The sequence below is a fragment of the Punica granatum genome, chromosome 5, assembly GCF_007655135.1.
Source record: "Punica granatum isolate Tunisia-2019 chromosome 5, ASM765513v2, whole genome shotgun sequence".
NCBI classification, from domain to species: domain Eukaryota; kingdom Viridiplantae; phylum Streptophyta; class Magnoliopsida; order Myrtales; family Lythraceae; genus Punica; species Punica granatum.
In genome coordinates this window covers 29,638,175-29,710,263 of record NC_045131.1, presented here as the reverse complement: position 1 = coordinate 29,710,263, position 72,089 = coordinate 29,638,175, and the positions used below count along the sequence as shown (strand labels likewise).

Genomic DNA, 72,089 nt, shown 5'->3' with positions numbered 1-72,089 from the left:
ATTTATCCGAAAAAGAGTTATGTTATTTACTTTCTTTCCTCCTTAATAATAGTTAAAATATAGATATTTTTCAGTAAAATTAGGGACCGGATGCGATATAAATTAAGAAATGCAATAGTGAGGCATAGAGGCCCTACGACATCTTTGAAAAGCAAAAGATGGAGCCCAATCATATAGCTAACGAGGCTTAGAATGCCTAAAGAACCTTGACGCATAATTTTCTCACTGTTGGAGTATGTCTCGCATTTTTAGGTGTTTTTTAGACATTTTGGAGTGGAGTAAACTCATTAGAACGAGCAAAAATCAAGAAGGAGACATGAAGAAGGTTTCGGGTAGCAGCTGGAAATTACAGAGAGCAAGGACCGCAGCTGTCCAGTAAAAACCTTATTATTGATTCAACCTTATTAACCCTTTGGCCCCTTTTTCGTTTCATTCAACCTTTGTTTCTGAGTTGGAAAATCCTCCTCCTGATATTATCTAATTATCGGACCATTTTCTTTTTTAATAAATTAACCCATTAATTAAATTTTTTTGGCAAACCCATCAATTAATTAATATATATTTCTAATGAATAATCAATAATATTTAATTATATGTTGTTATGTAGCCTTTAATTACCCGCCCTCAAATATTCAAAAAGTTGAAACATAAGAACAGCAAAAAGTAGAAACCGTATATGTATGAATGTGTATATATATATATGTGTGTTTTCTTCTCTTCATCTCGCTTTAGGGATGTTCTCTTTATCAAAAAATCTAATCAAGATTACTCTTTATTGATATGTTCTTCTTCTCTTTGATCAGGTTCAAGGGCAAAAGGTTGAAATTATATATATATTTATGTATGTTCTTCTCTTCATCCGCTTCTCGCTTTAGAGATGTTCTCTTTATCAAAAAATCTAATCAAGATTACTCTTTATTGATATGCTCTTTTTCTCTTTGATAAGGTTCAAGGGCAAAAAGTTGAAACTATATATATATATATGTTATTCTCTTCATCCGCTTCTCGCTTTAGGATGTTCTCTTTATCAAAAAATCTAATCAAGATTACTCTTTATTGATATGTTCTTCTTCTCTTTGATCAGGTTCAAGGGCAAAAAGTTGAAACTATATATTATATATATGTATATTCTTCTCTTCATCTGCTTCTCGTTTTAGGGATTCCTTAAACTTTTGTCGGCTTATGGACATGGGGAGTTTCCGTCCTACATACACGTGGAGGGGCCCGGAGTTTCTGACAGGTTAGACCGTAGGGTTTGCAACGCTGATTGGAGGACGCTTTATCCAGGGGCGTTGATACGTGTTCTACCTAGAGTAAAATCACGCCATCATCCCCTCCTACTTGAAATTCACGGTAAGGGATCAAGAAGGGTAAGCGACCGTTGCGTTACCTTGCCTCATGGCATATGTGTTGGAAAACCGAGCACGCGTGAAGCGAAAAGGTTAAATTCGGTAAAAATCAAATTTTTATCACGTGCTCGTTTAATTAAAAACTTCAATCAAATCTTGACACGAGAATCACATTCTAATGAATAGATAACATCACATATCGAATTCACAAGAAAAGTTTTAGATTTTAGACTAACTTGTCGATTATAGTCGATCAAAAAAATCATCCAAGTGTCTGGCCTCTAACTCGTCCACACGAGCGCGTCTCCCCCGAGTATAGGCTCATCTTGACCCGTACACTCCGATCTAGGTCACCAATCTCGAATGGAATCGTCACAGAAAGAAAGGACCGCTTCAAGAACGTCAAGAACAACACCAAAACGCTGAACCCAAGTCGAGGAAGACTCCGATCAGCCTTGGGATGCGTGCGGCTGGGCTGTGCACCAGTCGATCGAGCCCTCCTCTCCTCTCTCTATTCTTATTGATAAAAGTGCTCTTCAAGTTAATTGCAATACTCATATCTATATATATCTTTACTCTAGGGACCTAATTGCAATTATTAATTAATCCACATTAATTAATAAATCATAAATGAGTCCTCACACTTTAAGTCATCCAATGATTTGCCCTTGTAGTGAGAAAGAATGATTAAACAAGTTCTTGACACAAGTTTCCATTAATAAACAATCTATTTATAGAAACTCTCCAAATAAGGAAATTCTCGTATTTCTTTAATTAGATTTATCATTGATGTTGAACTCGGTTTCAGGATGTGCTAGCGCCCTCGCAACCACATTGTAAGCCTCATTCGATAATTAATTCCTAATTAACTTCCTTAATTAGAATTAATTATTTTCTCGGTTTAGACACACTCACTGCATGTGGCTAGCTAGGTTCATCATCAAATGGTAATGAGATTATAATATTAACTCATTTGACATTACAGGAACTCTTTTTGTAACCAAAAGCATAATTCTCAAAATGCCATCGGCTCCCAAAGTTCACGAGTGACACCTAGCAGCGTATCATGACAATCCAAATAGTGACGAATGTATAATTGAAACATTCTGATGAACCTCTGATCGTATATGCCATGCATGAAGTCCCTTCACTACAAGATCACGATCTAGCCAGAGATACGGTAAATGCCAAACCCTATAGCTGATCATAAGGATTCTCCAATTTCATTCTTAGATCTGTAGAACATTAAACAAAAACTCTTTTCTATTCAATTCTATCTACCTCAGCCGAGGATTTCTCAATCCAGAACAAAACACCCATCGATAGGACATTTTTCGTATTTACTCAGGTTAATGAATCTCGTCTTGATCGAATACCTATCTCCAAGTATAACAAATAGAACCACTATCTGTCGAATACGCATGCTAAGCACAAATACATTAGCAGTAGTAAATTCTAATTAGCTATACATGAGATAGGGTTCCATCTCAAGTCTAAGGACTATATGCACTACTATGATCCAGATAACATTCATTAACATTAGTAAATTACCATATGAATATTATCTATGCGTCACGTTCAATCACTTATCATATAAGCATCTACATGTATGTCCTGATAATAGTTATCAAATAACATAAGACTCACTACTCCATCTTCATTAGTATCTATATATTAATCATGGATACAGACAGAGGTGACGATCTATCTGGAGAAATAATATCCGATTAAGTCTCCTACGATCGTAAATAGTTTAAAAATATTCTTACGAAATTACTCCATCACCTATATTCTTAACTTTTCAAGAATGAAGTATTCAAAATATCTTGAGGTCTTTTATTCTAATAAACATAAACAATATACGAATAATATAATAAACTTTATTGCCATAACAAGAATTATTCAAATACATAAATCTGGCTCTGGGGCATATCACTAACAATCTCCATAAAGATTATTTGGCTTTTATGAGATCAAGCTGGAACAATAACATTGATTTACTATCCAATTTGGTGCACTTTCGAGAGGAGCTTCGGCGCTGGATTTGAGACGTATTTGGAAATATCATCAAGAGGAAGAGAAAGCTAATGGCGAGGCTAAGCGGTGCATAGCAGGCTCTCCAGTGCAGACCTAATAGATTTTTGTAGAACCTGGAAGCCTCTCTTTTGAAGAAACTCGAGAATAAGTCTTGTGTTTCCTAAGTCAATGAGTCATTGGGTGCAGTTTGGGGACTGCAACACGAGTATTTCCACACTAAGACGATCATCAAAAGGAAGAGATTCAGCATTGACTCCCTAAAGGACGAGGATCGCATTTGGATTAACGATGAGGAGATCCTCAAAGGATTAGTGATCGACTATTTACGGAGACTCTACATTGAAGAAAACTGGGTTGGTTCCTTGCCCCTTAACAGGTTCTTATCAGTGGCTTACTAACGCAGTGAAACTAAATAACAATTGTAATATACTGATTCGCGCATGAATGTCAAAAAACAATCTTCTATAACCTGTTGATTCTCCGAATACTAGGGAATATGCATCAAATTCGTTGATTCAATCAATGCCCAATATGGGATAATAGAGAAAATAGTCTTTTGAAATTTTATTCATCAAAACTAAACTATTTTAGCCCTAAGGCTTCCATTGCTTAAATAGAAAGAAACGAAATTGCAACAAAGGAAATAAACTATTTTATGACAAATGAAATAAACTATTTTAGGGAATTGCAACGAAAGAAATAAACTTTTTTTTCCTAAGATATGCAAAAACGCCTAAATAACATGAAATTGCCTGTTTGATACCCTAAAATTTCCCGTTTGGCTCCATATACTGTTTTCCTTGAGATAGGGTCGTCAGAACTTATTTTTCTCGATATACCGATTTGTCACGTTTTTTGCTGCACCATTCTACCATGGGTGGAGAGAAGTCTCCCTCGACTTTGCCCTAGGAGTCCAGAGATAAAATTATTCACACAAACATACACATCTTCCATACTTGACCGGAAACTGATGTTAGCCCATGCTCCATAACGGATTATTGGAAAAATTCTGACTCAAAATACTCTGCCGCAGTGATTGGTTCGATAGAGACATCTGACATCTTTGTTCTCATCTGTTGATTCGAGGCACGGTACTTCTTATGACAAATGAAATAAACTATTTTAGGGAATTGCAACGAAGAAATAAACTTTTTTTTCCTAAGATATGCAAAAACGCCTAAATAACATGAAATTGCCTGTTTGATACCCTAAAATTTCCCGTTTGGCTCCATATACTGTTTTCCTTGAGATAGGGTCGTCAGAACTTATTTTTCTCGATATACCGATTTGTCACGTTTTTTGCTGCACCATTCTACCATGGGTGGAGAGAAGTCTCCCTCGACTTTGCCCTAGGAGTCCAGAGATAAAATTATTCACACAAACATACACATCTTCCATACTTGACCGGAAACTGATGTTAGCCCATGCTCCATAACGGATTATTGGAAAAATTCTGACTCAAAATACTCTGCCGCAGTGATTGGTTCGATAGAGACATCTGACATCTTTGTTCTCATCTGTTGATTCGAGGCACGGTACTTCTCAATTTCCCGTTTCAGCTTCGCCTCCTTCCCATCTTTTCTTTGTGAGTCCATCCTCTTGTCGATGGCCTCCTAGACCGCATCAGCCTCCTTGTCGTCTTCATCATAATCATCCTCATCGAACTCGGGCTCTCCATCCCCTCCTGCTAAAAAGAATGCGTCATCAGACGGACCCTCTTCAATAAATATATTCGCAAAATAATTCTTTCCCTCCAACTCCTCACGAGATTCCTCTTGATCAGGATTAGGGTTAAGGTTCGAATTAGAGTTTTCCCGATTCTGGTTTCCTATAAATGTAGCCATCCTCTGTGTTAGCTGCTTCATCATACGATCCATCCTTCGATCCACGATTTGCTCCATCCTCTGTTCTAGATGTCGCAGATTGTCACGATCAAGAACATTGTCCACACGATCCTTTCTCCTAGGTGGCATGGTTGTTCCAGATCAAACCGTAGGCTCTGATACCAACTAATGCAGCGGAACTAAAAAACAATTGTAATCTATTGATTCGCGCACGAATGCCAGAAAACAATCTTCTACAACCTGTTGATTCTACGAATACCAAGAAATAGACATCAAACTCGAATCAAATCCAAGATTGAACGAAAGAGCATGGTAGCTCCAAGACTTTATTGATAATCCGAATAATCTATCTTAGCCCTAGGGCTTACATCGTTTAAATAGGAAAAACGAAATTATAATGAAGTAAATAAAATATTCTTTAAAATAAACTATTCCCTAAAAATTATAAAAATGCCCAAATAACATGAAATTGTCACGTCTTCTGCCGCATCACTCGATATGCTTTGCCGCATCACGGCTTTAAAATAAACTATTCCCTAAAAATCATGAAAAACAGGATTAACTATAGTATGTAGCGTAGCTTGATTGTCGCAGAATAGTCGAGTTGGTGTGGTCATATGTACTCCAAAGGAAGAAAGAAGATTTCGCAACCAGATGACTTCACTAACAGTTGTTGTCATTATTCGATACTATGTTTCAACAGATGAGCGTGAGACTGTTATCTGTTTCTTCATCTTCCATGAGACTGGACAATCTCCAAGCATAATGAAATAACTCATAATAGAGCAATGGGTGAAAGGACAGCTTGCCCAATCTGAATCACAAAAAACTTCCAGCTTGAGAGAGGTAGGTAGCAAAAAAATTCCCTAACGAAGAGATTGCTTCAAGTACCGAAGGACCCGCACAGCAGCATCCTAATGGTCCTGGCGTGATTCCTGCATAAACTGTATCAAAATATGTAGAGAGTAGCTGATCTATAGCCTAGTGATGGTCAAATAAATAAACCTCCCAATTACAGGCCTATATTTGGCAGGATCCAATAATAAGTCACTAGAATTCATGGACAGTCGATGATGTTGCTCCATGGGGAAAGATGATGGTCGTGATGCCAACATACCACACTCAGTCAAAATATCAAGAACATACTTTCGTTGACTTAGAAAAAGTCCATAATCCATTTTGGTGACTTCAACGCCAAGAAAATGTTTCAGGGGTTCCAAGTCCTTTATGCAGAAGCACTTATCCAGATAATTCTTGAAGGAATCACAGTGACTAGGGCTGTTGCCCACTATGATGAAATCATCAACATAAACCAATACATCAAGAAAGATGTTACCTTAAGCAAAAGTAAAGAGAGAATGATCTGTACCGGATTGAATGAACCCATACTGTCAAAGTGCATCTGCGAACTTCGAGAACTAATTCCTCTATGCTTGACATAGGCCATATAGAGATTTGCAGAGCCTATACCCATTCCCGCTCTTCGAAGTGGAGAAGCTCGGAGGTGGTTTCATGTAATCTTCCTCGTCTAAGTCCCCGTGCAAAAAGGCATTACTGACGTCCATTTGATGCATTTATCACTGCTTTACTACTACGACTGTCAATAGACATGCACAGTTGCCAGCTTGGCCACTGATGTAAAAGTCTCATGATAATCAACTCCCTCTGCCTGCATGAAGCCATTCGCAACTAATCAAGCCTTATAATGTTCTACACTTCCATCGGCCCAGAACTTCGCCTTGTATACCCATTTGCACCCGATAAGACGTTTACCAAGCGGAGCTGTTTAATTGTCCAAGTTTTATTTAATTCAAGAGCGCAGATTTCTTCTGCCATTACAACTCTCCGCCTCTGACCCCGGACGGCCTCTCAATAAGATGTGGGCTTTCTGTTAGAATCAATGGCAGTTATAAATACTTTGTGATTTCCAGAAATATTTGAATAATCGATAAATCTCTTAATAGGATAGGACATACCTGAGGAGTACGAGGAGATGGATGAATAGAGAGAGGGGGGGTCTCATGGTGAGCAATGTGAAAAATAAAGTCTTTGAAATGCTTGGGTAGACCGAAAACTCATTTAGATCGTCACAAAGCCACTTCTTGTGAGACATCTCCCTAATCCATACTTGACACTGTTCCATTCGAATCCTACAGGTTTGTCTTCGAAATTTCGAAAAAATTAGTCAATTTTGTCGAATCATTCTCCTTTTCGATTGTTCATGGCCCGCTCCCCCTTATTTCTGAAGTTTGGCCCATAGTTTTCTTCGTTCGAGCAGTCTTAGAAATATGTTGATCTGGACTGGGCCTACTGCCTCTTCTAGGCCCTTCTGTACTCGCTGAACTCAGCTCCGGCCTACTTACTCCAAATCATGCTGGGCTGGAATTGTTCCAGTTTTCATTTTGCTTAGGTCGGCTGGCTGGATTACCTCTTGCTAGTTGCTGGACTTAACTCCCGCTGCCTCACTCCAAAATCTACTAGGTCGGAATTATTTCATTCGGGTCGGTTTGATCTGGACTCATGAAAATCAAAGTCGTCCAGGAAATTTTATGATGAATATCTACCCGTGAACAGCGGACTCCTCCTCCTTTTCTATTTCAGTTCTTCACCTTCCATGGTAAAAGGGAAGATTGTTTCGCAAAATCAAATATCCCTTGACACGAACATTTGTCGGCTCTTCAAATCCACTTCCTCAGCCGTTGTTCGAATTTATCCTTGGTCCGTGTGTTAGCATAACATAATGATCCAAAGACTCGTAAATTCGAGTAATTGGGCGGCTTGCCAAAAATACCTCATGTGGACTTTTGCTGTTGAGCAAAAGCAATGGGGTGATATTTATCAAGTGGACCGCCATAGGGACACACTTCCCCCAAAAACGTGTCGGTAACGAGGCCTAAAACATAAGTGCTCGAGCAAAATTGGGGATATATCAACGCTTCCTCTCAATCCAACAATTTGCTCTAGCGTATCAGTATAGAATGTCTAGTGTATAATGACATGCAAAGAGAAAAAAATCTTGTAGCTCCCTTGACAAAAATTCCATCTCATTAATCGTGCGATCAAATTGATTCTTGATTAGATTAAAAAATTCAATGATAAATCGTCGAGCTTTAGATTTTTCTCGTAGCAGATATAACCACACACCCAAACTAAAATCATCAACAATAGTCAAGAAATAATTAGCTCCATAACTAGCTTTAATTTTATACGATCCCCACAGAACACAATGTATCAATTGAAACAAGTACTTTTCTTTATTCATACTCAAATGAAATTTTAAACGTGTCTGCTTCGCTCTAAGGCATACATCACACTCCTTATTACGTCTACCTTCAAAATTTAGATCAATGTCATTTAACTTTATTATCCGACACGGATGACCAAGCCTCTGATGCCAAATGTCCGCGGATCCCTTTAGGACTGCCTGACATGTTTGCGCGTCGATGGCCACTCGCCTTAAACTAACCCCCCTCCCCCACTTGAAGCTCACCCACTCCAACTGTCCTCCTCGAGGTACGGTCCTGAATGACACATAAATTGGAGCAAAGAGTCACATAGCAGTTCATCTCCTTCAATAATTGGGCAATGAAAATTAGATTGCAATCGAAAGTGGGCACATAAAGCACATTAGTGATCTCAATAGAATTTGCAATCATCACATTTCATATTCGAGTGGTTTCTATCATGCCCCCTTTAGGAATATAAACTGGTGCATTGTCCTTGATCAGAAGTGGCGTCGAAAAATTCTCAAGATACCCCGTCATGTGCCTCGAAGCTCCTGTGTCCAAGATCCATTCACTTTGCGAAATTGCAAAATTAAATTTATTACCAACAAGCCAATTAGGATCTGTGGTCTCTGGCTCAAGCATGGTCAATAATCTCTAGGACTATTCATTGGGAAGGGCCTTCAATCGTTCAATCCGCGACCTACTTTGTTGCCCAGTTTGAGCCATGTTTACCTAGTCTGGGCCTCGCTGGAACTAGGCCTTTCCTTGCAGCCAACCGAACTGTTTCTCTTGTCCCTGTCCAAGCCCTCTTCCTGCAATGGTCTTGGACTTTGAATGCCAAGATGTGTAGCCTATCAAGGCCCAACATGAATTCGTCAAATGGCCCACTTTCCTACAATGCATGCAGGAGGCCCTTCTCTCCGTACTGTTCATCGTCTCTAGATTGCTTAACAGTGCCCTGCTCCCTGCGTTGCTTTCTTATGTTTATTCGTTAGCGAGAAATACCACCGCTTCAGGGACTGAATCACGAGCCCATTCAACGATCTTCTGTTGTTCCTCGTTTGCGACTATGTTGTAAACCTTGTTCAGGTTTAGCATCGGCTCGATACTGAGGGTGGTGGATCGGATTGTGTTGAACTCAGAGGTCAGTCCCATAAGGAACTAATAAGATTTCTCCATCTCCCATTGCGCCGTGATTGTGGCACTTGCTCCAGAGCTACAACCAGAATGTTCGAGGTAAAACTTCAGCTCATCCCATAACAACTTTAGTTTCCCGTAATAATCCTAAACACTCAAACCTTCCTGCTTCAAGAGGCGTATTTCGGTCTTGATTTGGAAGACTCGCGACTGATTGCCCTCGGAGTATCTCTCCTTGAGGTCGCCCCATAGGCTTTTTTGATCTATTGCATATGCAACTATGGCTTGAAGCCTCTCTTACATGGTGTTAAGCATATAGCTATAAAAGTGGGATTACATCTCCCCCACCTTTCTCTTAAAGGGTTGTCTTCTCCCGGTTTCTCTAGAGACCCATCGATGAATGGCAACTTGTTCCTTGCCGAAGAGCAATTAACATGGCTCGTGACCACGTCAAATAATTGTCTCTGTTGAGAGTACATCCAATCACCTGTGTTCCCGTGCAATCCAACGAAGTGAGGCGATAAATTGGCGGGATCTCCACGCCTCTCCCAAAGCCATCCCCTGCCTTCTTTCCCTTTGGTGAGCCAGTGTCCCTTCTCAGGCTCTTCTCATCATCACTCACATCAGATATTTCGTAGCCGAGAAAATTTCAATTGGTCTAAGAGTTTAGGCGCTCTGATACCATGTGAAGATTGGAACAATCCAACTTGCATTCCATTACGTAGATGAACAGGTGAAATAGCCTGTCTGGTATTACACAAAAAAGGAAACCGAAAATTCTAGGCTAATATCTAAGGCTGCCACATACATCAATTAGTAAATATACAAGTTTCCCTAATATACAATTATACAATCCGGAATATCCATAACAATTATGGTCAAAGTTTGAGTTTTTATAGGTGTATTTTATTTGAACTGTCGCAAAAGCTTGCATTTTGATGCGTACAGTTAACATTACAATGAAATTTCGGCCAAAAGTTTTTAACTTAGTATTAACTTCACATTTGGGGGAGCAAAATGGACAACCGGACCAATGTGAACCCAACAGTACAGTCCCTAATTTATAGAAAAACCATAAATCGAAAAGGCAAAAGTATAGAGACTCTCCACATCTCCTGAACAAATACAGTTGGCAAGGAAGTTAGAAACAAGTAATTCCATCGGCATCTTAAATCAGACTTCAATAAAATCGATACTATAATAATTACCCCAATAAAAACACCCATACATGAAGATAAATCCAAACACAAAGAACAAAGAGATAACCCGATTTATCTTCATGCATATTTCTTTGGAATTAGAAAAGTTCAACAATTATGCATGAGCATATATATAGCAGTAGTGTCATGGCTTTATTAGTTAAACATAGTACTAAGCGACTGGTTAATAAATGCGAACCCAGATCGTGAGTGGCATTGAAAAGGATGACAATCAAGGCAGGGAGAAGCGTGATCAACAGATACAGGAGGCCCTTGCTAGTTGTTCTATCTTTTATTATTGTTGTTGTTATTATTATTATTATTATTATTTATTTACCTCAAACATGAAACTTGTCCGAGCAATCACTAAAAGTAGAACAATTTAGGAGAAGAATTCCTCAGAAAGAAAATCCAGACAACCCCCTCCTACTAAAAGGCCACGGGAAGGAATTTTCCTGAGTAGTTTGAAGAAGCACGACTGGGAGCAAACGGCAGAGAAGGAATACGGATTGTAACTGATTGTACAATAAAGGGACGGAGTCAGAGCGGAGAAAGGGAACGAATGTGGCGGCAAAAAGGCATGAAGCAGCGGTATGTACATGTTCGGAGTCAGGGACAATGGGCTGCTGAGGGCGGTAGATGTGGCGGAGCAAAAAGGGTGGCAAGGCTCCCCTTGGATGAGCGCACGGGGCAGTGGCCCCTAAGAGGACGATCGATGATTAGGGCCGGAGAACGAATGGTTGCTAGCGTGGGAGTGGGCGGCAAGCAAACTTGACAGCTGGAATTGGTAATTGGAAGACTGTGGGGGTAAATGTTGAAGTTGAAATTCTGAAAATATCGAACTCAGGGGGTCCATTTTTATTCAAGAGAGATTGGAGAGGTTGAGTTCTCTAGCGAAAGGGCACAGTGTAACCTAAAAGACACAATTGATGTCCCTAAGTATAAAATTCGCTCGAGCATGTGAGAAATGATTCAAAATAAGACGGGGAAAACTCATGGAACCCTATTCGGGCCATGGGACCTACATTATTATTATTATTATTATAGACGTAAAAAGAGAGATATAATATATAGAGTAAACTAACAATGTGATCTCTAGCGTTTGATGCGGCCATCAATTTCATCCTCAACGTTTCATAGCCATCAAAAATGCCCTTAACGTTTCTGTCTATTAATTTCGTCCTTTTCATCAACCTGCCGTTAACGATATTAATTAAATATTAAAAAAATTATTTAAAAAATAATAATCAAGGGGGGCTGCGCCCCTCTCTCTCTCTCTCTTCTGTAAGTCCGTAACACACGGACGGGGAGACAGAGAATGGACTTGGAGAGGAGAGAGAGATCAATTTGGGACTACTTCAAGGAGCCGGAAATTGCAGGCACGGTATTTCAGTTGGCTTGCTCCTTGTGCTGTGCCTGAGAGTGCAAGAGTGTGATTTTGAAGGCCTCAACGGAGAAAGTGCTAAACTCAATGGAGAGCACTTTTAAACTTCAGTCGAAGGATGATAATTCGCTCGTCACTGTTGTTGTTCATTGGATAACCTTTTTGAGAGGTCTGCTTCTCATTTGTTTCCTTATAAAGATTCTTGCTTGATTCGACTGATTGTTTACAATTTGTGTCCAATCCCGTCAAGTATAATGCTGATTGTTCTCTCAATTACTAAACTATAATCCCATCAAATTTCGTTATGGATTTGCCGCAACATGTTGATAAGCTAGCCCGTGCAATCGTTCTGGGAATCCCAATTGAGAAAGCGCGGAAAGGGTGAACTTGGAGAAGGGACAGAGATCTGTGCTCTGTTGTCGCCGTCGTCTTCTGCAATCTGTTATTGGTTCCTTTCTCGACTCAAAAATTTCAGGATTGCAAGTTCGAATCTTGGAGCCTTTTGACGAATATCGGAGAAAAATTGGATCCTTTGTTGGCATCGACGCCTCCTGTGACCTCTCCGACCGAGAAGCTGACCGGGAGGGAGGGGCCCTAGATCTCTCTTTCTGTAATTGAGAGAGAGAGAGAGGGGGGCAGCCCCTTCTGATGATTTTTGTTTTTATTTAAAAAAAAGTTTTTAAAATATTTAATTAACACAGTTAAAGCGGGTTGACGGAAAGGACGAAATTGATAGACGGAAATATAACGATAGGGACATTTTTGATGACTATGAAATGTGGATGATGAAATTGATGATTGGCTCAAATGTTAGGAACCAAATTGTTAGTTTACCCTAATATATATCTAATACTGTCTGTTGTAGTAATTTTCCAATAGTGTTAAATGAAACCTTGTCCCACATGCATTGAACAGAATCGCAGGGTTATGTTTCATCATAATCAAGAGGTGTTAAATGAAACATTGTCCACATAAATTGAACGGGTGGAACTAATAATTATGAGTGGAGCCCACATATGTAGAAGGGCAAAATAGAAATTACGAAATATGGAGAAACACAAAAATAAGTTTCATTCTTTTATATTATAATAATAATAATAAAATTTATAGATTATAAACGGTAAGAAGTTACATAAATCAGTTTGGCTTACCTAAGATTGGAATATGCACGAATATCGAGTATGCTTGATATCAATTGGAACCTACCCTAGGTAATTCTTATTAGATATTGGATAGGATCCAAATAAAAGAATAAGAAATTGGTGAAATTTGGTTTTAATTCCGGTTCCGACTCCAATATATCAAATATTTGGAGCTAAAACTGAAATTGGTCCCTTGTAATAATTTGTCTTATATATTATGTTATTATTATATCTTAAAATTATTAAAACTAGTAGAAAATCAGAAAAGATAGATCTGTTCCCAATATCAACCCTCTCATCTCTCCCCCTTAATCTTTGGTCGCTCTCGGCTCCGCTCCACATTATGAATCTACACAAAATATGAACATGAATAAAAATATTATCTCATGGCCTCTGAGAACCCAAGAAGTTAAAAAACAGCCATTAAAGGAAAAGTTTATCTACAACCAAGCAATTCAAGATTTGACATTGCATATATGTTATATCATCTACGAAGACAGAGAAAAGAAAATGTATGGTTTCGAGATGAGTATTAATTGGTGGTATAATTAAATTTCATATAGGGTTTACTTCTATACCTTATAAAGGTGAGATTCCGTTCCAAAATTTAGGAATTGGTCCCACTTATATATAATAGGATCCAAATATTATGAAAAACATATGGTACTTGAATTCGCACGCTCCTATTTGATGGGATTATAAACTTTTACGCATGGCCATGGTGCATGTCTAACAATGTTTCTCCATAAAATAACCCACAGCGATGCCTTACAACATCCTTTCAGTTTCATTCCACCTTTTCTTTTCCATATATATACGGTACATGCTTGTCTTACATGACTCATTACTTTAATGGTGAACTTTTGTTTCCAGCAAATAAATAAATAAATAATGGCTTTTAGGGTTTTTATGAATCCAACCCAAAAACGAGCTGTCTTTTGTGAAAGAAAGTTGCCTCCATGTCTTATTAGCATGGATGTCTCTATGGAGGATGGACCATAGGCATAGTGTGCTTTTTAGACCGAAAATCTTATCTTTTCTTTCCCTTGCCTTCAAGTAGTGTTTTAAAACGTGCTGATTCGATGTCACATATTCGATATCTAGTGAAATTATTCGTGTTTTTTTATTAGTTATTTAGGATTTCACTTGTGTTGTACTAAGTCTTGACATCCTTTGTAACGGAAAAAAAATAAAGTCATTTCATTAATAAAAAAAAATTTATATATCTATTATCTATATTTATCATAAAAGTCCGGATTTCAACTCTTTTGTTTCTTCACACTTTTATTCCGATTTACCCCTTTTAGCTATCTCTTTTGTGCCTTTTAACTATAGCTTTTATTTTGATAAGAAAATGAATGCTTGAAAATACAAAATATTAAAAATAAGACAGAAGAAAAAGCATTTGAAAAGATACATATCAACGTTCTTTAAATTTGTTGTCCAGTGAAGATTATATCGGTAGGAAAAATTATGAGAGAATTTTTATTGATTTCGAGAATTAAGAATTATTCTTCCTTTCAAGAAATAAATACGATTCTCAAAATTCAAATTCATATTCTCCTTTTTACGTAATTGATACAACTTAACATTCAAACCAACCCTATTCATCAATTAAAACACTTTGGCCCCTTTTCAGGCAAAAAAAAAAAAACTGTGGCCGCTCCCACTATTTAAAAATAAACTCATTTTGTCCATTGAAATCCTCTGAGCTCTCCGAAATTCAGTAGTCGACTCAAAGGAAATTAGTCACGACTCACAATCTCTTTAGTGCGTGATGAAGATCTTATCAAGTCATTTACCCCAAAAAAAAAAAGAATCTAATCAAGTCGCTCTTTCCTCCGCGAAGTTCCTTCGGTCAATTCATCTATTTGGCTCGTCTTTTATGGGATTTGCACTGCAATTCACTGGAAGAAACGACCATATGTTCAATTTTGATTCTGGTACATACAGCTTCACAGAGACGCTATTTGCTTCCGAATTTGGAGCCTCCTAATGAGACAATGGGGCAGTTGTAGCTAATTACAAGATAAGGGGCACTTTTATATTGTGTGTTGTTCGTAGGAATCGGAGGACACGCATTTACGAAGAAAATTATATAAACCTTCAATTAATATTCGATTTTTTTTTCCCATATTGTTTGTCAAATACCTTTTCATCTCGATAGATCTTGGAAAGAAGTGTGTCAAAAAACCCAATCACCTATACCTTACATGTTCTAATAATAGGTCTCTACGGATGATATTTTCTGGTTGAAGCTTTCTTCTTCATGTTTTGCTGTAGTTTAACTAGGATGGTACTGACAGGTAACTGAATTGATTAATATGGCGTAAAAAACATATCGGACAAAATTTTCCTGCAAGACAGTGAGGTGAAATTTCAATTATTTGGTTGAAGTGAGTAAGAAACTTGGGAACAATAAGGTTGAGGACTTGGTCGGGGAAGGGCCAAGTAGCTTACAAAGTATGTAAACCTCGCCTGAAGAATAAAGTGAAGAAAGATTGGCTCTCACTAGTCATAAAAGCTCAGCTGTCTCATCTTACTCTCTGACAACTTTTTCTTTTCAATAATAAACAATCTTTCATTTTTTTTCTAAAAATTATCCATAATTTTCTTTTGGCCTTCAAGGTTAGTGTTGGAGAAATCGACCCGATCAATTAACGAAATAGAGAGAAAAGGATAAGAGAAGATCGACACACGAAGTTTACGTGCTAAAACCCTCTTCATCAATGTGATCAAGAGGGAAATTTACATAGACAAATGAGGTTTTAGCTTTCACTATGAGCAAATGATCATGAAGTACAAAAGATGGAGAAATCGAACGAGATGAGGAAACTCTTAACCCAAATAAAAAACACTCACATACTCTCCCCATTGGGTCTTAGATGTGTTACAGAGCAATGAGGGTTATTTAATACGAGCATTAGGTCAGGAAAAAATAGGCCTGAACTGGATAAAACAATCGTGTTTACAAAACAGACCTTGGCCCGGGTTGTACGGACGATGCACGTACGGATAGCTGCGGCCTAGTGTACTGGACAACTGCAGCCCTTGCTCTCTGTAATTTCTAGCTGCTACCTGAAACCTTCTTCATGTCTCCTACTTGATTTTTGCTCGTTCAAATGAGTTTCCTAGACTCCAAAATGTCTACAAAACCCCAAAAAATGCGAGACCCACTCCATCAGTTAGCAAATTATGCGCTCAAGGTTCCTTTAGGCGTTCATAGCCTTGTTAGCTATCCTATCGGGCTCTATCTTTTGCTTTTTGATGATGTCGTAGGGCCTCTATGCCTCACTGTTGCACTTGTTAATTTATATTGCATCCGTCCCCAACTTTACCGAAAAATATCTATATTTTAACTATTATTAAGGAGGAAAGAAAGTAAATAACATAACTTTTTTTTTTTGGTAAATTAATTAACATAACTTTTCTTTTCCAATATATGCCCATAAAAAATAGTGTAACTAATAATTATAAATTATCAGATAAATTATATAAAATTTGTATATCTCTTAACTACGATATCCAATCTTTTTCTCCATAGTCTCCTTTTCTTTCTCCTCTCTCTCATTTCCCCACCATGCCTCTTTTTTGTCTCTCTCCTCTCACCATTCTTTATTTTATTAATTTTATTATGTGATATTAAAATTAACAAAATTTTTCAATTTTTCTCTCTAAAACAATTTATACTAGAGATAACCCGAGCTATGCACGGAAAATTTATAGTATAATTTAAATGACATAACATGTATATTGAAAGATAGCTTTTATCATTTGATAAAATTCAATATCTCGAACTTGAGAAAACTTTTGCTCCACTCATTTTTTTTATGAATATTGATTATACATAATGAGGGAAAAATATAAAAATTCTAACAGAACAAAAGAAAAATGAAGAGTTATGTCGGTTTAACGAGGAATGGGTCCCTCAGTGAACAGAAGGAGTACCAAGGGAGCCTTCCCCATGGAAGGATCCCTTAATAAGGGCCTAGGTACCGAGGGATCCTTCCCTCTAAATAGAAATAAAAGACACATACAAAAATGTATAAAGAGTTCACTCTATCACTTTCTTTTATTTCGGTGTACACTATTACATTTTTACTAAGTTGAAGCGACTCAAGATGGCATGATCTCATAACCAGGACCAGCATATATTATTTATACACCATTATTAGAGAATTTGTGGTTCAACATCATCTTGGACAGTGGAACTGAAGTAGTCTGCAAACCACTGGAATATGCACCCCCATACATGATGGGCTCTTTCGTATGCTGAATTGAACATCTCATGGCACCACCCAAGTGGTACCTTCGAGAGTAGGATGAAGAGTAGCAACGCACATATATCAATGGCAACAAAGGCAATAAGTGGGACAAGGGCTACCAGAATCAGCTCGCAAGATGCAAAACCTGAGAAAATGATGATATACTCGACCGTGGAATATTGACTTGTCCCAGGATCAAGTTGTTGCATTTTCACGTAAGCGATTGCATAGATGAAAATAGTTAATATGAATGATGTGGCAATTGTCGGATGCTCTGAGAATAGAGATGTGCCACCGTTGAATTTCAGTTGGGCTAGGATGAGTAGCACCCCGATGAGGAAAGTGAAAGTAGTGTGATATGTTGTAAAATTTGTTCCTGCCTCGCTCCGCCTCTCCCTTTTGTTTATCGACATATATAAGAGAGTTTTAGATGTATTGTCCACATTACTTATCATAAACATTTTTTTTAAATGTTATTGATGGAGAGTCGTTCACTAATAACGACTGACCTCACTAGAGTTAGCGGTCCAAATCTGCAGGATATCCACGTGAATGAATTACATATCATGGTTACTCCCCGAGTCACGAAATTCCTGATCCTCAATCTCGGGACCCCAGAGATCACGATCCATGAAGGCCACCACCTGCAATGCAAGGAATGCGAAATTGAGAACATTTAAAAGTACTAGTGGTGGACCATTTCTGGGTGGAATTAAATAACCATATCATCTACAACACAAAAACCTCTTTCACTCTTACACTAGTAAGAGCAATATCTATCATTGGTCAATCTCACTGCCCATATTATCACTGTGTAATGTGGTTTCAGATATAGATTTTACATCCACAATCAATAGGATATGTATTGAGAATAAACTGAGCATATGCGTGTGTCATTATTAAGTAATGATCTTAGGCTTAGGCCAGGCCCAATTGGAGGGAAGAAAGAGCCGTTGCTCTCCTCCTTCCGCAAGCCCTCTGAATAGTATATGATCTTCCGCGGAGCCACCACATAATTAAATAATAATAATAATAATAATAATAATAATAATAATAACAATAACAATAACAATAACATAAGACGTTCCATGAAGGTGATTGGTTAACTTAAATGAGCTAGAGAAGCTCATATAATGTAAGATTTCCTAAGAGTAATTTTTGTGAAAATAAACGACGCACAGAAAAAATAAGACCTCCCACTGGAGGCATTTCTAAGTAAGTATGATCTCATCAAGGCTCACTCTTCAAGCAAAAAGTGAAGTGGGCGAAACATTGTCATTAAAAATAAAATCATTTCCAAACTAAAGATTGCCAAGTGACAGAGAGAGCAAATAGACACAAAATGCAACGAACAGCGATACAATCCGGCACTTTTTATGAAAGCACGGGCTTGGGGGAAAATGATATGGGCCCTAGAATATTTTTAGTGGGTAATTGAGGAAAATTAAAAATCTAAATAAAATAGAAATAATTAGCAGACTTTATCATTCAGAACGAATTCATTAGTGTTGATAGGTTAGTATTTTTAGTATTATTAGTTATCAAAATAACAATTCATTGACCTAATTTTATTTCTCTGCAAGTATATATATATTTCCTTATATATTGACTGTAAAGCACATATATATATTCTAATTCATTCATTAGATTAAATTTTAACTTATTTAATTTTTACCCTTCTATCTCTATTTATTAAGAGAGAGCCCAGTTTATATAGTAACAAGTCATTAGCCTGCGTCCACAGATTTTATCTTTAGTTAATCCTTTGTAAATTGAGCTTAAGAAAATTAATTTATTAAACTTGAAAAAAATAGTTAAAATGTATTCAAGATAAGTTAATTATAAAATACAAAAGTTGAATAAGATGAGATAAGAATACCCCTAAGAAGAAAATTAGGGCCTTATCATTATCTAAATAGAGATTGAAAAATTACATTATCATACCACCTTCTCTTAAATTAATTATTTTATTTTATTTTACATTTAATAATTTCTTTGGAGTTGGTAAATTCATGGTACTAACATTTTTAGGAATTTTGATTTGTGATATTTGTTGGATGTATTTCCAACAAATATTTTTCCATGAAAAGAAAGTAAGAGAAGAAATAAAAATTAGACTACTTGAATTGATTAATGTTGGGAATATGAAGACAAGATTAACCATGAGCTATGAATTTACTCAAAACACCTACGTGAAAATTCGGCATTGTTCGAATGGGAGTGCCCATTAAAGGGGATCAAATTACTACACATATAAAACCATGAGAAGGCAATTGCTATGTAGACTCGCTCGGTAGAAGATCTATCTCTCTTGCCTTGGGCTCGCATGTTCTCACTTTGGTTCCAAATGGTTTGGGCCTTTATTGTTGGGCGATATTATTGGAGTCTCCATACCCGCTATTGTATTAGCTAATTTCTTTATTGGGCATTGCCCCGTTTACCCACCCAAAAAAATTACTACATATATATCCAATCCTTGCTTGCTTAAGTCATTTGTAGGAAGCATAAGTCTGATTTATCCAAATTGGTCATTGCTATACCATGCCACATCATTTGAAAGCATCTGCTACCCGAAAGCCCGAAATTTCTTGTCTCCAATAATTCTTTTCTCCATTGTAATCTAAAATCTTGAAAAATTTTCTCTAGCGTAAATGGAATTTGCGCAAAACACAGGAAAAATCAATGAAAATTTTTGTGTGTGGTAGCGGGAGCTTGTCATGATAGGGCAAAAAAGCAAGAGGGAAAAGAAAGTGGACATTGATTTATTGATTCTTTTTTCTTTTTGTGGATATCTATTTGAGTTGAATGATTTTGATGAAATTTAATGTAGATACTGTTAATGGGTGAGTTATATTGTTCAAAGAATTTGAAGAGTCGATCAATCACGTGCTGGGAAAGTTGCATAGAAGCCAATGTGGCCAAGACTCGTCACACGAACTAAGACTTACCATTGCACAAGCCGGAGAAGTCTATCTTAGTAACCTATATATAGATATAGTGCGTATATTTTGGTACTATAAAAACACAAATAAATAAACAAATACATAACTTTTTTATAAATTAAGGTAGTACTTATTGTCAGTAAGATAATAATACTTTTTGATTTTGAATATTATCTAAATATTTACTTTTATGAATTTACATTATTTAGAAAATCACCTTTCTAACTCTATTTATTGTGCGAGAATCAACTTTATATATATATATATATATTTATGTATGTATATGTAGAGTAACTAATGATTTAGAGTGTTTCAATAGTACGTTTATCATGGGACACGGAATCCTCCAAGAATCCCAAGCGAGACAAAATATTTCAGGCCGGGAAGCCCAAATAAGGATTCCTAAGCAGGGAACTTTGCCGAATTTTACACGAATTTGAGAGGAGCTACATATGGAGAATCGAAGTTGAAGTTGAACTTTGTGGTGTTTCTACGCACGAATTAAAATGGGTCTGCCAATTCTTGGGTTAGTTTCACGGCGTATACCGAGATTCATCAAAGAGGAAGGGAAACACTACATATAATTCTTGAACGTTAAAGGAAGAAATGAAAAAGGGAAACACTATCCTAGCCCGGTTAGAAGGAAGGGATCATTTCTAAAAGGAGAACAAAAAAGATTATTTACAATCAGACCATGGCAAGGCAACAAACAACTAGGAAATACCAGAGAGCAAAAGAAAGGAAAGGCAGTACTGACCAATTCATGCGCTAGAGAGCCCAACCCATCCTATACAACCAAGAACATGTATAATGACACATTGATATATGCAACAACGTTATTGTAAAGCGGATCCATGGTTCCGAGGAGCTAACCTCTGTTTACTATTGGCAACGGGAGTGGGAGCGGAGGGCATCGCTTGATTGTTCTCCATTGCCTTTCTTTCCTCCTTGCTTAAGCTTCTACTGGTTTAGATACATATATTCCTCGCCTTGTCAGATATGGAAAACGAAAGACAGAGTACAATAGTAATGGTTATGAGGTTTGACTGTGAGCTTACGATAATGAGGTTTGACTGTGAGCATACGACAATGAGTTTTACTGTGAAAATGATACGGAAGCGGAATAAACGATAAATTAAAATTTCGTTCATTCATACATGTATGATCGAACATTCAAAATCTTATTTTGAATGCGTAGTATCTCTTTCCTACGATTAAATAATGCTAACTTTACAATCTTATTAGGATTTCTTAGAAGTTATCTCATTCGCAAAATTCCTACAAGACCGTCAAACAATCACCTTCCTGAATAATTGCCTATAGCCATAAAGCGATTGTTTGTCTTCTATTCGAACTAATCTCCACAATTCGCCCATATGTTCATACTACGCCAAGTAAAGGCGGAACGGGGGTCCACGGGCAAAGGTGGCCAAGGAAACAACTAATTTCTTCTGATCAGCCCGTATTTTAAGGAAGAAGGCTGCTCTTTTCAGCTGGGGGCTTTTTGTCTGTGTAGGTGTAAGATAAACAAAACTGTGAGCAACCAATGCCATGCCCACATATATGGAGTCAACACCAAACAGTATATAAAGACCAGACAAACCTATATCTTTCTGACACGGACAGTTCAAAACAAAGTGAAAAAGAAGGGGAGAGCAAAATGACAGGGAAGTACCAGAGAGTCAAAAATGGAAAGGCGGTACTGACCAATTCACGCGCTAGAGAGCCTAACCCAACTTATACAACCAATTACATGTATAATGACACATTTATATATGAAACAACGTTATTGTAAAGCCGATCGATGGCTCCGAGGAGCTAACCTCTGATTACTATTGGCAACGTGAGTGGGAGCGAAAAGCATCAGTTGATTGTTCTCCATTGCCGTTCTTTCCTCCTTGCTTAAGCTTTTACTGGTCTACATACAAATATATACTCTCTGCCTTGTAAGATATGGGAAAGAAAAAGACATGAACTGTTTGGTCAAGAACAAAGATAAAGAAAAGGAGCATATAGGGATTCCACGAACCAAACAATACCTATATTTTACCATAAGAATAAATAGAAAAGAAAAGGATACATTATCTGATGGCATTGGGTTCATGCCTCATTGCGAGAATATTCGGAGGTCTGGCGGGGCACGATCCATCGCAGAATACTAAGGAGCACAATCATTCCGTGTATACCATAAGAAGATACGGGAGGAAAAAAAAAAAAAGGAGCAAGAGCCCAAATAAAAAATTAAGACATACAGAAGCGGAGTATGAAAGCCCTTATGATATCACCTAACATGAGATGGCCAAGTACGTTAGGAACCGAATCAAGATAATGTACTCCAAGTGAAAATAAGGAAGCTCTTTGTGCAAGTCAATTCGCACAGCCGTTACCCTCCCGGTATATGTGAACAACTTGAATTTCCTAACTTTCTCGCAATGAATTCTGTGATTTCAGCGAGAATAGGTCGAACATTTGGAGTTCTGTAAGATGAAAAGTATTCGAAGTAATCAGGTTCAACGCAACAAGTTTTCAAATTCATAAGAAATTCACTAAGTGATAAAACTCTCGTATTGTGGATTATAAGACTAAAATCTCATACCTTATTTAAGGAAAATAAGTGTCGAATCGCTTGAACCAAATTGCATTGGTAATTCACCTTCCAACTGATCAGCCAACCTCATGGCGCCCCTCTCGATTTTTTCTCCATCTCATTAAATTAAAGAAAAATAATAGTTATAGATCTGCAATGTCTATTGTAAATCAATTGACCCAATTGTAATTTCTATATATCGTATGCGCGTAAGGGGTAACGATGAAATGACTGGGGGATCCTGCTGGTGTGTGTTCACATGAAGATTAAAACTTTGTAAAAAAAAATTTTCATGTTAAGTTAGAAATAATGTTAGAAATAAGATTAAATAACTAACTTATACATTGAGAAATTTTTAATCAAAGTGGCATATGTAATATAACTCTGAACTCGCAATTTTATCTTTCAAAATAAAATATCATTCATGTACGATAAGTTGCTCTTATAGTTAGTCATATGGAAATATATTTACATTTGCAGCTGCAAATCAATCACGTTATACGTGAGAGTGCGTATTGAAAATTATAATCTCACATGAAAAAATAAAAGAATAACAATGGGTTTATATGAAGCGTGGATACCACGACTTATCATCTTGGTATTTTAAATGGAAATGAACCCAAACCCGTATAAATTCAAGGGAAGATCAATACTCCCTACCAAATGCATAGAGGATTGAACTGCATATATCGGATATCTCAGTCAAAGTCCGTTTAGGTTAAGAACTGACTTGTTCCTCGGGATAAAGGAACTTATAAGGTTTCACACCTCTCACAAAGCTCCAATAAATCTGGTTTTGGGCACATGGAATCTTGGATTGACGTTGAATCCATGACACATGAGTCCGTGTGTCAGGGGGGCAAACAAAATCCCACTTTCTTGATAAATTACATGAACTTTGTACATATCTATTAACTATGATCTCCAATCTTTTTTCCATATTCCCCTTTTCTTTTTCCTCTCTCTTGTTTTCCCACCATGTTTTCCCACCATTTTTTTATCTCTCTCCTTTCACCATTCTTTATTTTATTAAATTTTATTATGTGATATTAAAATTAAGAAAACTTTTCGGTTTACCTCCCTAAGACAATTTATACTAGAGATAGCATGAGCTATGCACAGAAAATTTACAGTATACTTTAAATGACATAACATATATATTGAAAGATAGGATTTATCATTTAATAAAATTCAAACTTGAGAAAAGTTTTTCTCCACTCATTTTTTTATAAATATTGATTATACATGATGAGGGAAAAATATAAAAATTCTAACAGAACAAAAGAAAAATGAAGAGTTCTATCCCTTCGTACTCCCTCAGTGAACAGACGGAGTACGAAGGGAGCCTTCCCCAGGGAAGGATCCCTCTGTAAGGGGCCTAGGTACCCAGGGATCCTTGCTCGGCAGTCTCTCTAATTTTAGTAGTGTCGAATATCATTGAAATTCATTTTAAAGGTTGACATCTCACGGGGGTTTCTACAAAATTTTGCTCCCCAAATAATCACAAAAGATACATACAGAAAAGGTTTAAAGTTCACTCTATCACTTTCTTTTATTTCGATGTACACTATCACATTTTTAATAAGTTGAAGCGACTCAAGATGGCATCATCTCATAACCCGGACCTGTGTATATTATTTATACAATATTGTTGGAGAATTTATGGTTCAACATCATCTTGGACGGTGGAACTGAAGTAATCTGCGAACCACTGGAATATGCAAACCCATACACGCGGGCTCTTTCGTATGCCAAGTTGCACATCTCATGGCACCACCCAAGTGGTACCTTCAAGAGTAGGATGAAGAGTAGCAATGCACATATATCAATGGCAACAAAGGCAATAAGTGGGACAAGGGCTACCAGAATCAGCTCGCAAGATGCAAAACTTGAGAAAATGATGATATACTCGACCGTGGAATATTGACTTGTCCCAGGATCAAGTCGTAGCATTTTCACGTAAGCTATTGCATAGATGAAAATAGTTAATATGAATAATGTGGCAATTGTCGGATGCTCCGAGAATAGAGATGTGCCACCGTTGAATTTCAGTTGGGCTACGATGAGTAGCACCCCGATGAGGAACGTGAAAGCAATGTGATATGTTGTAAAATTTGCTCCTCCCCTCGCTCTGCCTCTCCCTTTTGTTTATCGACATATATAAGAGAGTGTTAGATGTATTGTCCACATTACTTCATAAACTTTAAAAAAAAAATTGTTATTGATGGAGAGTCGGGTAATTCACTAATAACAACTGACCTCACTAGAGTTAGCGATCCAAATCTGCATGATATCCACGTGAATGAATTACATATCATGGTTATTCCCCGAGTCACGAAATTCCCGGTCCTGAACCTCAGGACCCCAAAGATCATGATCCACGAAGGCCACCACCTGCAATGCAAGGAATGCAAAATTGGAAACATTTAAAAGTACTAGCGGTGGGCCATTTCTGGATAAAATTAAATAACCATATCATCTACGATACAAAAACCTCGGACACTCTTACGCTAGTAAGAGCAATATCTATCATTGGTCAATCTCACTGCCTATATTATCACTGTGTAATGTGATTTCAGATATAGATTTTACATCCACAATCAATAGGATATCTATTGAGAATAAACTGAGCATATCCGCGTGTCGTTATTATGTAATGATCTTAGGCTTAGGCCAGGCCCAATTGGAGGGAAGAAAGCGCCGTTGCTCTTCTCCTTCCGGAAGGCCTCTGATATGGGCCCTAGAATATGGACCCACCGAGACCAGTAATGTTTGGGCCTCAGTGATATATGGGCCCAAGGCCCAAAGCCCATGACAGCAGCCCAAAAGGAGGACCCATTCAACGTCTCAAAGGACACGAACCCCCAACGGAAAAGAGACCATCAATATAAATGGAATGGGGGGCAAGGCCAACAGGGGGAGACAAGTCTAACTAGACCCCGTAATTCTTACACAGATCATTGGCCCCATCTAAGGCCATTACAAGCAAAGACCTTCCACCGGAGGCAATTACAAGCAAAGACATCCCATCGGAGGCAATTATAGCGAAGACCTTCCATCGGAGGCAATTATAATAAAGAACTCCATTGGTGGCAATTACAAGTAAAGACATCTCGTTGAGAGTAATTACAACAGAGATCTCTCATCAGTGAAAATTATAATAAAGACCTCCCATCTGTGGCAATTACGACAAAGATGTCCCATCGAACGCATTTTCGTTACTCCTATCTCAACTTAATCTTTTAAAGAATTTCATGAAATTAAGACTAGTAATGAAGATTACATGATACAAAGACCTTCCAAAGAGGCATTCTGCATACATTCAAGCATGTTAACTAGCTTTCACGAAATAAAAGACCACCCAAGATAGCAACATATAAATTACTTAAGAAATCTAAATAATACAAGACCTCCCACGGAGGAGGCTTAATTAGTTGACTGTGATTAAGGCCCCGCGGGGAATTTTTATTTGACACTAGTACTAGAAACTCGAACAATATAAGACCTTCCGCGGAGCCACTAAATAAATTAAAAAACAAAATAAAAAAATAACAATAACATAAAACGCTCCATGAAGGTGATTGGAAAATTTAAACGAGCTCGAGAAGCTCGAATAATGTAAGATTTCCTAATGGTAATATTCGTGAAGATAAACGACGCACGAAAAGAATAAGACGTCCCAATGGGGCGCATTTCTAAGCGAGTATGATCTCATCAAGGCTCACTGTTCAAGCAAAAAGTGAAGTGGGCGAAACATTTTCATTAAAAATAAAATCATTTCCTCACAAAAGATTGCCAAGTGACATAGAGAGCAAATGGACACAAAATTCAACGAACAGCGATACAATCCGGCACTTTCTGTGAAAGCGCGGGCGTGGGGGCAAATGATATGGGCCCTAGAGTATGGACCTACCGAGGCCCATAATGTTTGGGCCTCGGTGATATATGGGCCCAAGGCCCAAAGCCCAAAGCCCATGACAGCATCCCAAAAAGAGGACCCATTCAACCTCCCAAGGGACGCGAACCCCCAGCGGAAAACAGATGATCAATATAAATGGAACGGGGGGCAAGGCCAACAGAGGGAGACAAATGTTCCATACATCATCCTCTCCGTTGAATTAAATATTCCATAGTTAATCAGCGGCTTTGAATATTTTTTTTTTGGGCGTTCGGGGGCTTGAAGAAGTAGTGAAATCGAAGGTGAAGTTACAAAAATGAAAAACGAATTTGTGGAATTCAGTTTCTTTTTCTTCTTTTTTTTTTATGTCGTGATTAACTTTTCACCTACAATTTTAATTTTTATAGTTAACTTTTCACCTACAATGTTTGTAAAAGAAGATCTCAAAAATAAGTTTCAAAGGTAATATAGGAGATATAAGATAATAGTCGATAAACAAATTGGTGCAATTCAGTTTGTTTTGTTAAAAGTGATCGAGTGCTTTTCCTCTCGAAATAATTTGCACAAAACATCCAAACTAATCAATCCTGTGACTCGAATTTACTTTAAAAAACAAAGGCAACAACATAAAAAAGAGAAAAAGAAGTTAGCTTGCGCCAAAGGGCTCGTATTTATATAATTGAAAAAGCATTAATTGCACCGGGAGTCCAAAAGGTTTTATGTATATTTTAAGTTAGTCCAAAATATTTTTTGGTAACTTGTTAATACATTAAGTTTCAAAATCGTTTCGATATATTACATTCCGTCATTTGTGTTTGACGCCGTTTTTACTCCAAACTTTTTAAAATTGCAAAATGACCCAAAGTTTATAATTTTTCAAAATGTACCCCACATTCTCTCTCTCTTCTTTCTTGACTTTCTCTCTCTTCTGCAAGTTCTCTCTCGACTTAAAACTACATTTAAAAAAATGCGATTCATTAATATTATTAAATTTAAAAAATTGATGAAATTCCATTGGAGAATATTAGTGTTCGGATTTCATTAAGTCAGGGCCACCTCAACTCGGCTTTCTAATAGATTTTCAGGCCCCTGCAGTGCACGATTTTTATACCCAAAAGTTATAATAAACAAATGAGTTTACATTTACAGAATAATTAAGAGATTGAATTCAATAATAGTTTGTTAGTATGAATTTTATAGTTATATATATAGCATACAACATTTGCTTTGTGTTACATAACATACAAATAATTAAGAGAGAGATCATTAGATAATTTTAATAAATCGAATAAAACTCTAATAAGATGGAATCAAAGTTGAATCTAAAATTACATTTATGTTAAAGACTACTAAAACAACTAGGAAATACCACAGAGTTAAAAATGGAAAGGCAATACTGACCCATTTATGCGCTAGAGAGCCCAACCCAACTTATACAACCAAGTACATGTATAATGACACATTTATATATTATTGTAAAGGGGATCGATGGTTCCGAGAGCTAACCTCTGATTACTGTTGGCAACGGGAGGGGTAGCGGAAGGCATCAGTTGATTGTTCTCCATTGCCGTTCTTTCCTCCTTGCTTGAGCTTCTACTGGTGTATTACATATATATACTCTTTGCCTTGTAAGATATGGGAAAGAAAAAGACATGAATGGTTTGTCCAAGGATGGTTTAACGGTGTCCAAGAACGGTGTGATCAAGAACAAACACGAACCATCCAACACCTATATGGTAGAAAAGAAAAGGATACAAACGGTTCAATAACAAAGTCAAAAAGAATTTATAATATATTATCTAGTGGCATTGGGTTCATGCCTTTGCAAGAATTTTTGGAGGTCGGGCGGCGCACGATCTAACGGAGCATAATGATTCCGTGTATACCATAGGACGATATGGAGGATAAAAAAGAAGAAGAAGATATATAAGGTTTGGGCAATAACAAAGATAAAAGGAAAATATAATATGTCATGATGACTTTGGGTTCAAGACGATCGAAAATATGGTGGTGTACAAAGTAGTACATTGATCCTATATTTTACCATAAGAAGATATAGAAAAGAAAAAAGATATAAATGAGTAATTAAAAGAGGAAAATTCTAAGAGGAAATTGGAAGACAAAGATAAAAATGAAAAATAATATATATATATATATGTTAAGGGAAGGGTCAAGAGTTCAAACAGAAAATTAAAACATACAGAAATGGGATATGAAAGTCTCAATGATATTACCTAACATGAGATGACCGAGTCCATTAGAAATCGAATCAAGATAATGTACTCCAAGTGAAAAAGAGGAAGTTTTTCATGCAACCCAATCCGCACAGCTGTTATCCCCCGGTATGTGTGAATAACTTGAAATTCCTAGCTTCTAGCAATGAGTTCTGTGATTTCAGCAGAATAGGTCGAGCATTTGGAGTTACAGCCCCCGAACCCAAAATAAGCAGGCAAACAGTAGACGAATCGACTTCAATAATAAGATTCCAACATCCTATCGACCACGCAAGCTGAATAATTGAAAGAACATATAAAAAAAATGTTTATATGAATAATTGTATAGAATTTTACCAATCTACCCTTATTTATTATGGCATAGACAAGTTTATATAATATATAGATTTATCATATTTCATTTTATAAAACCCATCCCTTTCCATTCCGTTCCACCGTTCAAAGGGGCCTTAGACTCAAGAGACTTCTAAATTCCTTTAAGAAGAATAGTGAGAGTCTTTTGAATGATATAATCGGTTGAGGCTGCGATTAACAGTGCGGTAGTAACTGGAAGAGCCTGGTCTACTATTTATTATGGCTGTTAAATATTAGTATCGTAATTTACTGGGCTTTGGCACGGAGTTCACCCGAAAAAAAAAAAAAAGTTATTAGTGCGATAGTTTAGCAAAAAAACATTTTAGACATGGTACATCGAAACTATATTTTCATCTGCTGGTGTTGGTTAGATTTCTCGGATCGTATCTTTACTAATTCTAACTCAATATTAATTTGTGGATTATGATATGACTGGAAATTAATATATAGGTTGTTCTGAATACTGATGAAATTTGTACTCGAGGTCAGGATGTTACGCTGGGATTCAATGAGGGACGAACTTTCAAGGTAATTTGAAACTAGAAGCAGGGTATACCTCCATGTTTTGCTAAAATATAACTGAATGCAAGACAGTATTGACAGGTAATATGTGCAGATTAAAGTGGGATATATTATTAGTCAAGTTTTTTTGCCAGAGAGACTGAGGTGAAATTTTTAGTTGTTCGATTGAAGAGAGTGAAGATTGGGAGCAAAAGTTTCAGAATTTGGTTTGGCAAAGCTCAGCATTGGTTACTGCCGACCCTAAGGTTGTCTGAACAAAGATCGGGAAAGATTATTTAGTTTGGGAAGAATGGAAAAATTGACTGTCGTGGAAGCAGCGTAAACTCAAGAAGAAAGAAACTATATCGGACTTCGATTAGCTGGGGCTAATTGGACTTTAAGATATACCTGGTGATGCGCACTGAAAAGAAACTATACTGAAAATATGAAATTAAGGAAATTTCATGGTATGTAGGTATTCTACTAGTCATTAGCCATGTTAGATGGATTTTACCTTTAAGAGGATTATTATCATCCACGGATAGGCATCTAGGAAGGTATTATCCATAAATAGTTAAACGTTGCCCTCCATTCCAAATCGCAATATCTACAACTTTGTGTATTATCTGTACATAGGTACTGAATGTCTGCTCGGTATACTCGTGAGTAGGAGAAGTGAAATGAAATGGGTTCTGAAACCGCTGGAACATACGACCCACGTACGCCAACGAGAGTGTTTCTGCGGTTGGCAATGTCGAACATCTTTTGGCACCAGTTCAAGTGGTATCATGAAGAGTAGGATATTCCGTATATTAGTGATCTGATATGACAATGTCGAACCTCTCTTTTGCCACCCGACAGTATAGTTGGAATTCTCCTACCCCTAGTGGACCACAAAGTGAGCATTTTGGAGTCTGGTTTTTTACTTCACTCAGGAAACATTCCACCTCAACCCAAGACCACGGCTCCACCGTTGGTGTCAGTAACCAAGTACTGGGTCTCGCACTATAAAGTTTCACTGGACCTATAAGTAATTAGACTCATCTCTAACCCAAAAGATCGAGCTAGTATGTTGTGAAATTCAATTTCTTATAAACCCGTATATTTCTCTTTAATTTTTCCATACGGAATGATCTCTCTCAACAAGGACCTCTAAGTGACTTGGATCCAACCACCTTTGCTGTTGACCCAATTGCGGGAAGTGGGAGGATGTTAGCTCTCTATGATCTTTTTACTGTTCAGCCATGAACAAAAGCCCAGTGGGTGATCAGTGAAGCGCATTCTCTATTCATAACGTGCGTCTTGTTCACCTCCTCTTCCTTCTTTTTCTTTCCCTTAGCACACATCGCATTTGCTAGGAGCTCTATTAGCTTTGACGGGTTGCGGGTCATGGATGGTTATGGAAGAGCAGATTTTGTAGGGTTATTATATATATATACAGTTCAAATCATCCATAACCCGGCAAACCAGGCGCCCCCCAAATGAAAATTGCATTATATTGATCAAGCTCATGCTTCATTCCTCGATCGCAATTTTGGAAAGGTATGAGCAAGGAACATATCTGTGCTTCATTGGTGTGACTGAGCTGCATATTGAGGTAATTAATTATAATGGCAGATACCTAGGCAGTGTCTGGAGTGCAACAATGATCTTATCCGCCGCAAATAACAATGGAAAATCCTGTGACTCGAGCGTCTGTAGTATACTGCACCCCTTGGATAGACATGCATGGGATATAGGAATCTGGAAGGACTGATGGGGGAAAAGGTCTCCTAAGAAGGAAGACCAATCATGATAATGAGGTGTGGCCGTTAAAAAACGATATCGAAAATATAGCGGAAGCGGAATAAATGATAAATTAAAATTTCATTCGATCATACATATAGGATCGACATCCGAAATCTTATTTCGAATGTGTTGTATCACTTTGCTACGATAAAATAATGCTAACTTGACAATCTCATTAGGATTTATCGAAAGTTACCTCGTTCGTAAAATCCCTGTAAGACTGCCAAGTAATCACCTTCTTGAATAATCGCCTGAAGTCGCCCTAGTGTTCGGTCTCTAACTCGTCCACACAAACGCGTCTTTGCCAAGGGATTGTTTACCTCGACGCGAGCTAGTCTCCACGGGTTGCCCACGTGATCAGACTATGCTCTCGAGCAAAGGTGGAATGGGCGGTGAACTCCACATGCAACGGGTGGCCAAGGGAAGAGCTAATTTCTTCCGATTAGCCTTGTATTTTAGGTGGCACGAGGCTGCTCTTTTCAGCCGTGAAGCCCCCCTTCTGTATTCTTCCCTTCGTGGGCGTAATCTCTAATTAACAGATTACATAACACACACATACATATATGTGTGTATATATATATGTTTATGTAAATTACTAATTAGCCCCTATGATTATTTAGCAATTATAATTAATTTACAGTTAACTACAATTCGCAAATAAGTCCAATAACTTGAGTAGTTTCTAAAATCTCAAGTGAATTATCTGATAACCCAGATTAGTCCCAAAAGAGAAAATCCGCAATGCACTTACTAATATTTATAGATGTTCCATATATATAGAGTAAATTTCCATTTAAGGACATTATTATATTGAATATAATAATTCCTTAAACAAGTTCACCTCAATGTTAGATTTGACTTCGGAGTGTGTTAGCACCCCTGCAACTACATTGCAAGTCTAATTCGATAATTGATAACTAATTAATTGCCTTAATTAAAATCAATTAGTTCTTGGCTCAAACACATTCTATTGTGTGTGGCTAACTAGGTTCATCGCTAAGTGACAATGAGAGTATAATGTCAACCACCTTAACATTATCAGAAACTCCTTTCCATAACCAAAAGTACAATTTTCAAAATGTCCTTGGCTCTTAAAGATCATGAGTGGCGTCTAACAGCATATTATAATAATTCAAATAGTGACGAATGTGCAATTAAGACATTCTAAAAAACTTGTGACCATATATACCTTGCACTTGAGTCCATTCATTGTAGATCCCGATCTAGCTAGAGTCAATTGTTAATATCAAACCCTATAACCGATCATATGAAACCGTTGAGCTTCTATTCATAGATCAATAGAACTAAAACTAAAAACTCTTTTCTATTCCTAATCAAGAATAGAACTCTAACTCATAGGATCTTTTCTTGTTTACTCAGGTCAATGAATCCTATCTCGATTGGATACCTACCTCCATACACAACTAACTAGGATCATCGTCTACCGGATGCCTATGCTTAGCACAAGTATATAAGCAGGAGAAAATCCTAATTACCTATATACGAAATAACCGTGGTATCTCAGGTCTAAAAGACTATATGTACTAATACGGTCCATATAATATTCATTGACAACAGTAAAGTACCACGTGAATATTATATGTTCGTCATAATTTGATTTACGTATCTCTTTAAGTGTCCACATGTCTTTGTCAATATCAGATATCGAATAGAATGAAACTTACTGCTCTATATTTATTAGTATCTCTATACTAATTATGAATATGATAGAGGTGACGGTCTATCCAGAATTGATAGTGCGTAGCTAAGATTTATACGACCGCGAACAGTTTAAAGAAACCTGCACCAAAATACTCCGTCACTCATATTCTCAACTCTTTGAGAATGAAACATTTGTCAAATATCTTATGGACTTACTCTATTAAACATAAATGATTTATGAATGATACAATAAATATCATTGACATAAATAGGAATTATCCAAATACATATATTGGCTCTAGGACATATAATTAGCACTGGTATCAGAGATCTGTGAGTCTAGAAGAAGACAGGGAAGGAGCAAGGGATTGAAGAGTATAGGAAATCTCATGATGAAAACTGAGCTCAAAGGTTCACAGCTTTAGATGAAAATCGCAAAACCGACCTATATGACTACTGTGTCGACAAGATATATCAAGAGAGATGCATACCCCTTAGGCATAAGTGCTGAGGTTTTCAAGTCAGCGACGGAATGAAGAGCTCGGGGGACAAAATTGGACGGCCTAAATGAATTCTACAACGAATACCAAATGAAGTAAATGGAATTTCATCCAAAATCGATATGGGACTTACCGTGTCAAGCATGCATGATATGATCAATCATGGGAGCCTACATATATATTTGCAGGGCCCAACACAGATTAAGGCCAAGTTATCGGGCCGCATACTCGAGCACATACAATTACTTAAAAAGCAAATCGAAAACAAGCCGTTAAGCTGTAAAGAGCTCCCATTCCACATTGTATCTTTGTTTTGTCATGTTTTAATAAAGCTCCAAAAGGGATCAGACATAGGGACGTGAGTAAAGTAATAGTTTGGAAGTTAGATATTAAATAAAGACAATATAAAGATAGACATTGGGAGTATAGCACACAGTATTCATCAATTCAATTCAATTCAATCCAATCCGATCCAATCAATTTTTTTTATTTAATAATTTATTTTCCCTCATAGGAAGAGATATGGTTTTTGGATTTGGTCTGGTTTGAGCCCAGACAGGCTCCCCTGTTGTTGGGCCTCTCCATTTGATCGCACGACAAAAAGCTAATGATTATTAGAATGACGACGACGCCGCCGCCGACCACTCCGTCTTCCCTCCCGAGATGTAATCATCACCCTCATCTCGTCGACCACCGTTACCAACACCATTGGATCAATCCAAATTCTATCGTTCCGATCTCGGAAGATCCCTCGGTTCCTCTAATTCGTCACATTGGGGGCCGGTCCCGTCCCTTGGTAATGATTTTGGCGATCCTGAGAAATCAATTGACTTTCCGGGAAATATTCTTTTGGATGGATACTCTTCTTGTTCGCTTGTATACGTTTGTTAACAATTCGGTCCCTAAAATATTCATAGGCCAACAATTTATTAAAATAGTCTGACCACAGACGGACGCGACAAAAACCTGATGGGAATGTAGACGTGAACAGATGCTTTTAGTAAAGGCCGGTTTGTTTTTTAATTTAAAATCACAAAAATTTTAATTTTAATTTTAACTTAACACATTACACAAAAAATATATATTTTTAAATAAAAAATTTTAACTTTAACTTTAACTCAAAACACTACACAATAAAAACACACGTTTCCTAAGTCAAATTTATAATCACATCTCATTTGTCATTTTTCACAATCAAAATCAAAATTAATTTAATTTTGAAACCAAACGCGCCGTAACTATTTTAAAAATAAATCGATGTTGTTTGAATTAATTCTAGAAATTAATAAAAAAAGAAAACTAAAAAAGAAGAAGAAGAGGGGATTAGGAAACAAAGGGAGGAGCCCCTACTCGAGCTCCCCTCTTTGGAAAGGGGAGGGAGAAGCCTCCAGCCACCTCGCCGGTGGAGGAGTGCCCATCCAAGCTAGCCCCCTTTGTTCATTCTCTCTTATTTTTTAAAATTTTCTATTTTAAATTTCGGAATTACTCAAAATGGCGTCGTTTTAATTTATAATTTATTTATTGACTTTGTTGTCCCTCATGTGCTCCCATGTAAGATTTCTGCCGCGCCAATTAACAGTCGGACTATTTTGATAGATGGAAGTGAAATTCAGGAACTACTTTGATGGCAAAAATGTTATGAGGACTAAATCATTGGCTAATGAATCGTTGAAGGTCTAAATTGGTAGTAAACTCTTTACATTTTAAAACAATTCTGCAGAATTAAAAGGGAATGACTAATGATTATTCCAAAAATGCTTAATGATACTACTCACGACAGCAGCAATAATGTTTCACATTCCCTTTATACATTACTGAGTCATTCGTCAGACACAAGCAAAGAGAGAAATCAGAACGTGCATCTGCAAATCTAATAATTCATCCCCTGAACCAACGGGACCATACTATACCTTTATCCACACCCAAACCCTAAACAAAAAATCGGAAAATAAAATAGGAAGGAGACTTGGTGCTGTAATACAAGTCATCGATTTGGAACTATGAGGATCATTGCAGTGGAACTCCCGTATCTCTTAATTTAATGTTAAGTATTCTTGTATAAAGTCTCGATCCTCGTACCATCGATAAAAATATATTAATGAAATAATAAATGCATATATCTATTTATTTATAGTACAGTAATGGAGCGTACGGAAGTAATTGTTGGTTTGTTTCATTTATTTATAACCGATCAATGAATTCCATATATTTCAAAATTAATAAATAAAAGCCAAGGAAAAGAAAAAAAGAAAATTCAAAGGTCGCCGACGAAGACGAAGAAGAAGAAGCAGTCAAAAGAAGAAAATACAGAAAACGTTCTTTCTCCCTCCATAAAAGACGAGCCATTTACAAAAGGACAAAAATACCCCTCCGTCCCGTTTCCCCCATAACATTCCGATCTCCTTCTCTTCCCCTCCAATCAGAAGCCGCAGAAAGAATCAGACGAAAGAAAGAAGGAACGGATTAGAGTTGACCCCCGACGACGGTTTCGATGGCCAAGTCACCGGCGAGGCCGTCGACGACGGCGCTGTCGTCGTTGCCTTCAATTAAGCCGAAGGATTACGCCCATAGCCCCGTCCACTACGCGGTCGCTGTGGGCGACCACAACACCCTCTCCAGGCTCGTCTCCACGCTGCCTCGCCTCTGCGACGTGTCCCAGATCCAGACGGAAGCCGACTCCCTCGCCCAAGAGCAGCTCGCCGAGCAGATCTCCTCCGCCGTCGACCGCCGCGACGTCCCCTTCCGCGAGACCCCGCTCCACCTCGCCGTCCGCCTCAACGATCCCGCAGCCGCCCGCACCCTCGCAGAAGCCGGCGCCGATGTGTCCCTTCATAACTCCGCCGGGTGGAACCCGCTCCAGGAGGCCATGTGTAGGCGCTACTCCGAGGTCGCTCGCATACTCGTGCGGCACCACCACGGGTCCGCCTGGAAGAAGTGGCGCCGCCGCCTCCCGAGGCTTATCGCTGTCCTCCGCCGCATGCGGGACTTCTACATGGAGATCTCGTTCCATTTCGAGAGCTCCGTCATCCCGTTCTTGAGCAAAATCGCCCCCTCCGACACGTACAAGATCTGGAAGCGCGATGGCAACCTCCGGGCGGACACTTCCCTCGCCGGCTTCGACGGCATGAAGATCAAGCGCGCCGATCAGAGCTTCCTCTTCCTCGGCGAGGGAGATGCTAGCAAGGACATCCCCATCGGTTCCCTCCTGGTCCTCAACCGCGATAGTCGCAAAGTCTACAACGTATTCGAGAATGCCGGAGCCCCGATGAGCGATTCGGAGGCCGCGAGATACTCTTTGGAGACGAGCTTCCACCGGCCGGGAATGGACGTCACGAGAGCGGAGCTCGTTGGGCGGACCAACTGGAGGCGACACGACAAGACAGAGCACGTCGGGGAGTGGAAGGCCAGGGTTTACGATATTCACAATGTGGTGTTTAGCATGAAGTCCCGAGAGGTTGTGAGTCCGGAGAGCGACGTTGCGGGCAGCGAGCAGGTGCTGCCGCTGGAGCTCGATGAAGACGAGGACGGATTCCTCGTGGCAGAGAACCCCAGCTTCGGGCTCCCTCCTCCGGATGCGCGGAGGCACAGCAGCTTCGTTCGCGAAGAAAGCAGACACAGCAATGCCCACATGAGCGCGGGGAGAAAGAGCGTGGACATACCCTTCAGTGCGGCCCCCCCTCGGCCCAGGAGTAATCGGGGCTTGACAACGCCGATGCCGCAGACGAAGGAAACGGAGGTGGTGAGGAACCTGCGGCCTTCCGTCTGGCTAACGGAGCAGTTCCCATTGAAGACGGAGGAGCTGCTGCCGCTGCTCGATATCCTGGCCAACAAAGTGAAGGCCGTGCGGCGGATGCGGGAGATGCTCACCACAAAGTTCCCGCCGGGGACTTTTCCGGTGAAGGTAAGTAACGGATTTGCCCTTTATTCTTTATTTTTAATTTTTAATTAATTTTAATTAATAAATGAATTTCTTTATTTATTTATTGGCCCATTTTCGGAATGACTTGAGAACCGAGACAAAGGCTGGGTGTGGAAGCTTTAATGGGGCCCACATCTCGTCGGAGATGTGACGTGGAAAGGAACGATCCTTGTCCTTCCCGTGGGACCCAAGTCAACGACCGCTTGCTCCTCGCGGGTCCCATTGCCATCTGACTAACCAACCAATAGGAACTTCCTTTCCCTATGGCCTGGCCCCACTTGGCTGCTGAGCTGGCAAAATACCGAGATATTTTACAGCAGTCCCTTCTGATTCTCATTTGAATCAAAGATCGATAGTTTCGGGATCAATTAGGATCTATGCTTTGATTTATCGAACCTCAAAACGGGAACATGCTGTCTCCGATGGCAAGCTCTGTCTCAGAGACCTGTGAAGGGAAATTGAATGCTAAATTGCTAACACAACTTGGGTTGGTTGGCGGCCCGCTGCATTGAATCTTTCACCAGACTCTCCGTGACAAATTTGTTGATCGGATTAATGTTCTCCTGTTGCAGGTAGCAATTCCAGTGGTCCCGACTGTTCGAGTAGTGATAACCTTCACGAAGTTCATGGACCTGCAGCCGATTGAACAGTTCTACACCCCGTTCTCAAGTCCCATACATTTCCTCAGTGGAGGGAGAGGAGCTGAGGAAGAGGAGGATTTTCCGTCGTCACGCCCTCCATCATCATCGTCTTCATATTCGGCAATGCCCTCATGGGCTAAAAAGACGAGCAAGGAGCAGCAGAAGTTGTCTTCTGTTGTGAATCAGTGCGATACCTTTGCCATTCCTGATGGGTACACTTTCACACCCATCGATGAGAAGTTGCGTAAGATGAAGAAGTCGAAATCCGTGAGGAAGTCCAAGTAGTTGAAGTACATCGGAAACAGAAGTAGAATCCAAAGGAAGAGGAAATCTCTCCATTATAGCCGCCCGGGTTTTTCTGTGCCCGAACGCCGGCTGAGGAAACAGAAGTAGGGCGGAATAGGGGAGGAGTGTGTTTTTGTTTTGTCAATAGATCAATCTAGGTTTCTCGCACACAGGCATGCGAAGATGTAGATATTGCATTGATTTGTATTTTTGATTTTTTTCTTTTTTAGTGTGGCCGACCCTTCTCAAGTGGTAGGCGGATTCGGTGCCCTTTTGAACTTGCAGCAGCAGTTCACACCATTAAATTAAATGACTAACCGTGGTTCAATGAAGAGCAGATCTTGTTGCATTTTTTGGCTTCATTTTCACTCTTGCCGAAATGGAAATGATGTTACGTTTGTAGCACAAATTTCATCGAGAAACTCTCGATATCCATTTCTCGAGCAGAGCCCTTTATGGACGCAGGAAAACTTTCGTCGCTTTCAACAATCCTACAACCTTTGATGACTTTGCTAGGCATCCCACGAAATATATGTTCAACTCCTCCAGCAGGTGCCGATATAAGAACATTTTCTTCCTGCTTCGGATACCCGAGCATACTGGTTCTCAACCAAAACACGAATCTCAGGGTCTCTGTATCAATTTGAATAAAGAACTTTAGTAAGTTACGTAAGTTTATTGAAGTTGTTTTCCTTAAGCTTATGCGAGTAGGAAGCCCAATCAATCATGCCCCCCTGGCATGCTGTGCTCGTCCGACATGCAAGGTCCGAAAAAGTAGCCTATCCGATAAATTAATGCGGATGCTTTGAAGGAAATGTCACAGATTGCAGAAGATCGAGAAATACGAATACTGGGTCAGTTTAGATCAGATCAATTTGCTCCTTGTCTATCTTCGCTCTACAATGAAAACAGAGGAATACAGATAATACTAGTCTTGAGAATATTTTGGTTCTCCTCAATTCACGGAACATGGACGACTCTAATGCCATTTTTGGCTTTTAACCAAGTCGGTAGCTTGGCACCACTTGATCAGCACATTATTTTGACATAACCTATTGGATAGCTTTGTAATGGATACAAGTTTCTCATCGACAAACGCCCCTTCATTTTCCATGAACTGGTACCAAATCACTCACGTGTTGTGGGCACCGTGATTCGAAGGGGTACGACAATAACTAAACAGGGTAAACATCCGGTGAAATGGAAGTGAACTGATGTTGGAGTATTCTGCAGATGGAAACATGATATTGCAGTTAAATTTTTGCTTATTTGGTGATGAGGATAATGCTCGACGGAGAGCCAACTTGGCCACAGCAGGACCAGCCTAGCTATGAAACTTGTCAGGAACGGATTCGCAGCGAGTGCTCATCTCTAGAATGGAGTTTTGGATGGTCTTGCGATGGGACTACTCATCGGCAGATTCTGATGTTTTGCACTGCTTGCACTCTACCTCACCTAATTCCCTATACAGATTTTCTTTCCTTTTTTGCAGCAAAGTAAGTGCATTCTTTAAATCAACCTGAATCATCATAGTCTGATACATACCGAGATGTTAAAAACACCAGAAACATCCTTAAGGAAAGGCTTAAGAAATTAGGAACATGACTACATATAGTGAGTGGTTCCAATTGACGCATAGCAATATGACATGGTTAGGCTTGATTGATCACCACAAAACGGGAACACAGAATCCCACATTCATCAGTTAATGGATTTAACAGCAGATTAGAGGATGATCCCCTTTCCCATATCCAATCCATCAATAGTAGAGCATCAATATCAACATGAATCTTACCATTTCCCAGATCCAGAGCTAATTCTAGTCCTTTGTCTAAAAGCACAGAGTCCCACTGTTTGTGATTCCTGTATTCTTTCTTTGGATAAAGGTGATTTTTGTGTCTTCTCATTTTTCTTCCATTCTTATTATATTTGTGACCTTGGATACGGGATTCTTTTTTCTTCTTTTTTTTTTTTTTCTAAGCTTTATATTGTTTGTTTTATTTATTTGATAAATCACTTTTTTTTTTGGTAGAGATAAATTACTTCTTTAATTAGAGTTCATATATGTATAATTAGAATTAAATTAAGCTCATATTTTTCCATATTTTATTAGTTACAATTAAGATTAATTAATTGACTAGTTAATCACTCATCGTTTTTTCTTTAGATTTGTTAAGTTCATTTTCTTTTAGAATTCTATAATAAACACACACACAGAGTACATATAAAACTATATAGAAGAAAGGCTAATGATTAAAACCTGATATGCACTTTCGTAGAATTATATTTATATTCCATCTATATATTTTACATATCAGATGCAATTATTTACATCCAATTGTATTATCAGGGGAATTAACATGATTTATTAAACACAACAGCTCAAAGATTTTCGAAATAAAAATCTTATTTTGAAGAATTTGAAAAAAAAAATCTTAATTTTCGAACTAACACCCCCAAGAATTTGAACTTCGCAATCAAATGCTCTCTCAGTGTCTAGTTCCTCAATAAGGCAAAATGCCCTAGAAGATGTAACCAGAGAGACTCCATTTTCCATATGTCGTTACCTTCTACATTAATTGAGTAAATGTTTTCGTTTTTTCTTTTTTTTTTTTGTGGGCTTGTCCATAAAATCCTGATGCAATAATTTATGTAGTGAGCTTGGCAATTTGTTCATTGATAACTGCTGTTATTGAGTTGTCAAACAGCATGAGACACGTTGGACCACAAGACACACAATACAACCTAAGATATAGCATGTGAACAAGTTTGGAGTAGGTCACTTGTTTAAAATTTTTCGGAGCAGGTAACTCAGAATCTAGCGATAATTCGCTTTTGTCACATCCCTAACCTGATTTAATGGATCATTCCCTATTATCCGCATAACATACTCGAAGCATAAATATTTTGCTCAGAAGTAATGATAAAGTATTATCATGTACTTTGAATATATAGGACAATTATTTAGGCTACAGTTAATGATGTACCTTTTTCAATGTCAATTATCGAATTCTTTTTAAGAATCGGGGAAGTCTGGGTATCATAGACATCTCCATTTTCCAAGTCAAAATATTTTGTCCAGCCAATCTTTCCGCATCCTTTTCAAAATGCAATTTTCTATTTTTTTAATGTGATTCTCCTTAATGGATGTAGAAGTTTTTTATAGAACTTAATCGATGTTGAAGTTAACGGTGACAAAATTTAACGAATTCGTTCATGCTATATAAACATGAGAACTTTTAGAGCCATGAGACAATTACTTTTACATATTTTTTTCCATTTCAAGAAAATTGTAACAGAATGAAGAGTTATTATTTCGGATTGACGAACTTTTATCTAGAGAAAATGGTTACTTTCACATAGCATGACCTAAGACGGCAAGTATCATCATGACCTATAACCATAAGCTAAACCTCATATTTTCATTCACCCCCAAAAAAAAAAAAACCTCATATTTTCGATTAAAGGAAAGAGAGATTATTGTCTAATTGAATTTTTTTTCCCTAATTAAGAATTGAGGGATTCCCAACCTAGCTTAGGTTGCTTCACAACAAGGAAACCAATTATGAGTTGTCAAAAATGCCCCCTTTACATATATTCCCTTACATGATGAGAGATAGACCATCCTCTCTCTGTCTCTCTCTCTCTCTTCCCCTATTAGGTAAGCTCTCAATATCTCTCTCACCAGGAGCAAAAATTGCTTCTTTCATGGAAGTTTCAGTTCATGTTGGTGCTTACGAATTAGGGTCATTGAGAAAAATCAATCTTTTATCCTCTTTGTTTTGTTGGCTGCGTCAGATCTTTAGTTTGGCAGCAGGAGAAGGGAGGTGAGGTCTGCTGCTGAGCTTCCATGGCAACTGAGACACCGAGCTGGGCAGATCAATGGGGGGAAGGAGGGATAGGGGCGATGCAAGAAGACGAAGGAGAGAAGGCTAAGAAAGAAGGGGACAAGGCCAAGAAGGAGTCCAAGGCTGGAGCTGCCCTGAAGAAGATCAAGGCTGGCACTTCCAGTGGGTTCAAGTGGATCAAGAACCAGTGCCAGCGGAAGAGCTCCTCTAAGTGATGGATCCGGTCCCATTACCGAATGTATTTCTTCGCAAAGTAGATTAAGCGATTCGTTTGTCGGGTTAAAATATGATACCCGGTTGATTCTGTCCTGCATTTGTTGTAAAATCATTCTTATTCAGTGGCATGTAGCTCAGCCTTTTCTTGTCTGGCAAAGAGGGTTTTTCTTTTTCCTGGTTTTCTGATCTGTTCTTCATTGGTTTATGAAAGTTCGATATGAAAGGAAGAAATTGTAGCAATGTTAACAGAAGTGAACAAGGGATGATGTCTTTCCGTGCTGTATTTTGATTCTCTGTGGCATCGAATTTCTCATCTTCTGATGTTCGTCGTGTTTGATTGGAAAGATGCAGGGAGTGTTATCGAATCCACAAGACTTTTCTTCTTTTTGTTCCACAAAGACCTCCATTTGAATTTTTTCTGCATGGTTCTTCGCCAAAGCATTTTCCCCATTCCTTCCAACCAGTATCGAAGATGGAAACTCACGGGAATGACCCAGGACATGGCATTGATTATTGAGCTAAACTTCAATCAAACGACCAATTAAGATCAACATTCCAGGGGACTGGGACTCCAAAATGACGATGATAATGCTAAAAATAGTTAGCTAGATCCGGATGCCTAAGGAGAAGCCGAATGACTTGAGAATGTACACCTTCCAGAGTAGGAACCTATACATAAATTCTCTCTAAGATATGATCAAGGTCGAACCAAAGGTGTTCTCTCCACTGTAAGTCATGTAAAGAAATCCATCCTCGTCCTTGTGTTCCTCGTAAATTGCAGACATCAAAGCAGCTACAAAAGAGAACACGACATAGTGAATGAAATGTTCTAATTGTACTGGTGTGATAGAATCTTTCTGCACTCTTAGGAAAAAGAACATCCCAACAAGCAGGCTCGAAACTACAAACTCGACCATGACGTAGTGCACCGCTAGCACAGAATCGCTACTCACCAGTGGGAGGCAGAGTGTTCTTTACAAAGACAAATATGGCTTTTTCGGCACTTAGCTTGATCCTCTTCCGAACAACATAGACAAACTGCCCTGCAGTCAAATCCCCTGGCACAAGGTACCTAAACGCAATCAAAGAACAAGAAATGAAATTCTGCAATACGTCGATCAAGAAAGTATCCATATCAGACATTTAGTGATAACACAGAACAAGCGACATGGTATTCAAGATGGACTAACTTCTTCTTGTCAATGTCAGGGATGTCAGTCCTTTCAGCCTTCTCCACGATGACCTGCTCATCACATTATCATTAGATCCATTAGATGATGTTCACTTTCGTGTTCAAGGATCAGCAGTGAAAGGTCCAACTGTATTCAAAAGGAGAAGAGATTTTACAGGAATTCTGTCTGGGTACTTCTCTCGGATCCTTGCAGATTCCGCCAGCCTCCTTTCTGATACATAAAATGGGGGCACAAAAGAGCAACATAAAGACATGTAATGTAATCACTAGCTCAACAGCCGAACTGGAAGGAAACTCTTAGGACGAGTCAACTGCTGATGAAGAAACAGAAAGGAAACAGAGATATGGAAAAGATTAATCATGCAGAAGCAGAAGACAGAAACAAATAGTTTTCACCCGACTTACAAGTTCTTTACATAATCCTCACTAAGTAGTAAATGCAGAGAGTGTAGCACAAATGTTCTCTTCTGGCCGATTTGGAAAGAATCGAGTGGACATTAACAGGACTTGACCCCAATAAAAAGGGAGATCAGTTGACAAGGAGTTTAGTAAGAGTACAAGCTTCATCCAAATGCCAACTCTCCAAAGAAATAATGTTCAAAAACTCGAGCTTTGGTCAAAGAAGTTTGATCGAAAGATATGCATTCCACCAGTAAATACTGACTAAGAGCCAACGGTCCACTCCAGGAGTTTCTATTATAAGCCTCCCCAATCCCCCATAACACAAATAAGTTCAAGACTATGTAATCATGGTTGCTCATACGCGCATTCACCCCACCCAGTTTCTCCTATCAAATTCCTCTTATGAAAATTAGGCAACATTCTTGCTGATCCCATATCCATTCATATCCCCAAATCTTACGCCCCATAAAAATCTGCTCCCCAATTCGAATCAAATTCCTCGGTCAGGACCATCCCCGATCGAACACGCATCAAGTTCATTGCTAAAGGCGATTATGAATCACTTTGAAAGAGAAAAAATCATTGCAAAAGTGGGAAAAGGGGGAAAAGAAGACAAAATTAAGAAACTAACCGAGTGGGTGATCGAGCTTGAACGAGCTTTTCGCCATGGCAGCACTATCTGCAAACTTCAAACACCGGCAGAACATCAGAGCAACAGCACAAACCCCCACTCACGAAACAGACCCACATGGAAAAGATCACAAAACAATCGCTTTACTAACTGATTAGATAAAATCAAGACCAACAATTAACGTCTTCCTTACCAAACACGAAACAAGAAGTGGATTGGAGAACCGGGTCAGGAAGCAACTGATAGACTGATTGACGAATTGGAACGAAGAAAAACCAAAAGGGTCAATATCAGGACAGAGTTTGATGGAAAAAGCAACCACCTTTGAGCACTGCACGTAACACAGATCAAGAAAACAGGCAATATATGTGGAAAAAAACAAAAGTTTATTTTTTTTTTCTTTTGGGGGGGGGGTGGGGGGGTTGATGATCAAGCGAGAAACTTGCTAGGGTTTTTCCCTTGCTGATTCCAACACGAAACGTTATGCTTTCTTGTGATCCTTCCTCTACGGATTGGATTGCCTCTTCCTCAAGTAAGCAGAGAAAATCAGACTCCCTTTCGCCTTCTCTGCAGTGGAGCAGTGTAATATTTATGGAGGTACAGTGACATCCTCAATGTTTGATTAATGGGCCGACAAGCACATGCTGCTTGGGATGATGGGCCCAAGTCTTTCAATTGTGCTGCTCAGCTCATGGGCTTGAAGTAATTGGGCTTTAGTTCTACTGGTTTCGCATTGCACTAGATGCCGACCCAGATTAAGTCGGGTTAGAGTCCCTAAAGGGACACGAAGCAATCACAGATAAGAATTCAGAAGGAAGCAATAGCCTCTCGCACTATCTCATCCAATGTGACATGCTTGAAAAGACTTCTTTCAATATGAATAGTAACGATAAAATGATACAGTAGGCACGATCCAACGGCAGTTTAACATAGAATCATCGTAGATCAGGCACAAATACAATGGTCTACCCTTTCACGGTATAATCCACATACCGAGCTAGTTCTGATCTCTCAGTATACATGCATGCATGTCTAAAACATATATTGTACCGACTAGTCCTCCTAGGGCGCGGAGAAGGTTGAGATAAATACAAAAAAGACATTATTTAACTGGAATTGAGCAATAACTTGGACAATCATCATGCGGACAATTAAGGATAAATTTGAACGCGATATTCTTTAGCTAGCAATTTATTCAGCTAATTGATACTAGCGCATAGCGCTGTAATTTTTTGTCTATTTTTTGTATGATCTGAAGTAGGTAAGTAACACATATGATACACAAATAAATATAGATAGAAAGAAAAAGTACATTAAATATTATATATTTTAGAAAGCAGACATAGGGCTTTTGCCCTGTTTCCACTGAAAAAAAAAAAGAAGAAAGCAGACATAATGAATACTACAAACTGACAGTCAAAAGAAATAAATAATCATCATGGCAAACAAATACTTAATCCAATGTTATGCAAATCCGAATAACTCGTGTGTAGAGAAACAGTAATCCCATGATATGAACTGCAGTAGAGTCAGCCCGGTGGTTATAGGACGCAACTTCATTGGTGAGACCTAAACTCGAGTCATCCTAAAAGATAACATAGGGTAGTACAGCTATTGGATCACTTTCACAGTTTGTGTGGTTGAATTGATTTGTCCTGGGGCTTATAAGGATTTCACGTGTGCTGTGGGAATAAATCAAGCGAAGTTTGGACACAAATTATTATAATTTATGTAATATGCAGGCATAGAGAAGAGTAAGATCTATATCGTCTAGGAAAAGTTCTGGAGAGGGAAAAACAATGGAAAAATGAATTTTCATGTCTTATAATTAAAGGATATATGAATTTGAAAAATATCATATATTTCAAGGAGTTCTTACCAATTATCAAGAAAATTTTAAATTTTAAATTTTAACATTTGTTCAATTGTTTCATAGAAATCTATATTTTTCTTCTTTTATATGACTTGGTGCTTTCTAAAGTAAAGAAATTTTATCAAGAATTAAATTTCAATGCCATAATTTTATTTTCTTTATTAATTATTAATTTATACATAATTTCTAAATATTACGAATAAAAAGTTCTTTTTATTAAATCTACATATCCGTAGAAGGCGAGAAAATCACCCGTTCGATCGAGTATGTTACCAATCAAGTTTTACCTCTTATTCTGGTGCGTACTTCCGGAGGAGCACGTATGCAAGAAGGAAGGATCCCCGCTAAGCTTCCATGGCTGAATGGTTAATATCAGAACCCCATTTTGGCTTATCAATTCATACAATGCACATTAGCAACAATCCAGACTACGACTTGAGCATCCATGCAGAAGAAAGCTCGACATAGCAGCAAATTACTATTCATTCTCAAGTCAATAGAGATAAGCAGATGATTCAAGCACATGACAAAAGAACATATACAATCATCTAGCGACATATAGAGCAAACAGAGAGCCTAAACAGCATCCAAACCGGTGTTTTTAGAGTACATCGTCAATAGTGTATTTTCTGCTGGTTCGCTCAACCATCAGAAGATAGTCAATATTGAACTCCAAAAATCTCTCACGGCGCCAAATAGATGAAAAGTGTCTCTGAACACATTTCGCAGATCATCTGCTCTACACAGAGCAATTTTCTATATACAGACAACTTTTCAGTTGGAGTCTAGAAACACCGGTTCACCAGAGAAAAGTTAGTGCCCGATGTCAGATGCAGTCACATCCAATAATTATACAGAGCATGAGCATTGCTTCAGATTGTTCTTCGGAAGTCACGCGGACACCTCGAATGACTCCCGAACGGCAAAACAAGCATACCCCTCAATAGAAAACCATATCCGGAGACTGCTATGACAGAACATCAGCAAACCAAGTAAGCCATGCATTGCCCAAAAAACTACAGCGGACATACGCAATTGGGCAAATCAGACTGCAATATCCCTTTCAGTTTCTTGAGTGACCTCCGAATGACAGAAAAGATTATTTTCAACGGAAATTCATAATCAGAGGTCCTTTTTACGGAAACTTGACACCAGAAGGTTGGCCAATCCAGTGCCGCTTATCCCGAGGCTTAATGTGAAATCCTCAGACGGAATCTCACAACCCGTCTAGGCCCTCAGAATAATGCTTTTAGGGTCTCAGAGGCACTTTTTCAATCCTTCGAAGTCCGTTCTCAACGAATAGAGATTGCAGCGATCTCCGGAGCATCCAATCAACTCAGAAAGCATTCTGAGAAATTCGGCTTCGGACTCCTAGGACATCTCTGGTTTCACATTTGCAATACTGGCTTAATGGTCAACTATTCGGTCTGATTGACAATGCACGTCAAAACGATCAATTCAGAATGCAGACACGAGATGTTCATTCAGAAATGGCTAACTTTGCTCTGATCGCCTGAAACGAGCAAAACCGGCTTCCGAGCCCAAAAATCACACAAACATTTTTTTGGGCAAAATGGATGATTTTGGGCTCGTTTGAACCGTTTTCGTGCGCACAATGACAATTCGACGTTCGTTTGAGCCACGAACCTTGAACGCGCGATCAATCGAGACCCGAACTTTGTCCCGACTTTCCCTCACGATCTGTGGGGCCCACGGATCAGCCATGATCAGCTCCCTCCTTGCCCTAGGTGTCATCTCCTTTGTCTTCTTCATCTCCATGAAGATAAAAAGACAACTGGCAATTCTATCTTCTTCAAAATATCTAAGTCTTCTACTTCAACACTCCACCATCACCATCCATTCATTAATGCTTCATTCAATCAAAACCCCACCCTAATTCTCTTAAAAATTCGAATCCCTTAAGCATCCCTCCTTAATCACACTTTGCTTGCACTAATTTAGTCATTAAGCATGCATATATATAATCTAAGTCATTAACTTAATCACAACTCATCTTCTAGCCATCTCTCTCAAGCTTTCTAACTCTTCAAATGCTCTCAAGAGTTTGAAGAAAAAACCAGCAAGCATAGCTCAGCAACACCAAGTAAGAACACCAAAGACTTAAGTCGGAATCATAGTATTTACTATCACAGCTTAAATCCAAATTTCACCAAACTTCATATCGCATATATTTTCGACCCCCTCTATCCATTTCCGAGCTTAGATTTTAAGTTTGAAGCCTCCAACCTATCGGAACAGCAACCACAGAACCGAACTCAAGAAAAGCTCTTCTCGGGTCAAAAATGGAAACTTGGATTTCAAGCCTTTCCAGATCGATTTGAGTTGTTAAAACCCATCAAACACCTCTCCACACAACCCTAGGGTGTCAAGGAGTCAAGAAATCCCAGAAAAACCCGTCGATTTTAGCCCAGCACGAAGAAACAGCCCGACTGCCAGTTGGATCGAAATTTCTGACTGTTTGTGCGGTTTTCTTGCAGATCGGGTCGATCCGAGACTCTTTTCGGAAAACGACCACCACATTCACCTTCGAGGGTCAGTTAGGAGTCGGGAGCCATTGACCTTGCCTCAAAATTCCATTGGGAGACTCTGTGGCGACGTCCGACCCGAAAACTGCCCAGTCGGGTCTATTTTTCCAGACATACTCTGTTTTCCGTGATCTTTGCAGGGCTTGACGGGTCAACCCGATAGCTTTGGAACCAAACAACCACCACATTCACCTCTGGGGGTCAGTTAAGAGTCGGGAGTTGTTGACCTTGCCTCAAAATTCCATCGGGAGACATCGTTGTGACGTCTGACCCGAAAACTGCCCAGTCGGATCTGTTTTTCTAAACTTACTCTGTTTTCCGTGATCTTTGCAGGGTTGTACGTGTCGACCCGAGTCTCTTTTCTCAAAACGACCACCATAGCCACCTCCGAGGGTCAGTTAAGAGTCGGGGGCCGTTGACCTTGCCTCAAAATTCTATCGGGAGCCTCCGTGGTGACGTCAAACCCGACTTGTGCCAGTCGGGTCTGTTCAACGAAAAACAGCCCAAACTCGACCCAACAGAGGTCCAACCTGACTTTTTACAGTCCCATCCTGCATCTCGGGACTAGGTGTGACCATTCCTGACTTAAAAGAGCTAGGACTTTTACATTTTCATTGTGTTTACGGAGTTATAAGTTGGTTTTATGCATGTTTTACTTCCAAGTTTTAATTTTTATGCAATTCCAATGTTATATCATGCATATTTATCATCGTTTAACGTGCTAGCATGTCGGGAAATGTTTAAATCGAAGTCGATGAAACCATATCGACTCGAAAAAGTCGAGATAACTCTCGGCTTAACCTCTTGGAGAGGTAACCGAGGGTATTCTTGACCTTTTAGGGTCAAGACCGGTTTCCTTACCCCGATTTGAATTGTTTCCCAAATATTTATGTTTTCCCGCATCCATGGAGTCGGTATTGTTTTATCGATTCCATAAATAACGTGTTTGTGCATGTTTGTATGTTTAAATGCGTTTTACAAATCATGGTGATACCAGCTTTTGTTAAATACGTGTTATTTACTGTGTTTAACGTTTGAGCATGCGGGAAATAGTCGAAATTGGGTTAAAGAGAACGTTTGAAACCCGAAATGGATCAAGGAAACCCATGGCTATTCCTAAGAGGAAAGAGCCGAGAGTTCTTTGACCTTATTCAGGTTAAGAACGATCTCTTTACCTCGATAAAATCCATTTCTCGGATTTTATGCAAAAATTGCAAATTTCAACATTATCGCAAATCTCGCATGCTACACTTGAAAACATTATTTTTTAAAGTAAAAATGCATGAATTCATGTATCGATGACTCTTTCGAAGCCATTTGGGTTCTGAGGGTATTTTGGTCATTTTGACCAAATTGTCCTCGACCTTCCTGGAGTCGTCTTAGTCGCCGTGTCATGAATTGTTTTTATTAAATTAAGCTTTTCGAGCACTCATACTTCATTCAGTGGATCAATTCATGATCTGTTTGATTATCTGTAACCCGTACATTTACTGCATTCGGCATTTAATTTTAAGCTATAAATTCACAAACGGGTTAATTGGGACGCTCACATGATTAAATCCATTTGACACTGATAAGTTTGCATGAATTGGTAATTAACTGATGACTCGCGTCGATGAGTTGTCAAATGACGTTAATGCCATTTTCAAAACTTGTATATTTCAAAACCCGAAACGTGCAGTCCGATGTAGCACGGACGTCTAGAAAGGGCTTCTGTGTCTCAACTTTAGTTTTTATCTGATTTCAAGTAACTCAGGTCAGGATAGAGAAGATCTTTTTAGATCATTTCCGGTTAGATCGACCGGTTCTTTGGCTTTTTCGGGGTTCTTGCATAACCCTGGATGATCCAAGGAATTGGTCGATACCGGCTACAGGCTGAGGTGGCCCGCACTGCGATGTTTTCCTTTTCTGAAAACAATTTTCAAATAAATGGTAGAATTGTCTTTTCACAATTCCAGCAACACCCCTAGGGTTAGCTTGACAGAAACACTACAGTATTAGGATAAGAACAGGCTACATGTTCAGGTGCAGGTTCATCTGTGAAGCCTTTTCTTATCCACTGATGAGTTTCTGTCATCCTATCGTAGACTCGGGTAACTAGAACGGTTATCTTTGTCACAAAACATGCAAAATGCTGATTAACCTTTTACTCGACTTAACCAAACACTAGATAATGGTTAGGAGAATTCTAAATTCCAAATCTAGAATCAAAACACTAGTTTGGCTAATTCAGTGATGATTCAGTGTCGCAATACAAAACAACTTTAAAAGCAATCCACACACAGAGGACTTGACTACAGATACCATCTCTGTCAAGTCCTTGAAACAAAGCCGAATGCAAACAATGTTTTACACACGTTTGCTTGTTTAACATATGACATTTGCTTGCAAAAACACCCCTGGGTTAATAATATGTTAATCCATGTACACTCGACAATAACAAACACACTGCAATATGCATGTTATTTGTTACTTTTCTGTTATTGTTTGTCCATGCGAGTCGAGCTTGACTCGTAGGACGCATTGCACTTAGGGTTCAACGCCCTAACCATCTATCACAGGGTCCAACGCCTTATTCACTGAGAGCGCTTGAATTTCAATTTTTCGGTGTTTCCTTGAACTCACGGCAAGTCAGAGTGAAATAATAACCGAATGCGAACTGACTGAGATCTAACGATTTGTAATTTATAATTTGTTGTATTATTTTTGAGAGCACATTGTAAGAATTTTAATTTGTACAATCATTCTGTAAGATTCTCAGTTGGTGAGCAAACGGTCCGAGAGTCGAATAATTCAAATCGATTTAATGCTTGCCCAAAGGAAAGTAAACCCAAGATCTCGCGGCTCCGGTTCACGCAGGAATTCAAACATCATAGTTTGATGAACTGTAACACAAAATTGTGAACCGATTCCTCGACATACGGGCTTACTTCTCTCTCGGCTACTCAACCGACATCGTTTAATTATCCGAATTTACGATGTCAAAACGTGCTAGTCGAACGCAACTTAATTCACGCGATAAATAATTAAAACATGCAAGCCTTCAAACCAGAGTACCGAACTCAGACTTTCCGATTCCGCATAGATTAATGCCTTAGCAAAATTAGGTGTTTCATACCCCTAGACCCGGGTAACTTATCCGCCCTCGATTTTCGGGTCGTAAAATGATAAGTGGCGACTCCTTCTCACGCGTGTCCGTCACGCATTCTCGAGAAGGTGAATACTCCCAAGCCGTGAGATCCAAAAGCGCGCATGCGGGCCCAGACGAGAGTCCACATTTGGGTCGGTACAGTTAAAGTGCCCAACTCATAATTGGCGAATTCGATTTTCCCTTTCTGAAAACTAAAAAATACATCCCTTTCTGCCTGACCATTCCAAAAAAATATTCATTTTTTTTTTAGTTTTTTTTAACGATGGATTTCATATATTTTATCAAATTGTTCCATCCAAAAAGGTTCTCTTTATAAGTTTCTTTTTGATAGATTAAAAGCTTTTTCAATAATAAAAAATATACCTCAAGATATGTTTCTAGTTCAATGAACTTTTACTCTATATTATTTGTACCATATTCGACATTTTAGTTATATCTATATTATTTGTATATAATAATATAGATACTTCGCCACCTAGGGCCGTAGTATGTTCCAAGGGTTAGGCTATGGAACAAATATCCCTATTACTATTTCTAACTAAAAAGGTGTCATCAGAGATGAAATTCCAAATGTCCCTGATGCACAAAATCTTTTTTTATTTATTTTATAATAATTTGATACAAAACTTTTTAATTTGTTGCAATCAACTGTATTCCATTAACTGGTCACTAACGTCGTCAGCATTTAGTCATGTGACAAATGACCCTTTAAATAAGTATAGGACGTGGTACAAACATTACAATAAAGTATTCATTTTTGAAATTTAAATTAAATGGGCTTTTTGCCAGTGGGCTCAGACCCCACCGGACAGCTCGTTCGTGGGGATGTGATTGCCAGTGGGGGCACTCCAACCCCAACATGAGAGATTAGAGAGAACCCATATCTTTATGGTGTGGGGTGGGGGCGCCCCCGCCTGCAACTCCACCAGAAAATAGAACTTGATGGCAGGTTCAAACTCTGCAGGAAGCTTAATTTGAGGGCTGAGATTGTCATCATGTTGACCCCAGCCATGATTCAGTAGAATTAGCTTTTTTTTTCTTTTTTTTTTCTTTTTTTTTCTTTTTTTAAAAAAGGAAGAATAACAACTTGGAAGAGGGAGAAGGTGGTGAGAAAGGGCTCTAATGAGCTTCCAACGATCACGAGCTTCCGACAATCGATAAGTTATCGAAGACACCAACAAGCTCCAGAGTCCAACCACGGGAATAGAGGGAGATCTGAGTTGAGGAAAGGCTGGAGAGAGGAGATAGGATAGAGAGTTTTTTATTTGATTTTTATATATCATAATTGATGACTCTTAACTATATGTGCTCTGACCTAACCTTGTTTTTCAGCTGACAGTTCTACTGGGATGATTTCGATTTAGATTTAGATTTTGTACATCTCGTTGTGTCTACCTAAAATCTCGACTGTTGAAGCACGAAATCCAAGGAGAAAGGGAAATGAAAACCAAGCTTTCCTCCTAAATCTTGACGTAAAATGTGAGTCTAAACCTAAAAGAAAAAATTAAGTTCACCAACCAATGACTTTTGCTTTCTTCTATCACTTTTTTGGCTGAAATTCAAAAGAATAGAGAGAGAGGGTGGCCACCGGCACTATACCAACATGCCCACTCCATCCCCTCCCCACCTCATTAAATACCAAATTCATCTGAGAGAATTCTTCAACGGAACTTGCCCTGTTGCCTCAATCAGAAAAACATTTTTCCCCATTATCATTATTATTATTACTTTTGTTTTTCTATTATTAGGGATATTTGGTTTTTGCTCAACTAGTTCTTGCTGCCAATATAAATACTGAGATAAATCTAGCCACACAAGTCGTAGAAGTGGCCTTAAAAGCATATTTCCCTTCATTTCACAGTGACTCACAAAATTGAATTTTACCTACAGAGTCATATCTTTCGACCACCAAATCAATCCTATAAGATTTACCATTATCGTTTTCTCTTTTTTAATTTAGGTTTGATCAGCTTTTCTTTCTTTTTTTTCCTCCATTATTGTCCCTTAATCTATGCAATTTGAAAAAGATAATATATCATCTCCTCCCTCTTTCTGTTGTTGGGTTGGTGGAATATTCAACGCCAGCTTCCTCAGGCCCCACTCTCTCTCTCTCTCTCTCTTCTCTCTCTGCTCTCTCTGCTCCATTGAAAAGAACCCCTCGATCATCATCTTGTTCTCCAGCATTTTCTTCATTCGAAGGTCTTGTCTGTGTTTTATTCATCATCATCATCATCATATCTTAGCTTTCTTGTAAACCCTAGCTTGTATCCTTTTCCAAAATGACAAGTCTTCCTCATATCTGGTTTCCTCCTTTCCTCTCCTAAGATATTATTTTGGCATCAATTTTCCGAGATCAAACCCGAGGGCTATTCAGTGTATGCAAACGTAGAAACCTCCACACGAGTTTAAATTTGCCATTTGGATTGACGTGTCGCCGAATAACTATATATGTATGGTGACTTCTGGGATACTGCTTGCATCCGAAGTGATTATTTATAGGCATTAATCTTTTGATGAGAGGTTGACTGCGCGGACACAGCTATGGGATTAGGGATATTGGTGCGGTTCAATCTGACAACAAGAGTTCTTAAGAATTGAACCATCGTTATTGGATTGAGCCGTGCCAATATCTCTCCAGCCCTCTTTTCTGATGGGTAACTTAGCTCTCCAATCGTCTCTCGATATTTGATGGTGGTTCTCGAGATTGGAAGGTACGTGCAGCTTTCTACATACATAATATCTAATTTGCAATCCATTTCTGGGCTCATATATATTTGATCTCTCTCTGACTATCAAGATGTCGACTGAGATGATGTTTTACATTCATATTCTGGGGTAAAAATTAGTATTTCGGATCATTAATAGTATACTAATATTCGATACCGCTATGACTTTGTTGAGTTTGGGAAATTGTATTCCAATTGTCCCTCCTATGAGTTAGGTAGATTGATATTCCAGACTTCATCAAATATATATTCATAAATATACGTAAATTTTGTTTTCTTGGTTTGGTAAGTCTTCATGGGATATCAGCCTTTCTATGCAAGCATTTTTTTTATGATAAGATTTGGGTGACTTCTAATTGTAATACCAGAGCTTGTTTCAATGCGATACTTATTGTAAAGATCCGTACATGCACTGTTGAATAAAATATTTATAACCACTTCACGGATTTATAGGTCCAACGCATGCTTAAGATATCTATACCTATCTATATGCTTGTATATGCGAATGTGTCCTCCTTTTCTGGGGTCGGCTTCCGTAAGGTATATATGATATATGTGCTATATTACAATAAATCTTATGCGACGTTTTGACACTTCCTCTCATTGTGTATAGTTCTTTTTTTCCCGATAAATAGCGAGAGCTAGGTAAGGGCAACTGGCCTAGAACGATGAAATAAATGAATCAAAAGAGGCCTTGACAATGAGTATCTTCACATCTGATTAGATATTGAGCCCGTTGTGGGAGCTAAGGGAATGAACACATACACCAAGCAGGAGTTCAAGAGCACGGTTTGCAAGCCGGTTGGCAAAAGGGGCCTGGGGCGACCGGTACTGGTCCGCACATACGATGATTATTTTCTCTAAACATTTTCTGGAAAATTAATCATAATTGCTCGAATTTGAAGACGGATTGCGCCCAAAGGTATGAAGTGAGAAGCGCCATCAGCATGTAAGTAATTGTCGATCAATTGCGTCTATGGGTCACACATTGCTTTGATGAACGATGCACAATTTTGTTCTATTGTTAGTATGACTGTAATTTGAGGCAAAGTCTCCCATGGAATGATGATGATGATGCTTATCTCTAAGTCGGGGATCTAGAAGAAGGTTGCTCTGGTACTGCTGGTGATGAGAAATTTTTTATATGAATTAAATTGACGAAAAATGCAAGCACCTGTTTACTTATTCTCTTGGATGGATTGTTTTCTTAATCAATTCAATCTCAAAAACACCTAATTATGAATTGATTCAAATGATTCGATATTTGTTCTTCTTAAATAAGGTTTCAAATGCGAGAATTGTGAATAGAGAAAATTTATGTTGAGAGAGCTTTATTTCTTAATGGGTCAACTTTACTCAATCTTGGATTAGTCCTATTCCATTGAGTTTTCCGATGCCAAGTGGTGTAAAAAAAAAACTCAAGAACACAATGATTTAAAATTGTGCTCAAAGAATGAATATGGTTGATCAATGATCATTAATGTTTGAGATATAATATAAATAGAAATAATACAATCATTGCACCTATTCACATGCTATAGAAAATAATGTATGTACCGGTATTGATTGAGCGGTAAGCAGTTCTAACCCCCGATAAAGAAGAAAACACAAGTCCAAGTTCCGCAAAGTGCACTTATTAGGATGGAAAGTATCATTTAATGCCCGATCTCCTAAAATTGCGAGAATAATGTCTTCTATAATTTAATTTGTACACTGAATAAAAAAAGAAAATAATGTTTGCACCTTCCATCCCAACTCGATGTCCCGGGGTTGGTTTCCATATCTTTTATCGGCCATTCTACTTTTCAAAATTGAATATGAAGAGAAGAAGTAAAAAGTTTATTTTGATTATAAGAGAAGTCATGGGTTTAATAAAAGAAAATGGAAAATTTAATAATAGAATGCAAATAGTTCCATCACAAGAATCGAATTTGAAATCTCTATACATCTAGAACCTCTTACTTGATAGTGAAAAATAATCCAAATTTGATCAGAAGCATAAAAACTAAGAGAATATAAGGCCCTGTTTACTTGAAAAAAATCTTAAATGATCATATATCATATTAACATGGCGAGGAAGAACCAATAAGCATTCTTTAATGAAGAATAATTGTGACAATTATTCGAGTGATTAGCACCAATTTTCTTATTTTATGCAATTTAATTGGTACTCCTTCATATCACGTGGCAGACGGGATCATCCAAGCTCTTCTCATTTACTTGGGAAAATTTTTCCAACTTTTGGAAAATTATCTATATCTATATATCTATATATATAATAAGAAAGTCTCGAATCGAATTCTCACATCGCCGCATCATCAAAAGTAATAAACGGGGCTCTCTTACTTTGCTACGTTATCATCATCTATATTGAGGAAATTTTTTAATCTTTTATCAAGAAAATATTCTCATATAGATTGTCCTCGAGCCGAATCCTCACGTCGCCACATCATTAAATATATCAAACGGAGCTCTCTCATGTTGCCACATTACCATCATCTACTCTAAGGAAATTTTACATTCTTTTATTAAGAAAATATTATCATATAGATTGTCTTTTATATTCATAATATTTTCTTATTACTATTAAGGAAAGTGAACGTATAGTGAAATATATAATATATTATTATTCTTATTAAGTAGATGTCATTTGTTGTGTGTTTCCTATTACGTTTTCTTAACTCATAGTGTAAAATCCTATTAAAAGTCATATATAATTACAAAGTCCATGTTATGTTTCCTTTGCCTCCAAGCTCTCTCTTTAGGTCCTCTCCCTCAATACTCTATTATTGTCAAGCTTATGCTTTCACACAACTTGTCGTTTTATCTTGATGAATTTTTATGTTTACATAAAAAAATAGTTAAATACTTTTAATTTTTCATCTAAATTTGTGTAGTTAGGTTTATATTAAGAAATAATTCAATATTCGAAGAGTCGATATCAAAGATAAGCCATATGACTGCTTTATTAATATTTTTGTTTTCATTGTAACTCTTTTGTTGATTGTACTTTCATTTGGTGAGTAATATACATCAATTTTTTTAAAAATATAAAGAGATAATTTACTCAGTATTATTTATTATTATTATTATGATTATTATTATTATTATTGTTGTTGTTGTTCTTAAGTTTGTTTCAGAATTATTAAATATTTATATTTTTAATCCCGCCCATCATGCATGTCATCATCTAGTTTTCATAAAAATTGGAAAAACATGAAATATGTGATTACCTACCTAAATGAAAAATATTTTTTAGAAAAAAGAGATTTTTCTAATTCTCCAAATTTAAAGTGCATCAAAAAAGTATTTTTAATAATTTTACAATTTTCATCTATTTATTTTGAAGGTTCTTTATCAATTTTTTTTTTCTGTTTTAGTCATATCAATTCTCCTCCCTTGGAAAGTTTCCAATTGTTATTAGATATTGAATATAAGTTTGAATATTATCAATTTTGAATTTTTCAACACGATTTCTCAAAATGTTTTAGAGAAATAAATTAAAAAAAGGAGAAGAAAAGTGGAAAAAAAATAAAGAAGACTTTCTTAAAGTAAACAAGCCAAGCTCAATTTCATTGGTGGAGCTTTCAATTGTTTTATATTTTCCTTTTCCCTACCTCTTATAATCCTCTTATAACCAATAAAAAAAAGTGATAAATTTACTTGTAGAAACTCTCATGCAATCCAAATTTGCATCTTTTTTTTTTTAATAATTGGAATAGGGAAGGGAAATGAGAGATATGGGAATACTGCAAACGAAAATTAAATCTGGACCTCTTAATTACATATAGATAGCAAATACGCGAGACTCTCTTTCTTTTCAAACGCACTCTTAATATCTCTTTATCTATTTATATAGCTATTTAATTTATGCTCTTGCAATGAGAGCTCATGAGAGCTCCCTGCCCATGCATTCAAAAGCTTCCACATAAACTCTTCAAGCATTTTCTCAACTTGTGAGTGCCCCTAACTCTTCGAGTCTCCAAAATTAATGATAAAAGGGCGAATTCATTGGAACTATTTTTTTAATGATTTATTATAATTATCAACATTTTTGTAATTCTGTAAAAGGCAATTTCCCTTTTTTGGTGTACATCATGATATCCAAAAGGTCAACGGGTCCCGACAATTCAATCCGAATCGGGTCAGGCTGAAGGGGTAAAACTCTTCCAATTATGATTTTCACCATTCATAAGAGTTCGACTAAGAAAAAAGATCATAAAAATAAATTTGGCACCCTCTTTGACATTGAAGGAGCACAATTTCGAACAATAAGACCATTTCAACATTTCCATTCAAAGATACCAGATAATGTATTAATTCCTAACTTGCTTAGTTATATGTGCAACTTGTTTATATATTAACTCAAACTTCTCTCAATAAGCATTTTGAATTTTTTTAAACTTCTCAACGATTGTTCCTTCGAGTCTCCTTTTCTGAACATTAATATATTGTGATCCTATGTAGATGCCACAATTAATATACCCTTTGGTTCTTGCCCTTCCTTTGGTTCACGGAGCATTCCTAAAAATAAAAAATACATGTTTCGGCACATTGAGCGTGTTTATGGATATAATAATATTTTTTTATGAATTCAATTTGTGACCGATTAATTAAAAATTTTAAAAATTGCAAATGCCGCCCAATGCACGGATTGAGTGTCTAGAAAATTTACAATTCAAGCAGCCTTTTATCATTTTCCATCTACAAGTACTTTGCTCATATATTGATATTTAGGTGTCGATGTTGCTGGGCAGGAAAATGACTTTTGCCAGAATAAAAGTAGAATAAAGCATTATTCCCCCATTTCCCTTCCCCTGCATATGCCGCCCTAAGTACAGTAAGGAGGTGATAATAAATGTAATCAAAGGAGCAATAACTTCTAATTCGAACAAAAAAATATATATATATATTGAAAATAAGGTTATATATGAATATAATATTGGTTTTTTATTTCTTAAAAAGAAAATTGTACAGTACGTAATGAACAGGGAAAACACTTTCAAGATTCATACCTTCAAGAATGAGGGGTTGTAGAATTGAAGAGTCAATATATTTTCCCTTGTCCTCTGCCTACGTACTAAGAAACTCCCAATTTTCGATATCGTTTTCGCTCAACAGACAATAAAATCATATTTATGGCTACCAGGTACAAGAGATCATCCAGAAAAGAGCCTTTCTGTGGCTTCTTCTACTTCTTGATCTTCTAGAGAATGTTTTTTTTTTTCTTGCAATTACTTTCAGGAAAAGCGCCCTCGAATATTGTATCTGTACCTAATAAGTTACATAGAAGAAAGAGAGAGGAGGTTTTGGGTAGGTAATTAAATTCCAACCTCTATAAAAGAAATTTGAAAAAAGAAAACCAAAGAGTAAACAGTAAAAATATGAAATTAAGGTTCTACCTAAAAAAAATGTGAAATTAAGGGTCTGTTTACTTTTAAAAAATTGATTCTTCATTTTCATCTTTATTTTTCTACTCCTTTTTAAAATTTATTTCTCTATAGAAAAGTATAAAAATATGTTTACTAATATTAAGTTAGACTTTGAGATAATTCATCATTCTTGGAAATTTTGAATTTAATTTGTAAATAGAAAAGCAAATAAAAAAAGAAAGTCATAACTTGGAAGATTAAAATGGAAAAAAATTAGCTAATGGAAAAGTGTAGAACTAAAGAAAAATGCTTTTCTAATTCATGTACAATTATAAATAGTGGAAAAGAAAATTTTCTAGAATATTATTTTCATTTTTATATCAGTAAATATTTTTTTACAGTTCTCAACTTTTTAGAAAATTTTCTAGGAAAAATGAAAAATTCTCCATAAGTGAATAGGCCTTAACCCTTTCCGTACCATATGTTAGTTTTCTTTTTGTTTTTGGTTATGTATCACTTGGTATTTGAAAGTTTAATGGGTCTGATTTGCATATGCGAGTTGAGTCGGCCTAGTACGTGAGGAGTAAATCTCTCTCAATCGTAATTCTATTTCAATGTACTAGGCCTATGAGCCTCCATTGTAACCGAAAAAAAATCTCTTCAAATCGTGAATTTTCTCTATTTATGAGACTCAAATACGAACTTTATTTTTAAATAGAAAATAGATACCAAATTACCTAGACCATAACTCGGAGTTTCCTAATTTTCATATTCTACAATGTGATAAGGAAAAATCACTCTCAAATATATCTTACTATGTTTTAGTTAGTGTTTCAAGCATTGTTATCAGAACTGGACCGGACTGGCCGGTTCGACCGGTCGGACCGGGAACCGGTATCATGTCCGGTCCGATCACCTGAAAACCCAAAATGCACATTTGAATCGTCGGACCCATAGAACCGGCCGGTTTTGAGCAAAATTCCATTGAACCGGCCGGTTCTATGGGTTTTATGGGTTTACTATTTATTGCAAAAATTATTTGGTTGTGTAAGGATTTAAACTCATGACCTCTTATTTCTTATACTAGTATACTACCAACCAAACAACTACTACTTTTTTGTTCTTTTAACTCTACTTTTAAGTACTTATTAAAATTTAATATTTATTTTGAAGTAAGAAATATTAAATATATTTATATTTTCTTACACTACTCTCATATATCTTTGAAATCATCATACTTCTATGTTAATTATCATAATTTTTTTAATAATATGAATATTTATTTTATTTTAATTAAACGTGCGGTCCGACCCATCGAACCCCCGGTTAGACCCATAAACCTATGAACCCATACCCCTTCCGGTTCATCATCCGGTCCGGTTCTGATAACACTGGTTTCAAGTATTATATATAGATATTGCAGATCTGGAGCTTCCCACAAATATGATTCCTCTTCAAAAAGTAATTCAATTTCACCCAGCAATTCTACTACTTACCAAAAGAGGAACACAAAAGGAGTCCGGAAGGTACCCGCATCCAGTTTTCTCTTATTTCTCTCCCCATCTTCTATATATTCCACAAATTATGAAGTGACACGTGTTCTCATAAAATATCATGAGTTATTGTATGTAACGGATATATACCACGTGATATTGTATCACCAGATATATAATAAAAATCTATTTTTCTCAATAGTAATTTTTTTTGTGATATTATTGAAAACCAAGAGGAATTGACAAACTCTATTGATTTATGACATTACCATATGATATACCCATTATATAAAAGACTTTTTCCTATGGAAGGAAAGAGAGGGGAAGAGAAATCTCACATGTGTACCCATATATCTAGGCCCTTGATAATCTATATGAGTATATATATCAGCTACCAACAAAAGTGTTAGTTTAGTGGTAAGCAGCTTATCCCTGTAAGGAGGATAGCACAAGTTCGAACCCCAGGAAGCGCACTTGTTGGGAGGGAGAATAACCTTTAATGCTCAATTTTCCGACTGATTAATCAGATCACATTGGGTTCTGGATATCAGGGTACACACTGAAAAAAAAGTATATATATCAGCTTCTACAGTAAGTAATTTATTTTTTTTGGTAAGTAAAAAAAAATCCTTTTTTTTGCTTCTAATTTGTAGTTAAAGGGATGGAAAATTGGGATAGAAAGGAGACAAAGGATACACGTTCCCTTGAGGAGTTGTACTCATGAATCAAATTAACTGCCGGTGAATTTTATTACTTGGAAATGCAACCTATAATCGATGCTATTCAAGGTGAGATTGCTAGGTCCTTATTTTGCAATAAAATTTTTTGTACAAAGGAATAAAGTGGCCGGCAAAAAGAAGATTTTATGCTGGCTGAAGAATTTTATATTCTAAGAAAGAAGCTATATCAAATATACAATACCAAGATTTAGCTGTACTGATCTGCTTTGAAGACATCCAATAAAATCGTAGTATTCTAGAGAAGATCAGCATAGCCTTTGCGCAGGATAAACACGCGCAAAATCGAGAAATAGTGAAAAACAAAATAGTGGTGGTAAATTTCCTTTGTTTAGAGGCCTAAGCAATCAAAATATTGTATGGGTCTTCTGGAGGCCCATATTTATAATGGTCCTATGATACTGCCAGGGCCTAGAAAGTCACTCTAATGCCCACCAGAAGATTGCGAATCAAACAAATTGTATAAATATTCATATATGTAAGTAATAGTTTCTGTGCATATTTTGATTTATACTCTTGAAGGTAATTAATTATAATTTTAGGGTAAAGTCCAGAGACACTCCCCTGTACTTTTTAAATAGGACAATAATACCACCTATTCGAGAATGACACCACCTTATAGTTAATAATTTTAAAGGACGTATACGTCTCAGTGTTCATCTTCAAAACTTACAAGGAATATCAATGTCCTTAAATAAGGTGTGTCAATTTCCTATATTAGGAAAAGAAGTTTCGCTATCCTTTAATGAAACATAGGGATGTAATTTTTGACCTAAGTTTTTGTGAGAGATCTCCAGATAATCACAATATTCTAGGACAACTCTTGAGATCCGTGGAACCTCCAAGTACAAAATCCCAAAACAAATATAAAAAAATTTGGACTTTGTATAAAAAGTTTTTATTCAAGTTGTACAAAATAAAAAACTTTTGTACAATAAGTGTTGGAGTTTGCACTTGTGGAGTTTGCACTTGTGGGTTGACTGAATTTTCAATCATGGAAGTCAAGAATTTATCCAATATTCTAATATAAAAGATTAACTTTATTAGATATGATAGTTTAATTAATTTTTTATTACTTAGTACTCCCCTTCATAAGTGAATTAAACTAGTTTTGAATGTCAGTATGGCAATAATTAAAATGGGCACAAACGCATGTGTAATATACCATTTGAGATTTTAAGATGACCACATATTTAATTTGATAAATAACCTTGTTAAATACGGAATAATTGTTATTTTAGTTAATAGCTTAATTGATCGTAAGAAGAGGCAAATATTTATAACGTCTGTACTTTATTTTGGGGTCAGATTAATTAGAATTTCTGAAATGATTGGCACATCAATCAACTCATGGAAAGGCTTGTCACCTTCTGCTGGAGGGCAAGAAAAGGTTGTTTGCTGAGATGGGAGCACACAATGTGGGATTTCTCCAACCTTTTATTGGGCCGAAAAGGTTTTGCCTTTTTTATTCCAAGACAAATTAGCATGAACGGATGGAGAACCCCCACTATTGTTCCCCCCCCCCCCCCCCCCCCCCCCCCCCCCCCCCCCCCCCCCCCCCCCCCCCCTTTCTAGTGATTAGGTACCCATTTAAAATCAAGTGGGGTAGGTGTTTTTCTTGTTGGAATCGTATATATAGAGCACCAAATAGCAAGTACCGGCCCGATAAATTTCCTGTCCACGCGTGTTATCATCATTGTATCTCAATAGAAAGTAGAGAGCCTGTCATATAAATTATCTTACCGACTTTCGTTATTTTCAAGTTGCTTGTAAATACTAATCATCATTGCACCTAGCTAGTTGGCCTCTTCTAAGATAAAGAAAACTGACTACGAGATCAACTAGGTGGTCAGAGGCAAGGTGGAATTGGCAAATATGAATGTAGATGGATAATGTATTTTAACAAGGCAAAGCTCACCTTAGTGGAATAGGCAATTTTGATTGCAAAGCACCTTTAAGTTTGTTTTTTTCTTATTAAAACTGGGTACAAGCTCGGCTATTGCGTGAGCATCAAAAACAAATAAAATTTAATTGGCTCGAATTTTATGAAGAAGTTACTCAATTTATTTAGAGAATTTTTTTAATTTATTTTTAATATTTATTCAGAATCAAGAACTTCTCTGTCTTTCAAGAAAGTATTTAATTAAAAAACTTATTTCTTCTTTTATATAATCGAGTAGACAAACAACCACTCAATCACTAGCTAAAGGTATTAAAAAAAGGCTTGTGTGGCACTTTTCATTGTGCTTTTCGGCTTTTAAATATTACAATTGATTGATTTGTAATAAGTAAGAATTCTTTTTCCTTAAATTGGTAAAAAGTGATCATGAACTATGGTCTACTTGACAAAAATTGCTAATGTCAGTAGACGGACTTTACCCATAATATATCGGATCAAAAATTACTTGAAGCATTTTGTGGTATGTCAATGCGGAAGTTAAGATCATTCTCAGACCACATGCTTTAATAAAAAAAGAAATGGTAAAACAGGGTATACCCTGTTAAAAAAGGGCTACAATCGCAGCAACCCCCATATGGAGTTGAGTCAGTTGACCATAGGAAGCCTCTTACTACATCCAGCATAAAACTAGCACAAATAATTCCACTAGTTTAAAACGGTTTTCATATAAATATAAATAGATGTGTGGCCGTCCTCTTCGTTCAGTTCTGTGTAAATTACTCTTTTGTTTATACTTTGAGGATATTTATTGAGCCCCTTTATTTTCTAAAGAATGTATAATCACTTATTACATTTTCTTTTCTTTTTGGTCGGAATCAGTTCTTACATTTTCTTATATTGTGATTAGATATGGTTATATGCTCAAACATAATTTTCCAAACACTAGAGGGAGAAAATGAGAGAGGAAAGCAAATGTGCCCTAAAAATATTTTATAATGCTAAGTGATGCATAACTAGGATGCCCTTATTTTTATCCTAACAAGAGGATTGCCGCGTCCATTGCACGTGGTTTGCAGCTCCATGATTTTACTATAGTAATTTATAATCGTGAGTTTTGAGTGCACAAGGTCAATAAGAAGTAACGAAATTGTGTGGATTTAATGTAACTAATTATATATATATATATATATATGTTATTTTTCGATTTATCTCTTAAGTATCTTCATTGTTTTATATAGTTAGATATCATATGCATTTATGTAATGTAAAACACATAAGTTGAACTTTAGATTGAAATTGAACAATGGTTGAAAACTGTTGCGGCCTTTATTTTTTGGGATTTTCTATGGTGACTCCATGTCCTGTAAACATATAAAGTTAATAGAATTGCAGTATAAATAGATTTGCAAGTAGTGTTTTAGTAGATTTTGCTAGTACAACTAGAAAAGAAAGAATTGGTTCACGGTCTGAACAGATCAAAAGAAATGGTATATACATGTGTGTAGGGCTTTTAATACATGCTTTGCATGAGAATATGCTGGATGATTACAAAAGTTTAGGACTGAAGTTAGTATTACAAAGAAGTAATAAACTCTTCCAATTATGCTATATATTTTCAACACTGTAGCAAGTTTAACTGATAACTTCACTCTTGTTATCACTCTTTCTCAGACAATTTAGACGATTGACTTAGCAGCAGCAGTAGGGGAAGATGTCCCTAACATGAATTTCAGCAGCAGAATGTCCTTGACATTTTCTAGTTCCTCTCTGCAGTAGAGTAACATGGGCGAACATAATTTCATAATAATGATAGCTACTGGTCACCTCTTCATTTGAAGGGCACTGTGAACCTATTCATCTGTAGCCAACGAATGTTTGAAATGTCATACGAGATTGTCATACCCTTAAATTTATATGTAATATAAATAGAAATCTTCAAACATGAATGTGCATACCCTCGTATTTTTCTTCTCGAGGCTTGTTTTGAATATGTGCGCTGGTTTCAACCATGTCAAAAAACTATTTTGGCCAACTGTAATGTAATGCAGTAGACTTTTCAGAGAAATGCACACGCGAAAAATTCAAGGCATATAAAATAACTTTCACATCAGCCACCGCTAATTTAATAAACAAATAAACTTGTGTAATGATCAATTGTTTGGTTCAATGCATCTTCATAATTGACCTGTACTCAGAAATTGAAATATCAACATATAAAATAGATCACAATCGTAATTTGATTGTCCATACAAGAACACTAATGATACCAACATGAAGCTTGAGAGAACAATGTTTGCACAAACTTTTATCTATCTTTAAGCTCTCTCTTGTGCAAGCTGGAGAGGAAGTACATAACTTATTGAAATGCTCATAAACAACTAAGAAAAGCACAGAAAGGCTAGAGGACCTAATTTGTACCCAGGAATGGAGACACCATATCATTCAAATTTTTGAACCTACATTTTGCAGTTGAAATCACGATTAAGAGCTTGAAAGAATGCATGGAGTGCCATTATGAATAAGCCATGACATAACCTATGAAGGCTAATTTTATGATAGTGCATTGGCGCATGTTATTATCTGGTAACCAAGAGTTTCTATATTCAATACTCAGTGAAATTACCTCTGTCTCTTTATTACCTTTAGAATTTCTATTTTATTGTGTTAGGCTCATAAGACTCCCTTGTAATCGAAAAAACAAGGAAAGGGTTCCACCTGGTATAGCTGGGCTTCCACATGTATTTCAAAATATTGTTTTATTTTTTTTAATTACATGGGATCCATCACCGCCTAGTATAATGATTGAGAAAAAAGATATAAAATAATTAGGAAAATCTCACTGATAATAATTAAATCCAAAATTTATTGGTTGTCAGGTCAAGATAGGTAGACCTTTTATCCGACATGAATCGTTTTGTTTTCTTGGTTGGCCACTCTTGAAGAACTCCCCACAGTTGTAGAGAAAGGATGGCTTCATGAAAGGGCAACCTCTCACTATTTTTTGGTTACAGAAGTGGTCTATTACCTAATACAAAAGTAGATAAAGCTGAAAAAAGAGACATAGAAGTTGTACTGACCATGATTGAATACGATACCTCATGGTTCTAATTGGTAACTTATGGCAATGTACCAAGTTCCCTTCCACAAAAAATATAAATATTATTACCTGTTCGTTATGCCTACAGGAAGATAAGATCATGCTTTCTTCGTCTGCAGGTTTGATAGAGAGGCTAAAGGGTGGAACTGAGGAACTCAGATGGGCTTCTCGATGGCAAGTGAAGACTATCCAGACTATTATCCACAAGCTCGCCTCGAATGCATATATGTCCACTACAGTTAGAATAAGGAATGATAAAATCGCCTTGCAATGCTGCTCCTGTGGGAGAGAGTACCCCTTAGTTGTATCAAGATCCTAGTGTCAAGTACAGGCTATTGGGTGTGTGAAGAACATCCCGAGAAGTACAGGTCACGATTTTAAGAGATAGAGTTATCGCAAATTGGGGATTCTAAATGTTTTGGTTATCTTAGTACATGCAGTTTATATTATTCTGATTGTAAGGGTACGTAAACAAACTTTGTATAGGTTTGTGGTGGCCGGTTTGCATACCAATTTTACAGAGTGATGCAAGTTTGGGATATATAATAAGGAGCGTTACCCCTATATGGTCCTAATTTCCACACTCGTATGTATAGCGTCCCATTAAATATTCATATTCATGCATCGACTTAAAAGGCCAAGAGAATTCGACCAACCAACTCATAGTTCTAGAAGAGAGTAGTATAAGCAACTCGCATGCATATCATGTTTTCTTTTAACTACACATGAAGAGACAATGAATCTAAAAACTTCACATCTTATCTGTTGACTAACAGGCGGATGGATTTGAAATTTACCTCCTAGGAAGGTTTTCAATTAATTAAAAAAAAAAGGCAAAACATGAACATGCATGGATCGATCCAAACGATTTGGCACTTGTTCCTCTCAAACAAAGTCCCTATAATTCAAGTATGAAGAAAATTCGTGATTCGGCGAAGTTAGCGCATTTATGGGCCGATCCGACTTGAACGTGATTAGAAGGGTGCACGCTGAGAAAAGAGATCAAATTGACTTTTTTTTTTTAGAATTAGTGATTTAATTTTTAATATTGCCCTAAAAGGAAGATGTTTTTGTCTTTGAAGCAGCCTGGTGACTGTTTTGGAACTACCTCTTGCATGACCTCTTTTTAATGACAGAATATTGGGGATATAAAAAGTACCTATTGGGGGTTTGATTCATGGTTTCTGATCCTTTAATCACATGTACATACGGTGAAAGAGGACTGAATTGTTTCCCTACGATAGGAAGAATGATCATGTTTGCCATGTGTGCTAGCTGTGATGCTTTGATCCACGAGCATTAGAGATTCAAAAGTGAAAGCCATTAGACAGCTTGCAGCCCAAGATCAAGTAATTTGATCCTCGTACAATTAGTTTAGACACCACATTTCGGCTAGTGCTTGAAATGTAATAAGAACTAGAGGTCCCAATGGGACAAGGCAGTCTGCTTTCCTAGTTCCAGTGGTGGACCTGAAGCCTCTTTTGTTTGTTAGATAGATGTGTATATGCATGGCATATTAAGTTCCAAAGATAAACTTGACAAGTGGAGTATTCGACATCAAGTAATTAATGGAGTGTTAACTCTCTAGCATAGAGTTGGAGACCAGGGAACATATTTTGTTTACTTGCCATATCACTCGAGCTATATGAAAGAGTGTTGTTTTTTGAATTGGTGCACAAAAGACTATCACAAATGGACTACTGAAGTGGCTTGAATCTGCTCTTCAAAAGAACAAAATTCGATACTATTGTCTTGAAATTTCTTTGATCCCATTATATATATATATATATATATATATATGTGGGGATGGAGGCGAATACTAGAGTAATTTAATGGAAAAAGTCTCGAGTTTTTTCTATTTTTGATTGTGCATTATTCACGTGGTATGAATAAGAGCGTTAGGTCTTTTCGACTCAGAAAACAAACTTGCTTGGTCTGCTTATGCTCGAGTTGTGGTTATTATATAGGTTTGTTTAATTTGACTGGGGACGATTTTTCTTTTCTATTTCAATGATCGAAATAAGTTGTTGGGTGGTCCTATCTCACCAATACGAGGATTTAAGATTTTCTCATGAGGTATTTGTATATTAGGTGAGTGGTTTGACCATTGTAATTAACTTTTGCGGTCATCAATAGAAGCACTGCCAAAAAAAAAAGGGACACAGAAGAAGGAAAAAAGAAATGTTGGACTGAGAAGGGAAGATTTACAGCTCATATCGCGCCAGAGTAAAAATTAGCCATGTTGGTTTATGTTAACTCTATAAAAATAGAGTTATTCGATACTTTTCATGGGTTTATTTGGTTTTTAAAGTTTTAAGTGTTTTTTTGTGTTTTTTAAATATTTTGGGAGTTAGTTCATGAATTGAGCTTTTGCAACCTCTAAGTTTTTTGTATATTTGGATAGAACAAACTCAAGCAAATTGGCGCAAATTGCATATCAATGGAAAGCTCATCAAGTCATGAGCATAACAGTTCAAACGGTTGTCAATCGAAACTCGGACGAGGAAGATATGATCGATGCGCGCGACCAGGGATTGCTGACTCTAGTGGCCTCGGCCGTGAAATTGAAGAGCTGCAGCCCTCTGAATCAGCCCGCACCAACTCAAGTCTACCTTGTTTCGGGATCTATCTCTAGATCTCAAGGATTTCAAGAAGAGGAAACGTTTGAAGAGATATTTTATAATATTATTAGAGATAGGAAATTCTATTGGAGTGATTTACCGTTAGGAAACTATAGAGAGATTTTTTGAGATCTTGGGGGAGGAAACCTTTTCTGACGTTTAACCTGGGGGGGAAAAAAAAAAAGAACGGCGGAGCATGCTCGGAAGATGAAAGGAAGAGAACGGAACCTTAGGGAGTAAGAGAAGGTGGAGATCGAGATCGTGACGACTGTGGCTCGAGTTGGAAAACCGGCTAGATCATTCTTTCTCATTTCTCTTCCAATCCTTATTATCATGTTTTCTTCTAAGGATTCAATGTTTACCATTATGATAATAAGCTAAACTCCCTTATCTATGACTTCAATGGAATCTAGTACTTTTATATAGAATTGTGAATTCTTTTATCTATATAATTCAACTTAATTGCTTATTCTATCTTGTTCTTAATGTGATTAATTGAGTAATCACCAATTAATTTGATTAGGAAATCTAGATGAGCTCGGGAGATGATTCTAGATTAAGCCGTGAATAGAATAGCCTAAAATTAATTTGAGTTGGAAAACCAATTAATTCGTGTGAGAGATAGGAATATACCCAAATGCCTTAAGTAGCCAGTTAGGATTGATGAATAATTCCCGCTTATTAATTGCCTAGGAATAGAGTAATTAACTCGATAAAGGGAATACGTTTTTACAACGCTCGGAAGAGGGGTAGCAAGATAATAGAACCCTACGTTAGTAATTTGTGAATTCACGCTTAAGTTTAGTTTTAAGATTTAGTTTAATCCACTAGTCAAAAATTGATGGTTTGGATAAATGCTAGTTGTGACGATTTTGGTACATAGTGAAATCTAGATCAATTTTTTTGGGACGATGCTCTTATTCGTTCTATATTACTTGTTCGATAACGTGCACTTGCGTTGATCTATTTTTATCACAATAAGTTTTTGGCGTTGTTATCGGGGACTGTTTCTAGACTTTTCATTAATATCGAGACAAAGCAATTGCTCTTAGCTCAAACACTTTTAGTTTATATTTTTTTATTTTTATTTTTATCTAGTTTTTCTTTTAATTTTCTTTTCATGTGATGGCATTAAGAAATTATCAATGGCGGCAGAGTCGATAAGGCCAAGTGCGGAAGCAACTGAAGTTGAGTTTGAGAGCCAATATAATTGTGATTTTGTAGGGACTACCATGAGACCGAGCATTACCTCAATTACAACCCGTACTCTGACATATAAAACTCGGGCCGATGGAATCCTCCTCATGGAAAATTAGCCATGTTGATATCATTGAAACAAAAGAAGACCAATTATGCAAGAGTTGCCAAAAAAGTCTATGATCTATACAT

The 72,089-nt window shown here is 37.4% G+C and overlaps 2 protein-coding genes and 2 long non-coding RNA genes across 7 annotated transcripts; 3 read left to right on the top strand and 1 right to left on the bottom strand.

The window, feature by feature from the left end:
- Positions 1 to 36,541: 36,541 nt before the first annotated feature.
- On the top strand, positions 36,542 to 39,244 carry LOC116208697 (ankyrin repeat domain-containing protein 13C-like). The gene is made up of 2 exons (XM_031542244.1): positions 36,542 to 37,951; positions 38,542 to 39,244. Exons 1-2 carry the CDS (start codon positions 36,542 to 36,544, stop codon positions 38,893 to 38,895), a joined length of 1,764 nt encoding a protein of 587 aa, XP_031398104.1. The 3' UTR covers positions 38,896 to 39,244.
- A 4,188-nt stretch (positions 39,245 to 43,432) lies between these two features.
- On the bottom strand, positions 43,433 to 45,747 carry LOC116208749 (autophagy-related protein 8C-like). 4 transcript variants are annotated; one of them, XM_031542304.1, is made up of 6 exons: positions 45,507 to 45,747; positions 45,185 to 45,232; positions 44,307 to 44,362; positions 44,150 to 44,202; positions 43,913 to 44,031; positions 43,433 to 43,752 (listed from the first exon to the last, which is right to left on the bottom strand). In XM_031542304.1, the coding sequence occupies exons 2-6, from the start codon at positions 45,219 to 45,221 to the stop codon at positions 43,646 to 43,648; spliced, it is 372 nt and encodes a 123-aa protein (XP_031398164.1). In that variant the 5' UTR covers positions 45,222 to 45,232; positions 45,507 to 45,747; the 3' UTR covers positions 43,433 to 43,645. The 4 variants fall into 4 exon arrangements, with proteins under 4 accessions (XP_031398164.1, XP_031398162.1, XP_031398163.1 ...); XM_031542302.1 differs by having other exon boundaries at positions 45,185 to 45,239; positions 45,378 to 45,746; XM_031542303.1 differs by having other exon boundaries at positions 45,378 to 45,746.
- Positions 45,748 to 49,628: 3,881 nt separating this feature from the next.
- On the top strand, positions 49,629 to 50,283 carry LOC116207209. Its single transcript, XR_004156883.1, has 2 exons — positions 49,629 to 49,803; positions 49,937 to 50,283. It is a non-coding gene; the product is annotated as an uncharacterized LOC116207209 (long non-coding RNA).
- A 4,152-nt stretch (positions 50,284 to 54,435) lies between these two features.
- Positions 54,436 to 56,665, top strand: LOC116206991. Its single transcript, XR_004156836.1, has 2 exons — positions 54,436 to 55,465; positions 56,205 to 56,665. It is a non-coding gene; the product is annotated as an uncharacterized LOC116206991 (long non-coding RNA).
- Positions 56,666 to 72,089: the final 15,424 nt, after the last annotated feature.

Coding starts and splice junctions, on each gene's coding strand:
- LOC116208697 (XM_031542244.1), top strand. CDS start 36,542: ATGGCCAAGTCACCGGCGAGGCCGTCGACGACGGCGCTGTCGTCGTTG. Junction 37,952..38,541: donor CGGGGACTTTTCCGGTGAAG/GTAAGTAACGGA, acceptor CTCCTGTTGCAG/GTAGCAATTCCAGTGGTCCC.
- LOC116208749 (XM_031542301.1), bottom strand. CDS start 45,260: ATGTTCTGCCGGTGTTTGAAGTTTGCAGATAGTGCTGCCATGGCGAAA. Junction 44,363..45,184: donor CAAGCTCGATCACCCACTCG/GTTAGTTTCTTA, acceptor TTTATGTATCAG/AAAGGAGGCTGGCGGAATCT. Junction 44,203..44,306: donor AGTACCCAGACAGAATTCCT/GTAAAATCTCTT, acceptor TGTGATGAGCAG/GTCATCGTGGAGAAGGCTGA.